General features: G+C 41.3%; 1 protein-coding gene across 2 annotated transcripts; it reads left to right on the top strand.

Moving 5' to 3' along the window:
- The first annotated feature begins 6,497 nt into the window (after positions 1 to 6,497).
- Positions 6,498 to 58,728, top strand: plpp3 (phospholipid phosphatase 3). 2 transcript variants are annotated; one of them, XM_038268725.1, is made up of 7 exons: positions 6,498 to 6,948; positions 32,013 to 32,170; positions 35,077 to 35,169; positions 35,620 to 35,807; positions 35,903 to 35,960; positions 46,562 to 46,738; positions 57,943 to 58,728. In XM_038268725.1, the coding sequence occupies exons 1-7, from the start codon at positions 6,810 to 6,812 to the stop codon at positions 58,069 to 58,071; spliced, it is 942 nt and encodes a 313-aa protein (XP_038124653.1). In that variant the 5' UTR covers positions 6,498 to 6,809; the 3' UTR covers positions 58,072 to 58,728. The 2 variants fall into 2 exon arrangements, with proteins under 2 accessions (XP_038124653.1, XP_038124663.1); XM_038268735.1 differs by lacking the exon at positions 32,013 to 32,170 and adding an exon at positions 31,445 to 31,599 and having other exon boundaries at positions 57,943 to 58,083.
- Positions 58,729 to 61,123: the final 2,395 nt, after the last annotated feature.

The raw sequence follows: 61,123 nt of genomic DNA, 5'->3' as shown, positions 1-61,123 counted from the left end.
GTTACTTATTTCCAATATTTCAAGGTCACGTTTTAACAGCATGAAAAGTCCTTGGTGAGGTTTTACAAAGGAAAAAATAACAATGTTAAAAGCACTGGCGGTTCTAGACTAAATGTATCAGGGGGCCATGAGGGGCCCAGCGTGTTTTCAGAGGGGCACAGAAAAGCATGAAATAAAAACAGGGCAATTGATTCAAATATATCAATCTAAAAGCATGAAGTGAAATTTCTATTCAATTAGATTTAATTAAAATTTAAAAATGTCTTATTGGATCAATATACATTCATAATTTGGAAATTTACATATATTTGACCTAATTTAAGCTAAAATCTGAATTAGAACAAAAAAAAATGATAAATTCAGCTTTTTTTTTACATTTAGCAGATGAAAACTGGGATCCTATCTCAATACCACTGAAGCTATCACGTTATTGTTTTTAAATAATTAGTAAAACAGAATTTTAAAGAAAAAAAAAATTTAATAGATCCAAAGGACCTATCAGTAACCATGTCTATTCCGGCACAGTTCAGAGTATTATGTCTTCAGTACAGGGGCCATAACAGGGGCCAGGACATGATATACGGGGGCACTGGCCCCTGTTGGCCCCTGTCTAAAACCGCCCATAGTTGAAAGCACTTCGGTATAAAAAAAAGGAAAAAAAAGAAAGAAAGAGCAAGTTTGGTATTTTAAGAGAGCCACAGTCGAGGTTGCAAACCCCTCATCTGACACATGAAAACTTTGATCCTATTTTAGTATTTCAATTCAGTTTATTTCTATAGCACCAAATCACAACACATGCCATCTCAAGGCCCTTTACAATTCAACCAGATCATCCAGTCAGATTGATTCAAAGTTTTCTATCTAAGGAAAACCAGCTGATTGCATCGACTCATTGACTCTTCAGCAATCCCTCACACTAAGCATGCTTGTAGCGACAGTGGAGAGGAAAACCTCCCCTTTAACAGGAAGAAACCTCCAGCAGAACCAGGCTCAGTGTGAGCGGCCATCTGCTGAGGGCCACTGGGGTTCAAGGAGACAGAAGCAGACATAGAAAACGAAGCATAGATACAAAAGGCAACTGTCAACCAGCTCCACAGGCGGCCCCGTCCAGGAAACACACAGCCAGGCAGACGAGCTCCGAGCCAGCTCCCATGTCAGAGGATGAGGATAGCACATCCAGTTAGTCACAGTCAGAGAAACAGGACTACACTGGAAAACAGGACAAGCTCCAACATCTAGAAACAAAGGTGTTGATGGCAGCAGCACAGCTGATATTTCTCTCCAGGATGGAGTCACAGCCAAACAGGAACAGACCAGATGAAGCTACTATGAGAAAAAGCAGAGAGAGCAGAACGTTAGAGATTGAACTAACAGATTCTGCAGAGTGGGAGAATAGAGATAGAATGAAGCAGAATGATGAAAAAGGGGTCCCTATGTCCTCCAGCAGTCTAAGCCTATAGCAGCAGAACTATAGAGATAGCTCGGGCCCCTGTTGGCCCCTGCCAAGAACCGCCCATGGATTAGACAGCTTTTACAGCAGAAAATAAACACATTAGAATTTCCTATTTTGAAAAGCAGCAATAAACAGTTTAATTAAAATGAACAAGAGTCTCAAGCTGCCTGTTTGTTTGTTTGTTTTTTTTTTGTTGTTTTTTTGTGATGCATTGGAGTGAGATTTATTGTGGCAAGTTTTGTTGAAAATTGCATTCCATCAAAAGACAAATGTGGGTTAAAAGTTGTCAGGGTTGAATGAGAGGACTGACCAAACCTGACTTTCCACATGTTTTTTTTTGCATTTAGCACATAGGGTAGTTGGCTTATAAGGTCCACTTATCAGTCCCATAAACCTGGAATAGCTACTTCTCTTTATTTAAAAAAAACATGTAAATCCCTTTATTGACCCACAATGGGGAACTTCACTCTCTGCATTTAAGCTCCCTTTGGGGAGCAGTGGGCTGCCATTGTGCAGGGGGTCGGGGTTAAGGTTCTCGCTCAGGGACCGCAGGCTGTTGGGATCAAACCAGGCACTTGCAACCTTCTCAGAGCACAGCGCACTGCTCTAACCACTGGGCCAACACAAGAAGAAACTTCTTATTGGATGCTAAAACTTTTTTATAAAGGACTGCTTTATAATTTCTAATGGAGATTTTTGTTTTTTTCTTTGTAAAAATGTAAATTTGTTAAAAGGCTTTTATCTTGATGGACCCATCCGTTGTCAGAAGTGATTGAAGGTCCAGACTCCACCGAGTCTAAGTGGCTTTTATGGATCAGAAAATGTCATTTTCATTTTTACATTTTTTCCAGCCTGGATCTACTTAAAGCCTTCATTTTGGGTTTTGATCACTGACTATGTCCATTAGATGCTTCAATCCAGTGGTAAGTAAGATACTATTGATCAAAGTGTATTTTACAATATAGAAAAATAAGTATAGATATAAAAGTTTATTTTATTTTTTGTAAAGGAGCAAAATGATTAATTTGATTTTATATTTTCAGTAAGTGTAGCACATACGGAGGATGTTTAACTGTGACGTCACCGGCTTCCGGGTAATTGTTTGATATTTACACATCTAGACTATTTCTCTCCTCAAAGTCCCCTTTAATAGAATCTCTCCCTTGTTTTACAGTCTCTGCCCTGCAGAAGAGGATTAGGGCCACTGAAAAAAAAAAAAAAGTTAACCGATTTTTAAATTTTATTTCAGTTTAACACAGTGGCACGGGAAGGGGGGTGCTGCGGGGGCTGCAGCCTCCCTCGTCATAGCATCAGCCCCCATGGTGGGGGGCTGTCGAGTAACATAATATTGTACTTAAAAACATGAAATTATTTATGTATTTATTTTTTAAAAGACTGTGTTTGATATGGGATTAAAATGATGGGCTGTGTATAAGATATAAACTAATGATTCATTATTTTAATATTTCATAAAAAACTAGGCTACTCCCCCGGAAGTGCTTCCGCCACCTCACATTCGTTTAGGCATGGCTAGCAATAGGCAGCAGAAACGTATTTCTGACTATTTCGAGGTAAGAAATGGTTTTAATTTCCCTATACTGCCGCCGAGCATTTATTTAGCGTTATTTATTTCTTATTTATTTATATATGCTGTGCCTATTCGTCGTAGTCCTGTGGCTGAAGAAGTCTACGCTAGAATAAGGCTGCATATCACTAAATATTATGTCTGTATTAAGCTATTTAGTGATAAAATTTGAAATTAGTAAATTTTTTTTGTGTGTGTTTTTTGTTTCAGAAATGAAATCATTTCCCATATCCATAGTCGAATGGACTTTCAAGACGTTCAATGCTCAGTTTAGGCGATATTTAGGCCATGTTTTATTCAAGTATTCATGATCCTGTTGATTGGGAGCTTTTGTTTGTTTTGAATGATTAAAAGAGAAGAAATAAAGTTTAAAATGTTCATGCTTTGTTCCGATGCATTTTAAATGGCAGTTTTTTGCGAAAAATGTAGGCCTACAATATTCTGTTAAAAATGTCAGCAACAGCCCTCAACATAATGACGTCATGTGTTTTCCAACCCAGCCATCAGCCCCCCTCGCTTGAAACAGCTTCCAGCGCGCCTGGTTTAACATGAGAAAAAAGTCAGAATTCTGACTTTAATCTCAGAATTCTGACTTTTTCCCATACTAAACTGAAATAAAATTTAAAAGTTAACTTTTTTTTTTTTTTTTTTTTCAGTGGCCCTAATCCTCTTCCATTCACATCTCTTCCTTCATGGTGCCCATACATTAAGATCCAAAATTCTGAGATTAAAGTCAGAATTCTGAGAAAAAAGTCAGAATTCTGAGATCAAAGTCAGAATTCTGACTTTTTTCCCATGTTAAACTGAAATAAAATTTATAAGTCAGTTAACTTTTTTTTTTTTCAGTGGCCCTAATCCTCTTCCGTACTGCCCTTTATTCAGACTCCATCTATTCTTTTTGAAGACCGTCTCACTCACCTCTATTCATTTTTATGGCTCTTATCCCTGAATGGTTTGATTTTAATTAACCTCCCACCTATCTGAACAGCTGGTGGATATGTTTAACCAGGCTGTTTATAAGTGTAGTCATTGGGGAGCAATCTGCCATGAAAAAGGCACATAAAGGACAGCTGCGTGTTTACTGTGTCACAAGGCGCACTGATTTAAAGAACATTAAACACACTTGTTAATGTTCAGCAAATCACTACGGCTGTGTTTTGCTAAAAAAATAAAAATAAATAATGGATCACTGATCATTTGGTTTTACAAATAGTGGATTACTTTTTATCTGAGAGTATCTATTAAAACATCTATGTTTAAATTTAAATACCTGTTTAATTATTTGCATTTACAGTGTTGGCCATTGAAGCTTAAAAAATGCCAAACAATTGCATTACTTTACCCTTTATAGGATAATTTAGCGTTTTTAATCACTTGCATACCCCTTACAAATGTTACAAAGGTAATAAGCTCTTGTCCTGGATTCCAATAACACTATTGGATTGAAATGTGGATTTTCAAAGTATTTCACTGAGGTTAAAGTGAACTTCTCCCTATTAACCACTAGATGGCAGTGTGTACTTTATTTATTTTAAAATGCTCCCACTTTGGAGCATTTTCTCAGAGGGGAAACATCTACCAGGTCTGAGTTAAGTTAGGGTCTGAGTTAGGTTAAAAATAGATTTTTGAAAAATGATCATACGTGTGTTGACCAGCACAGGCTCCACTCAGAGCTGTTTAGTTGTTAATAGAAGAAGTGGTCTGCACGTGCTCAGCCTCATATCCAGAGCTTTTATAAACAAGACATATGAGCAGTGCATCCAATCAGTCAAATCAGGGTTTGTTGGTTAGAGCAGTGCGCTTTTGCTCTGAGAAGGTTGCAATACCTGATTCAATCCCCACAGCCTCCACTCTGGGTCCCTGAGCAAGACCCTTGACCACACACTGCTCCCCGGGTGCCGCACGCCAATTGTACTCCCCAAGGGGATGGTTAGATGCAGAGAGTGAATTTCCTCATTGTGGGTCAATAAAAGAAATAATTTTCAGTCCTTCATTTACACATTCAAGCATCATGGGGGGAGTATCATGGTTTGTCTCTGCTTGAGGGAATTTGGTCACAGGGCAGAAATCCAACATGATGACAACCCAAACACATCTCTAAGACAACCATTACCTTCATATATCTATTAACACAGCCAGGTGCCCAGGCCCCTGGCAGAGCAGAGCGGGACAGAAAGAGATTGAACAAACAGGTGAGAAAGGCCGTTTCTGTCCTAGGCTGCACTCTGGACTCAGTGGACTCAGTGGCTGAGAGGAGGGTGCTGTCCAAGCTTATATCCATCATGGACGCCACCATCCACCCTCAGCAGCAGACTAGAGAGGAGCTGAGCAGCTCCTTTAGTCAAAGACTTTTACACCCTGATTGGAAAAAGCAGCGCTACTGCAGGTCATTCATCCTGCTGCAACCAGACTCTACAATGAGACACTACAACCCCAATAACTGCTGCAATGGAGAATACGGATATAAAATGTATAATTATCTCTGCTTCTGTCTCCTTGAACCCCAGTGGGCCTCAGCAGATGGCCGCTCACACTGAGCCTGGTTCTGCTGGAGGTTTCTTCCTGTTCAAAGGGAGTTTTTCCTCTCCACAGTCGCTACAAGCATGCTTAGTGTGAGGGATTGCTGTAGAGTAAATGAGTCGATGCAATCAGCTGGTTTTCCTTAGATAGAAAACTTTGAATCAATCTGACTGGATGATCTGGTGAACTGGAAAGTGACCTGAGATGACATGATGTGAATTGGCGCTATAGAAATAAACTGAATAGAATTAAATTAATAGAGACAGAATAAAGCAGAATGATGAAATGGGGGTCCCTATGTCCTCCAGAAGTCTAAACCTATAGCAGCATAACTATAGAGATAGCTGAGGATTAAGAATTAATGTGCAATTACTATTTAATACCCTGTGCAATAATCTGCTTTTCTATATTTAGTACCTATATTTAGTATATTTAGTAATTATATATACTATATATAATTCTCTATATTTGGTAGTGCAATAAACACCCATGTATATTAATACCCTGTGCAATAACTCCCCCACGCACCTTTTCTTCCTTTGGCAGATGCTGATGTAATGACTAAATTTCTCCACTGTGAGATCAATAAAGACAATCAATCAATCAATCAATCAATAATGAAATGGAGATTAAAATTGTTGGACTGCACAATACTTTCGGACTGCCTGTCTGTCTCATTAAGATATATAGGCTAAATGCAGAATTAAAATTCCCCCTGGTTGTAGAAACAAACAGTATAAATGATCTGTTGGTTCCAGGTTTCAGCATCTCCATCCCCTGAGGCATCGCTTTTTCTCCAAACTAAGTGCGGTCGGCCTGTAGGGGCCACGGGGCCACTCCGATCAGAGCGCACTACCCTCTGCTGGTGGAGGGAGGAGGAGGAGGAGGGCCGAGCGATGCCGGGGGGAACTTGAAGGGAGCAGGAGGAGAGGAAGGATTGATATAACCAGAGCGGCTGTCCATGAGCAGCGCACTTTTCTCTCGCTCCGTTTGCGCACATAGAGCGGCTTTCCATTCATTTCAGCCTCTGCTGGCGCGGATCCGCTCAACTTTTTACGCGCATTTAAGTTTTCTTTAAACGTTCCTAGTTTACAGTTTTACATAAGAAAACAAGACTAGATAAGAGAATAAGAAACTCTGCTGGATCTCCGGGTGGGAAAGTTAGAATTTAAAGGGACTTTTTGAGCCATTTTTCCTCCTCAGACCTGCAGCGCGCTGCGGGACTCCGAGCCGAAAGCTGCCCGTTCTCCAATGCAAAAGTACGTTTATGAGAAAGCGATGGCCCAAGAGACAAGGAACGGAGGAAACTCTACGTTAAACAACAACAGCGGGCTGGACAAAAGCAGAAAGAAGCTGCTGGTTGCGCTCGACATCTTCTGCCTCCTGCTTGGTGAGTTTCCATTGGATTTCCCTATCTCTGTTTGAGGTGACATCACAGCGGCTCTCATGCAAAACTCTCATCCCAGTGATCCTTTATGTCAAACTTATGAGCAAACAGACAAACCCGCGCTTTCTGATGGCTGCCATTAAAGGCGTTATCTGCTGTAAAGCTTGGCAGCTGTCTGCACGCGCTGGGCAGCATCTTCTTATCACCCAGCTCCAACTGAGCTTTGCCAAAGGAGGGACACCAAGAAATACACTTTCTAGAGAGACTTTTCTGCTTTTAAAGGGGGAAACACATCATTTCTAACCACACAAAAAATGCAATGACACATGTTATAAACTTAAAACCATTAAACCAATCTATTGGGAAAGATAATTATCCTGTCATCACCTGATGTTCTGATCATTTTAAAGCACTTTTGCTCTCTGTCAGGTGATTTCCGACACACCTGGGCAAAAATAAAAACTGCAAAGTCAGATTTCTCTTTACTGGCTTTTATCAGTCAAATGCTGTAATAGAACTAACATAATTTCGTCTGTTTATGCATAAACCAACAACACAGGGAAGATATTTGTTTTGTGTTCAGTGCATATCAGATAAAGGTCAGAGTCATTAAACTTTAATGCACATTTGAATGTAATTTATTTACTTTCTGACTGAATGGAAGCTGCTTGTTTTATACGTCTGTCAATATTTGTGCTAAAATATTCTTTCTTTGATGATTTGTGGACATTAAGATCTAAAGAGAAGCATCATCTCCTGTCAGACCCTGTAATTCAGAGAAGGGTGGAGTCAGAGTAAAGAAATATGCAAGAGGGGGTCACTGCAGTGGCTGGAAGCTGGAGGGGAATTCGCTGGGAGTTGCAGGGAAGTGGGCTTCCATTCAGCTGGTGTTTGACGGGAAGGGCCATTTGAATGGCTGTAGTGTTACAGTCTTTAGAATGGAAAAATTTGTTTAAAGGCTGTAAAATTCAAACAGCAGCCAGAAGCCTGATCAGTGCATATCTAGTCGGACTGATGTCTTGCTCTCTCCTCTACCCGGCCCTCATTTACTGGCCTGAAAATAGCCCCCCACCCTCCTGTCTTCCATGGCGTGCCCCAGTTACCCTGTTACTGTGAACTTTGACCTCCATAGGTTCCTGGCAGCTAGAGATGTCCTTTCTCAGAGCTGAGGTGAAAATCTGACTGCTATCAGTATTGATTTACAGCTTGACCCAGAATAAGAGGCCGGGGGTCTGGGCTTGCTTTTTTTTTTTCTGATGTCCACTTTGTTGCACTCAGTTCAAACTTTGTATTCAGCTAGTGTTCCTTCCAGATTCTGGGCTTGGTGTGTGTGCTTCTTTGATAGCTGCTGTCACTGTTGCCCGCTCCTTTTTAGGTTTCCAGCTCCAGCGGCCCCCAGTTTTCAATCCCCTCTGTCTCCGCTTTTTCTTTTCTCTCTTTTTTAAAGAAGAGGATTATGGGAGTTGAGCTTAACTTCTCCACATTCTCTCACTGAACTCCTGCAAAGCTCTGGCCAGCTGCCCCCTGATCACTTTCCTTCTCCCTCTCTGTCCCAGTGAATAATTTCTTAAGCAGGTGCTGGGGTAGAGGAATGCCTCTCTAGGAGATGCCTGGCTGAGCGGGTGTCAGTGGAGCATGTGGGAGACCTAGCGACAGCCCCACATGAATAGGAAATATGACTTTGCTGCACAGAAGCAAACTTTTATTACCCAGACAGCTACAAATGGAGCGGATTAACTTTTTAAAAACTCACCAGCGACAGCAGATCTGCCAGACAGATGCAGAGTTTTCCATGTAAACCAGTTTTCCTTTTTTAAAGAACCCCCAGACAGATATACAGCGTTTCATCTGTGCTCGTATAAATGTGGAATAGCTTTGAGCACATGTGGAGTGAATTTCCTGCATAAACCAAACTTCCTTTACTGGTTCATCTAGAGTCACACACCAACATGCTTGTAAACACACACACATACAATCATGTAAATACACAATCGCAAATGGGCGCACAAATTCTCCTTTGTCATGCTAAACACAGTCTGGCTCTCGGGTGATTATTGGTTGGCCCACTTTAGCGGTTTAGGGGGTAGGTGGGTGGGTGGAGGGGTGGGGAGGTAGAAGAGAACAGAAGGGAGGGTTGGGGTTATCAGGCGCTGTGAATGAGGAGCGAGGAATGCGGGCGTGCAGAGGGCTCAGATGCAGGCCTGGTGTTGTTGAGCAGCTTTTGTTCACTGTGCTGTAGAAGAAAGGGTTGCAAATACTCTGCAATCAGTGCATACATTAATACCCCATTAGCTTTAATTAGTTAGTATCAGCCAGCTGAGATCCACACATGCAGAAATGGGCGGTGACATATTTCAGTCAACCCAACCGCCGCATTACCTCAGGCAACACCAAGAAGTCTGGGTAAAGCAAGGCTGGTTATCCATAATAAACACGTGAAATACTGATCCAGATCGCTTCATTTTCAGGCTCCCTTATTCATTTTGCAGCACCTAAATGTTATAGATCATCAAGCAATTTTAACATTAGATATTGATAACTTAAAGGAATAGTACACCCAAGACATGATTAGCCTTCATTTTCTACTCACCCCCATGCTGAGCAACACTCTAGAGTACTTTTTTGATATCTCAAATGCATCTGGAGATCTGGGAGGCTTCTTGCTGTCTGCTGACATTCAAATAATGGAGGTCTATGGCGCCCGAGGCAGAAAGGTCCATAAAAGTCCACAAAAAACGTGTCAATATTCCTCCATACTGCTCGTCCAATGTATTCCAAGTGTCCTGAGTGGGTAGCGTCCAGAATTTACTCGAAACAAAGTCATTTAGAAAGTTTTTAGAGCATAAACAGTAGTGTATAGGATTTCCTGAAAGCGCGCACATGCGCGATCCCGACGCTACGGAAACCGCGGCAGACCAAACCAGCGCATTCAGCTCGGCAAAGAACTCATGCTCTTCCTCAACACTGAAGTCCTCAGACATTTTTCTTTCGTTGTTTCTTTCTTTGCACAGGTAAACAGCACATTTCTTCTTCTACGCTTGCATTATTGGAAGAGCAGACGCTGAATGCGCACTTTCATCTGGTTTGGTCTGCCGCGGTTTCCGTAGACTCGTGAACGCGCTTTCAGGAAATCCTATACACTACTGTTTATGCTCTAAAAACATTCTAAATGACTTCGTTTGGAGTAAATTCTGGACGCTACCCACTCAGGACACTTGGAATACATCGGACGAGCAGTATGGAGGAATATTGACACGTTTTTTGTGGACTTTTATGGACCTTTCTGCCTCGGGCGCCATAGACCTCCATTATTTGAATGTCAGCAGACAGCAAGAAGCCTCCCAGATCTCCAGATGCATTTGAGATATCAAAAAAGTACTCCAGAGTGTTGTTCAGCATGGGGGTGAGTAGAAAATGAAGGCTAATCATGTTTTGGGTGTACTATTCCTTTAAGTGAATTCAATAATGATCTTAAATATCAAGGCTTAAGATTATCCAAATGAGAGTTTCCCTGTATGAAAAGTTCTCTTATGATGAATTAGCTGTGATTAACTAGCCTGGTGAGACCATCCTGATCTCGCGAGCTTTCAAGGTTTCACTTGCTAATCAGTCTGGAGACTCTCCGTTAAAGAAAATTTGGAGCCGTTCACCAAACGAACGTCCAATCAGCGTTGGCTTTGAGGCGGGTTGAGGTGTGACGCAACGAGAAGCGCCACAGTTCAGTCTAAAGAACGTGGCGGCTTCAGCCGATGAAACTAGCGTTAGCGTGGCTATCGAGCAAGTTTTATCGGAATTACAGAGTATTTCTTCACTGAAGGAAGAGCAAAACACTGCTCTGGAGGCTTTTCTCAGAGGAAAACATGTTTTTGCTCTTCTCCCGACTGGTTTCGGCAACAGTTTGATCTATCAATTGGCTCCTCTTCGTCGTCGCTCTGTTAGTACGTCATATGCTTCGTTGATCTGATTGGTTTATTTGGCCCGTCTATCACCAACATAGGCCAATCAGCTAACCAGTATTTTCGCCCCTTCCCAAAATTACTGCAACGGAAGGTTGTCGGAGTCAGGTTAGTGATTAACAGAGTCAGGTTAGTGATTAACAGAGTCAGGTTAGTGATTAACATCTTGTGAACGGCCAAGTTCAGTTATAGTAGCCAGACTCCAGGCCTGATCACTGTCAGACCTGTAAAGTGATTTCAATTCAATTCAGTTTATTTCTATAGCGCCCAACACGTCATCTCACGGTACTTTACAGTTCACCAGTGTAGTGGTGTAGACTGCTACGCTACCACTGCCATATTTGGCTGTTGCTATATGATATTTTTCTTAAATGAAATGTTAATTTACAACAGACATAACAAAACCTAGGTTTTCATTGGCCTCTTTGATGAGTTGTTGATGGATTATTTTAGGTATGACAGCTACTTCTTTGGTTGGCTCTTCATTGGCTCATCTCTTCACCCTTTATTATAGAAGGGCTCTCACTGTGGTTCACTAAAGCATGGACGCCTTCAAATAGGCTATGAAAACCTTTCAAGACTAATAAAGATCAGGTCATTTGTTGCACAGCTGCTCTTTATTTTTTGATTGTGATATTTTAGTCTACTTTATGATCTGTTTAACTGACTTTTAAGGCTAGGCTTAAAACTTTCCTTTTTGATAAAGCTTCTAGTTAGAGTGGCTCAGGTTATCCTGAGCTATCTCTATAGTTCTGCTGCTATAGGCTTAGACTGCTGGAGGACATAGGGACCCCTTTTTCATCATTCTGCTTCATTCTATCTCTATTCTCCCACTCTGCAGAATCTGTTAGTTCAATCTCTAACGTTCTGCTCTCTCTGCTTTTCCTCATAGTAGCTTCATCTGGTCTGTTCCTGTTTGGCTGTGACTCCATCCTGGAGAGAAATATCAGCTGTGCTGCTGCCATCAGCACCTTCGTTTCTAGATGTTGGAGCTTGGCCTGTTTTCCAGTGTAGTCCTGTTTCTCTGACTGTGACTAACTGGATGTGCTCTCTTCATCCTCTGACATGGGAGCTGGCTCGGAGCTCGTCTGCCTGGCTGTGTGTTTCCTGGACGGGGCCGCCTGTGGAGCTGGTTGACAGTTGCCTTTTGTATCTATGCTTCTTTTTCTATGTCTGCTTTTGTCTCCTTGAACCCCAGTGGGCCTCAGCAGATGGCCGCTCACACTGAGCCTGGTTCTGCTGGAGGTTTCTTCCTGTTCAAAGGGAGTTTTTCCTCTCCACTGTCGCTACAAGCATGCTTAGTGTGAGGGATTGCTGAAGAGTCAATGAGTCGATGCAATCAGCTGGTTTTCCTTAGATAGAAAACTTTGAATCAATCTGACTGGATGATCTGGTGAACTGGAAAGTGACCTGAGATGACATGATGTGAATTGGAGCTATAGAAATACACTGAATAGAATTGAAATGCCGTGGTAGTATACGCAGCCCTTAAGGCTTAAATCTGATAATGGTATGATGATGATAATGATAATCTGGCTGAGTGAACAGATTACTTTTTCCACATAGAATCAGGTAGGTTTTAGTTGCTTTTTAAATCGTTATATTTTGTATATATGCAGCTTATTACCTTCTATATAAAAAGATATTCAATAATCTTAAATATCTACTAAGTGTGACAGAAAAAGAAAAAAGAAGGAAATCTGTAAGGAGACAAAACTTTTCAAAGCACTGTAATCCAGGCTGAGATTTCATGTGCAAAGAAAGAAAACATGATTTCTGCTCAACACTCAGCAACCAGAGCCGCTGCCTCTGATCCTGGCAGCTGAGCTAGAGCTTCATGTGCTGATTTCACCCTGGCTCTGTTTCCAACCTTTACAGAATAACACCATGCGCCTACACTATAAATACACAGGCTGCCTAGTTTTGTTCTCCGGTGTCTGGCGACGCACTGTCCGCTGGAGCCTCCAGTGTGTCGTTTCGCAACATGTTTATTGTGAAAACACTCGGCGAAAGCGACGGCCGCTTGAGCACTCAGGAAAGCCTGCTTTCTAAATGCAGGCTGCACTTAAAACTATGAGTAAGTTTTACACAATGCAAAGGAAAATATTGCATTGTGTGGTTGTGTGTTTGCATATGGGGAGACGTAGTTCTGAGCTGGAGATTAAGACCACTTCACCGCCGAAGACGAGCTTCACTTAAAACTGCCACAAGCATTTCACATTCATTATCCAAACTCTGGTGAACTATAAAGAATGATGTCCCGTGCACCATGGGGAATCCATTACAACCCCCGCTGCTGAAGCACTAACCTTATATCACCTCCAAGACATGAATGCTTTATGTTGGAGCCAATTTTTGCATTAACTTTCAGAGTATCATCTAAATAGCTCAGCTATCTCTTGATGAGATATGAGGCTGTGATTGAACCGGGAGGCACAGGATGTGTGTGTCATGGAGCGCAGGAAAGGGTGGGAAACGGAAAGGTAGTGTACGTCGGAGGAAGGTGTGGTTGTGAAATGAGATCCTGTCCCGTTTCTTTTTCTCTTCTCGCAGTCCATTACCGGCTCGGCTCCCCTTCCCTTCCCAGCCGCTAAGAGATGCAAAACTCATAAATAGAAAGAGGAAGCATGAGTGGAATGACAATTTAATCAAAGGCATACTTCCATCCGTCTTCTCCCACCTATTCCGCCCTATCTCGGGCAGTCTATGGGGGAGCACACCCTGGACAGGTCACCAGTCTGACGCAGACAATTTAGAGAAGCCAATTGACCTAATAGTCATGTTTTTTGGAGTGTGGGAGGAAGCCGGAGTACCCGGAGAGAACCCATACATGCACAGGGAGCACATGCAAACTCCATGCAGAAAGACTCCGGACTGGGAATCATACCTGAAACCTTCTTGCTTAAAGGCAACAGGCCAACAAACTGCACAACTGTGCAGCCCAAATGTTTGTAGTTTCCATTTTGATTTCACAAGCTTTTAGAAAAGAGGTCCCATTTTAATTGGAGGACTGGGTGGCACTTCCTAGAAACACAGCTTTCAGAGAGCAGTAGATAACTACTATTTGCCAAGTGTCTACAAAGCAAACTGTAATCAAACAGAAAGTGGGAGGTCCTCATACACAAACCCAAATATAGGCTCCCATCCAAAGCCTCTGACCTTAATCTAAGGGCAAATATGCTCAGAGTCTGCATGAATCTGCAGAGTCCAAAAAGAAGTTTTCAAACTTATGTATGTTATTCAGAAGGGAAGTTTAGCTTAGGAAATGGGAAGTCTTCTCACGTCTAAAGCAATATTTTATAATACTCCACAGACCTGATCAGTAACTAGGAATGACTGTTCATCTTCTGACGGAGCGATGACATGTGTTTACTGCAGAGAGGTCAACAAACTCTTTCCTGTTGACGTAACACTGATGCTGTCAGATGCAGGGCCTGTGTAATGGAAAAGCTTAACATTTATACAGAAAACTGACTTTGGTGGTATTACTTCACAGGACTGTATTTTATTGGAAATTTATGTAATAGATGAACTCAGACTTATGCATAATAGAGAAAAAGAAAAAAGCAGATGTAGGTTCTATATTTTTTCAGGGGATCTCTCAAGTAGGGTTGTGTGTGCAGGTCTTAAAGTTACACTTGTTTTAAATTTAATTCTATTCAGTGTATTTCTATAGCTCCAATTCACATCATGTCATCTCAGGTCACTTTCCAGTTCACCAGATCATCCAGTCAGATTGATTCAAAGTTTTCTATCTAAGGAAAACCAGCTGATTGCATCGACTCATTGACTCTTCAGCAATCCCTCACACTGAGCATGCTTGCAGCGACAGTGGAGAGGAGAAACTCCCTTTGAACAGGAAGAAACCTCCAGCAGAACAAGGCTCAGTGTGAGCGGCCATCTGCCGCTAAACCTTCATATCTTCTTTTAATGTTCATTCCAAGAACTGTTAATAAACTCATTTTTATCTAGCTAACAAGGCTGTGGATTGCCTTTGCTCGTCCTTTTAGGTCTTTTAACTACCTCTCTGATAAATGAGTCAGTTCACACTTCAACAGGTTGGCAATTCATCCATAATCACTATTTTTGCATTTCTAAAGGACAAAGTCAATAGTGCTTTTGAGATTTATTAGCTTAAGAAACTGCTTTACAACTTATTTCTGCTTAAAACAGTCTCCTGTTTGATCTTTCTGCTGTTTTTCTTAGGCCCCGTCCACACGAAGCCGAACCCTGGCCTAAACGCACAAATTTTTCACCAAACCAGCCTCTCATCCACACGAAGCCGGCGTTTCGGGGGTCTGTAAACGATCTTTTTTTTATTAAGCCTTCAGAGTGGGAAGATTTTGAAACGCCGTTTTCGCGTTCCCATCTTTAAGTTTAACCGCATTTTTTTTTTACACGCATGCGTAATAGCGTCGCCTCTAAACACGCATGCGTGACACAGTATCACAACAACAATGGCGCCGTACTGTGTTGAATGGTTGCTGCTAATGCTACTCACCCTGCTTTACGACAAACGTTCTGGAAAATATTCGTTTTGACTTCGTGTGGACGGGGCCTTAGTCTTAGTTCGGATTTTTGGGGTAAGAAAGCAAATAGGGATGTATACAAATGCATGCCACACTTTTGAGATTTCTATTTATAAAAAAAAAAAGGACATCATGTGGAAAAGTCCAAGAGTTGCTTTTAATGGAGTGATTAGGTTGGTGAGTATAACTTTAATCACTGCAGAAAATGGAAATCTAAATGAGTAATTTTTGCTTAAATTAAGTGCATTTTTTCTTGAATTGTGGAGGTAAGTGAGACACCTTGCCAATGGAACATTTAAGATAAGGAAAAAAATAATTGCATTGTCTTATTTCAAGTGAATATTATCTAAATATCCTATTGTAGGAGTAGAAATACTCATTCCATTGGCAAACCATCTTATTTACCCAACATATTGAGGGTAAATGCACTTAATTTAAGAAATGTTGTACTTATTTGTAGATGTTTTTTGCAGTGAGGGCTGACCCATGTGACCGTCCAATGGCTGCAGGCCAAGGTGAGGTAAAGACTTGTGGCAGAGCAGCATCATTGTATTATGTAACAAGATAAAGATCAGCAGATGTTTGTGGCAACAGTGGTTACTACCTCCCCAAGAATGAATGGCATGCATCGTTTTTCCTTTGTGCCCTAATGTGTGTTTGTGTGCGTTTTGAGATGGAGCGCAGGCGGTGGAATATCTCTAGCAGTTTGGGTTTGTCAATGGGATCTGTGGCTGAGCCCTACAAGAGTTAAATAACCAACCCCTGGGGGGTAATGTCTGCAAAGGGCTGCGATTAGAGGCATGTGGGTGTGACTGTGTATTTTGGGGCCCATGATGTAGATTTAGAGGCTAAAAGCTGTCAGTTAATGGACAGTATGGGCCTGTGGGTTGCATATGAAAGTCAAATGTGACCCGATTGGTTGAGTGTTTGCGTTTGTCCTGCGTCGCTTGTGGGTTCTGTGGGCAAACTGAAAGCATCAGGCTGACTGATGCTCCTTGATTCTTTTCCTGGACCAGACTCATTCAACTCCTTCAGCTCGCCGTCTGGCAAACAGTCAAATCAAAGGCAGGGGCTAGCCGTTTGCACTTTTCCAACGGCGGAGCAGTAAGACTGCTGCTCCTCCTGCCTTCATCTTCACTGTCTTCTGTGATTATATTCCTCCCTTATAAACACCTTGAGACCGCTAACTTAGAGCATTTCAGATTAATGGCCAGGACTCTGTTATAGACATTTGTTTGCACTGATCCGTGAATGTGTTGGAACTTTATAAAGCTTTCCAGAAAGTAATCTACATGCATGTGTCAAGCAATATACTGGGGAAGATTCTCAGTCATCCAGGTCAGAGTCGTTCCAAAAAAAGCTGAAAAAAAATCCACTGGACTTCGTTTCCAATCCAAGACGTTTCTCTTCCATCCAGGAAGCTTTTTCAATTAAAAATGTCAGAAATAGCGTTTAGTTCCAGGTTTTATCCAGCAGCCCAACAAAGCCTGGTTTTAGTTTAGAAAACATGCAAATAGAAACGGATGAACGGGTCCATCTCTTTGGAATGGGGGTCGTTTGGCTTCTTTGTTAGCCTGCAATGCCCCATACCTGTCTATGTCTCTGAAAGGGGGGTCGTTAGAGGGAATTGTTGGCCTGGCTGAATAGGCGAGGTCTTCTGCCCTCCTGTAAAGTGGTTGGGGCTGCTTTCCGCTATCATTACAACACCAGCCCCTTTACAGGAGGGCAGAAGACCCCGTCTATTCAGCCAGGCCAACAATTCCCTCTAACGACCCCCCTTTGAACCTCGAACACAACGCTAATTCTGACATTTTGAATTGAAAAAGTTTCCTGGATAGTAAGTGAAACATCTTCAAACGTGGAAACAAAGTGTCTTTTTTTTTATAAAAAAAAAGAAACAATTCAAATTATAGTAATGAATATTCTGCTTTGTTGAAAAAAGTTTCATCCACATTTAATCGACGAAATAACAGAATTTCAAACAGAGGGATGAAACAGTCTTTTCAAACTTTCCTGTAAAAATTATAATGTTAAAATGGATTGTGTTTTGTGTTTACTTTTTGTTGAATATGTTTTAATTTATTTATTTATTTTTTTTTATGGCACTAGGGGCTGTTTTTCTGACAGTAGGCTGACAGGAAAGGGGTTATGAGAGAGAGACATGCGGCAAAGGACCACAGGTCGGATTCAAACCCGGGTCGGGTTCAGTGGCCAGTGATGTATTTCATAAGGTTATAAATTACAGTAATAAGAAGTTTCATCATGATATGATGCGTCACTTTCCGTCTTTGTACGGTCGGCTTCATGATCTCCGTTTAGGGAGGAAACAAAGATGCTCTGAAGCTTCTATTGTCAATCATCTGCTTAGGCAGCAGATGATGTGAAGCTGGAGGCCTCATTACTTTTCCCTGCGGGCCCCCTGCTGTTACACAGGCCCCTCTGTCTGTCACTTTCTCTTATGGCTTAACTTTGCTCTGTATTTTGCGCTCGCACATACTGTGTGCATCCACAGATTGAGGAGAGGGAGGGTTGGGGTCAGGGAGATTTCACTGTTTCACAGAGAACAATGCCCCTTTTGATGCATCTCAGAGCTCTTTGTTTCATTAACGAGGACCAGTAGGCCGGCGGCAGACAGACGGAGGATGAAATGGAGGGATGGGAGAGGAGCTGGGTGTGGGAAGGGGCGAGGGGGGGTTAGTGAATGGGATAAATATGAGAGAGCATAAGTAACTCCTCACTGAATACTCGAGGCCGCTTGATTATGTATCAGTAGCTTATGGTAGTTGCTTGGTCCGGCTGTATTGTCAGGCAGCGGCGCTTATCTCCCAGGCGCTGTGTGGTAATCGGGTCAGCATCTTTATTGGCGCTGGGCTTATCTGAGCTGCAGCTACTGAGCCTTATCCTGTTTGCATACAGTGAAGAGCGCAGGCCGTAGAGCATCGGCGCTACGGTGGAGAAACTTTGCAGCGCTTTCACACTGCAGCCCCTCAGACGACTCATTATACTCCAGGAGGTTTTCCTAGAAACACAAAACTTTAACAAACTAAGAGAGGTTTTGGTTTTTTCAAAACTTTTTTTTCATTTTAATTATAGAATTAAATAACAAAAACTATCCTAAACCTTTCTATGAATTAGGATCTTGTGGATGAATGTTAAACAGAGCTGAAATCCCTTGATGCTGCTGTCCTGAGATAAATTCCTGGACCATTTATTTTACTGCTCATCTATTCTTCCTGATAGTTAAGCAATAAAGAGCCACTAGCTTCACAAAGCTTCAACAGCTTATAAAGCATTTACTTCTAATGGCAGCCTTTATTCAGTTTATTTTATTTCTATAGCACCAATTCACACAACATTTAATCTCAGGTCACTTTCCAGTTCACCAGATCATCCAGTCAGATTGATTCAAAGTTTTCTATCTAAGGAAAACCAGCTGATTGCATCGACTCATTGACTCTTCAGCAATCCCTCACACTAAGCATGCTTGTAGCGACAGTGGAGAGGAAAAACTCCCTTTGAACAGGAAGAAACCTCCAGCAGAACCAGGCTCAGTGTGAGCGGCCATCTGCTGAGGCCCACTGGGGTTCAAGGAGACAGAAGCAGACATAGAAAAAGAAGCATAGATACAAAAGGCAACTGTCAACCAGCTCCACAGGCGGCCCCGTCCAGGAAACACACAGCCAGGCAGACGAGCTCCGAGCCAGCTCCCATGTCAGAGGATGAAGAGAGCACATCCAGTTAGTCACAGTCAGAGAAACAGGACTACACTGGAAAACAGGCCAAGCTCCAACATCTAGAAACAAACAGGAACAGACCAGATGAAGCTACTATGAGAAAAAGCAGAACGTTAGAGATTGAACTACCGATTTAGCTGGAACAAAAATAGCAAAAGCCTTTAAAAAGGCTGTCAGTTCTGCCTCTTTCCACTAACAGATAATGATTGAGATGAGCTCTATGAGAAGTTATTGCTTTGGACTTCTCCAGAAAATCAAGTTGTATTTTTCTGCTACGCCTCTTGGTCTCTTTAATGCTGTTTGTCTTTAATGTCATCTAACACGGCTCTGAGGCATTTACAGGCCAGCTGTATCTAAAGGGAAATTAAACTACTTATAGATTATGTTCTTCTCTATGCAGGACACCAGTGATGGAATTTGAGTTTTATTTGGGAGTATCCTAATCAAATGGTGGATATAAATGCTAATTTCATTTTGTATATTGCAGGAAATACCAATAGAAACCACGGAAGTTTATGGTTGTAATAAAAAGAAAATGACAGCATAATAGATACTTCTTCAAGGCATCGTATATTTTTCAGTGTCGCACTATAGCACTAAGTTTAGCACCTATTCTATGGAGTCAGAAAGGGGTCAAAATGTTTGTAAACTTCTGAATCTTAGTTGAAACAGAAAAACTAGAAATTGATATGTAATGTGAAATTTTTACCTTTTATTGTGAAAAACTAAAGAAGCAAACTTAAAAATAATAAGAATTGGATCTAAATGCAGTTTTTTTAATCTCTTTTCTTTATTGCAGTTTTAGATTTTATATTTTCAGATTCAAATCCGTCACTTTCAGTTTCTTTTGTTTCAAATTGCTTTTTCAGTTTAGGAATTTTTTTTTTTTCAAATCTTTTTTTTTCACATTCAGATTTTGACCCCAATCTGATGGGAGTGGGCGGGGAAATGTGATTGACAGCTTGCAGCAGCATGAATAGATGTGCCGTTCCATGTTGCATTTTTGTGCTGTGGGAACTCCAACTACTTAGTGAACACATTCTTTCTAAAACTTATTTGCCTTTTTGGAAAAATCCTGTAAAAATATTACTTTAAATACATTTAAACCGGAAGTGTCTATTTTTGTTAAATGTTTATTTTTTCTGTTTCAACTGAGATTTATAAGTTTACAATTTTTTACCCCTTTCTGACTCCATAGTTTTCGGTTCAGATAAAAGGAATCAGATTTCAAAGAGTTCAGATCAATTTTCTCTGCAGCCGTATTTTTTTCTGTGTAAGGAGGTAATAACAGCATTATGCCAGTAGCAGAGAATTGCCCTGCCCGCCCACTGGCCCCCGTTTGGCCCCTGGGCCCTCCTCAGGTTTCGCTTCATTGGAGAAGCTCTGCGTTCATGATGGACTTTAAAGCATCAGAGCTGTAATTGAGCCTCCTTAAGCACATTACTATCCTCTTCCCACACATACAGGGAGATATGGTGAAGAGACTGTCTCCTCTGAATGAAGCAGCTCCTTGAATTCCCCCCCCCCCCAGCTAACAGGAACAGATAGCCGTGCCTGGAAGCAGCATTTAGAGGCGATGTGTGCAGGTGGCTGCTGGTAGGAGCCCCCTTGAGGGTGTCCCAGCTGATGCCTGTGTTTTAAAGGCATTTATTTCCTATGAATAAAATCTCTCTGAGTAAGCATGTTTCAGCTGGCGGCCCCCGGTTTGCTGTAGCAAGGGACAGGGATTCAGTTTGCACCAACTCCGCTGACCTCAGCCACTCCTGTGTGCTGCCCTGTGTGTGTTTAAGTCAGAGGCCAGTGGAAACAATGAAGCAGCATCCCGAGCCAAACATCTGTATCGGCGTTTCATCATGCATGCTCAAGCTCATGTTTATGAGTGTACCTATTCCAAAACAGTGATTTTGTAAATGTATGGAGCTTGGATTGTTTTTATAGAGGCCAGATTGTTTATTTGGGTTGCAGGGACGTTGTTAAAGCACATTGCGGTCCACAACTTGAAATTGAGGGAAATTGAGAGAGGCTTTGCCCAAGATGCCAGTGGAACCACAGTAATTCATTTCAACAGCCACACACCCAGCATCACAGTCCTACAGATAAAGCATAACGGGCAGCATCCCTGCGACATTTGTGGCCCTTGCATGCTGCAGCGCCGTGTCATAGCAACCCTCGCTGTTTACCCAAAGCGCTCTAGTTAGCGGTTTGTCATGAACTTCGATTAAACAACAAACTCTGTTTCCAAATTCCCAGAATGTATCCATGCTCAGGCCTGTGACTCCAGTAAATGCCGCAGTTATTGATGCTGCAAGGTTTGCTTTCTGCCTGGATCAGGAATACATCAACTAACAATTGAACTTTGCAGCTAGCTGCTAGTTATCTCATCATTATCAGAAACGCTCACTCTGGCTGTTTGCACACAGCGCTAATCACAGCCAGACAAACATGCTCCACTTGCAGATAAAAATCACAGCTGCACTCTGATGTGGAACCTGTAGCTGCAAACCCAAGAAATACTTACAGTTATTCTTCCCCCCATTATGCACTCAGTGTCACACTTATATCACATTACTACAGTATCATATCCTCCCGTTCTGCTACTTAGCAATATAGATCCCTTCAGGAAGTCATCCAGTTCAGTTTAGGTTGCAGGGTGTGTGCCTTCATCAACATTTCAGTGTTAAAGTTATGACACTTGCTTCTTCAAGAGATTTTTAAATAGAGATATTTTTTATTGTCACTAAAATGCATGTAACTACCTTCTTGTATGATATCTGGGACCTTTTTTTTGCAGTAAGGAAGTAAAAGTATTCCTTGTGTTGCCAGGAATGACCTGAGGGCCAGTCAAGCAAAACAACAGTAAGGAGAAACGGCAAAACGTCTATAAGTAACAGTTAGCTGCTAACAACAAGCTTCTTATCACGATTGGCCTTTAAGGTCGCCTAGAATTGGACAAGCTAAAAAAACAAAAAAACGGGACATCAAACCTGGATTCGATTTATCTTCCTTAATTAAAACCTTTTTAAAACAAAACTTATATTTTCTAAAATGTGTATTTTTTGGGGGGGGAAATAGAATATAAATTAATTTTGAGTTGCACCAAACTTTTGCTTAAATCTCACCTTTTATTATCATGAGGTTGAGAGGTTTTTTGGGGCCCCAAATTCCTGGGGGCCCCATAAAACTCTATTTACATGTATGGATAATACAACTATTTCTTATTTGTGCACATTAATTATGTTTTTGATAAAAATCCTTTCACCAAAATGCCATCAGAACGCTGATAATATTAAGTGTGTCTCAGCCCCCCCCTCCAGTGTCCACCATATTGGATCAGTCCATTTGCTGCACATGTTCAAAAAGGTCCAAACAGACAGCAGCAAACCATTTGAAAACAAACCATGCAAAGAGCAGTGTTGCCAACTTAGCGCTTTAGTCGCTATATTTAGCCACTTTTCAGACCCCTCTAGCACTTTGATTTCTAAAAAGCTCCTAGCGCCAAATCTAGAGACTTTTTTCTGCTACTGGAGACTTTGTAGACAACATCAAAAAGCAGCGAACTCTGCTCTCCAGAGCCAGTAGATTGGTAACCCCGCCTCCTGCTCTCCTCTATCTTGTCTGCTGTCATGATTCATGCAGCTATTATTTCATCCAAATGAAAAATGGAGAACAGAGAAGCAGATCATGGCTTGTCTACAGTGAAAAGAAGGACTGGGTTATTTACTTTGGCCTTTTTGGAAACACAGGAAGGAGCAATCAGCTAAGTGAGCTTAGTGCTTGGAAAAAATCTTTCATTCCTTTAGAGACAGCATGAAAAGTCAGCTGAGTACAAAACATAGAGAGGAAAACAAGAAGAAAAGGGACAAGAAGAGAGGGACACAACCTAGAACAGATAATGGATGTCTATTCTATTAACATTTCTCTATCTGGAGAATGGGGCTGTTTGATGTCTCCTCCATTCAGAGGGGCCCCTGCATGTCTCTGCCTAGGGCCCCACATTTCCTAAATCCGCCCCTGCTGATGTGATGGCACGCTACTTTGCCTGATTCATGCATTTCCAAACACATAGCCGTTGGTAGTGAGAAACTCTAGAAAAGTTGACTTTACTCAGTAGAACACTTTAAGGTCTCCAAAGCTTCAACATTTTCTGTCCATTCTACTCAGAATAAAGCAGCAAAAGAAATAAATGTGAATATAAGTGAAGGTTTCATTGATTTATTGTCCAGGTCTATGAAGTCAAGTCCACCGTGGCCTCCGCCCTCTGTGACCTTCCTCAGCATTCTCCCGCTCCTCTTCAGGAAAGGTCACATGGGTGTGTTTGGGAGACAGGAGGAGGAAATCCTCCATTAGCCTGGACTACAATACGTCTTCCTCTGCCCTGCTCCGCCTCCCATTCACCTCTCACTCACTACTGACTATAGGACTTACTCCCGTAATCACAATATCATTCAAGTGCAGCCCCCAGAAGCCATGAAAGCACATTAGAATATAAATAGAGACTGAGAGGAGAGTCCTGAGAGGTTGGCAGGGTCTTCTCTGCAAACAGGTGTTGCTCTACTGGGACAATCATTCCATGTCTGGAAAAATGAACCTTAACCCTTTATAGGGCAAGGTAGTGTTTTTGATCCCTTGCAAACCCCTTACAAATGTAGCCCCCCCCCCCCGTCCCTCAGTGAGGTCTAGAAGCACTAGATCTATATCAAGCCATACAGCAAAGATCCTGCACTGCAAAAAAATTTAATCTACATAAGTCATTTTTCCTTAAAATAATTAATTTTTCTTGAATTGAGGAGGAAAGTGAGACATTTTGCCAATGGAACTAGACAATTTATGCTTAAAATAAGAAAAAAACAATTGCGTTGTTTTATTTCAAGTGCATATTATCTAATTATCTTAATACTAAGAGTGAAAATACTCATCCCATTGGCATATTATCTCATTTACCTGCTCAAAATAAGGGTAAATGCACTTCATTTAAGAAATGTTTACTTATTTCCAGGTAATTTTTCCAGTGTGCTACATGGCTGTACACCAATTAGATGAGCCCTTAAATGATATATTACCTGCTGGAAATAAAAGAAAAAGAAAAAAAGATAAAAGGCAAATTGAAAAGTTAAAAAGTTAGGTTAAAAAGTTAATAAATCAGGTAAACAATTATATTTAGGTATATAAACTAAATATAAATGCCTCTAAGGTTATGTTGGACCAAAAAATGTGTTTCTTTCTCTCTCAGAGATTTTTTAAATAAATTTCTTATAGAAACACTTTTTTTTTCTTAATATATTCAGGGTAGTTTTTACATTGACATTCATTTTTACCATCAAAATATCCATATTTTTTAACGTGATAAAGGTAATAAGGTCTAACCTGGATTCCAATAACACTATTGGCTGGAAGTATTTCACTTAGTGCCCTATAAAGAGTTAAAAAAGCAACCCTGAGCTTTGGTTGACATTAGAATGAATATTGTTTCCTGTTCTATGAAATATCTCTAAATAATAGAGACCTCCTGATCCTCCGTCACGCAAGTAGGATGCATTTAAATCACAATCCAAGGGTCTACTGAGGTGAGCGCATGTTATTGCTCTCTGCTGGTTCCAATAACAGCCCTCTAACCTAATGTACTAAATTTAACCACAAAGCCAATCAAAAAGCAGGCCCAGCTGGATAATCCTGTCTCATTAACATATGCAGGCACACACACACACACACACACACACACACACACACACACATACACACACACAGCTCTGCTAGTAACATATATAAATCCACAGTGTGCATAAACACACATTACATAGAAATACAGATGAATATATTTCCTGGCCATTTCTCCCAGGCAGCCTGAACATGTGAGTGGATTTGCAGATGGGAAATAAATCCCGCGGTCGCACACTCACACACACTGGCACCCTCACGCACGGCTAAAGGCCTTGCCGTAACCTCGGCAATAAAAACACTCATTCAACCAGCCAAATAGAAAAGCCTCCCTTTGACCTGCGGTATGTAGTCTTTAGCGGTCTGCAGCGGTTCTTCTCAGGGACTGAAAGAGAGAAATGCATGTCAGAATCTGATAAGACTAATAGAACTTTTCCCAATCCCAACAAGCCACCCACTTTGGATAGTCTGCTCCCACTTTCCTCATCCTTCCACTTTCTTCTTCCAGGACCTTTGGCGGGATTTCTGTAGGCTGGAATTAACGTCAGGCGCCCATTGCTGGTATTTCAAAGCAGCTCGGTGGTTTGATAGGCGGTAAGGCTCATTTGCCTTAACAGCAACAAATGCACAACATATCCGACAAAGCGAAACTAAATAAGATAGCGAAATGCGATGAAAGAACGGTTTCCTCTCTGGGCAAACATGAATCAAAGCTGGATTTTCCCTTTTCTAGCGAATAAAAAAAAAGAATCATTACTGAATTCCTGACTGAATGACAGACCCATTAAAATTAATGTCTTTTTCATTCAGTGATGAACTTTATGCCTTTGCCAAGAGCCCTGCCCACCTATTTCTCTTTTTCCTTTCTCTGCCCTTCGTCACTCTTCTTCTATTTGGGTCAACGAGGCCCTCAGAAGGTCACTGGTTCTTTATTCTTCTACCTTAAAAGAGGTCATTTGTTCCTGAAACCACTATTACAGATAATCTAAGATGTCTCCAATTTATGTGTAAATAATCAGCTTCTTGAAAAAAATACAATTGAAATTAAACAGCAGCTTGAATGATTTTAATAAATCATTTGCACAAATTACTTTGATGATTGTGAGAACAGAGTTGTTAGAAATGGCAAAGGTTTAGTTTCATCAATTATATTACATTCATGGACTAATTTGGACATAAACTAAATGGAGACTGAAAGAAAGTTGGTATTACCTATTTGTAGCCTATTGAACAACATCGTATTTCCAGTATATCCAGTAATATCTGTAATAATCAACCTGTTTTTTTTATGGAAAAGTAAAAAATATCAGCATAAAAAGCTAATTGTTTTGTATGTCTTATGAAATATCTCCACCACTTGAGATGATCTTATTATTCTAGCTGACATGCGCTTATTCACCAATCTGTTTGCTCCCAAAAGCAAGCATAAATTCAGAGTACGGCGGAAACGTCGCATCACTGTGATCTTTGCACAGCTGGAACTCCACAACTCCGATCAAACTTTGGTTGATGTATTTTGATAGCCAATAAAATGAGCTTTGCAATGAATTACTGGAAGTTTAGGGGGGCAGGATTAAAGGAAGGGCTAATTGAGACGGGAGGAGAAATAATTAGATACGCACAGAAAATGTTAAATGAAGACAAAATCGTTGAGAGAAAATCTTTGTAAAGCTCAATATAGAAAGGGTTTTTTTGGGGTCAGATTAGTCATAGAATTAAGTAATCCAGTTTGGTCGTTTTGGTTCTAATTTGGAACAGTTGTGCAGAATTAACCTTTTGTATACAAGAACGGTCACACTTTCACAAACTTTAGGACTAGAGATCTGAAATTGTACACACTTATTGTTCACAACATGAAAAATGAATGTAATGAAACCGCCTGTGAAGCTGGTTGACAGCTGCCTTTTGTATCTATGCTTCTTTTTCTATGTCTGCTTCTGTCTCCTTGAACCCCAGTGGGCCTCAGCAGATGGCCGCTCACACTGAGCCTGGTTCTGCTGGAGGTTTCTTCCTGTTCAAAGGGAGTTTTTCCTCTCCACTGTCACTACAAGCATGCTTAGTGTGAGGGATTGCTGAAGAGTCAATGAGTCGATGCAATCAGCTGGTTTTCCTTAGATAGAAAACTTGGAATGATCTGGTTGAACTGTAAAATGCTTGGAGATGACGTGTTGTGAATTGGCACTTAGAAATAATCTAAAGATTTTCCAGAATTACCAATATTCAAGAGGAGGAGCTTCATGAAGGCGCTGCGGTATGAGGAGAATGCCCACATGCCAGGCTGTTCTCAGGCGGAAGAGCAAAACAGCTTGGCATCTCAGGGCCGGTTAGCGCGCAAACAGAGAGTCTTTCATTAATTATCAATAGAGATTGAGGAGATGGTCGGCCGCTCCATCTCGCTTCACTCTTTCATTTGCTCAACTCGCCAGAGTTTCCCATGGTGTTCTCCAATCGGTGAAGCCTTTATTTGGTTGGCTTCTATGTGTTTGTGTCTGAGTGTTCCTGACCTTTATTCACTTCTGCTTATTTGCATTTCAATCCCCCTCCAAAAGTAGCCGAGAGACGGAAAAGATGGCAAAGGTCCAGAGGAGGAAAATCGGTCAAGATTTCCATAACAGAAAGCAAAGTCCTTTCTAAAACTTCTTTCTTTGTTTTCTGTCCCAAGATCTTCAAACGTGAGGTGTTAGATGTCAGGAGGATACGCCCATATCTGCTCTAGAATCAGTGGGACTTAGGTCCTGTTGACTGTCCTGCCCTGCCTTGGCCCTGTAATTCTGCTCACCTAAAGCTAACCCTGCCTGGTGTGTGGACAGCTTGGTTCACAGACACCGCCAAAGCCTGGCCCTGCCCTGTGTGGGCCCACCAGCAGGCTTACTAAAGCCCTGTGCTGCATACTGTTTATGCAGGTGTCTGGCTGAGCGACCATCCAATCCAGTTGCCCTTTGGTAACTGCTGCAGGGAAAAGCATTAAAGACAGAGACATTTTAAATTACAATTTAGCATCAAAACAGACATTTCTGTCTCGTATAAATGGTTCTGAAAGCATAATGGGAAGGAACAGATAACAGCTGAGCTGGCTTAGTGTCAACAAAATGAAACATAGCTGCTTTGCAGTCCAGACACTCTTGTTAGGTTTGGTTGTCTATTGGCAGAAATAATATTATACCAAAACATAATCATTAGCATCGGAAAGAGATCCACAAGCCAATGCTGAAGATTCCCAGTCATCCAGGTCAGAGTCATTCCAAAAAAGTTAAAAAACAATCCACTGGACTTTGTTTCCAAGTTTAAAGACATTTCTCTTCCCATCCAGGAAGATTTTTCAATTCAAAATGTCCGAATCAACGTTGAGTTTGAAGCTTTATAGAGTGTATATAAAGCTACTAACTCAACGCTAATTTGGACATTTTGAAATGAAAACACTTCCTGGATGGGAAGAGAAATGTCATTTGCAGGGGCAGATTTAGGAAATTTGGGGCCCTAAATCGCATAGAACAGCCCCATTCTCCAGATAGAGAAATGTTAATAGAATAGACATCCATTATCTGTTCTAGGTTGTGTCCCTCTCTTCTTGTCCCTTTTCTTCTTGTTTTCCTCTCTATGTTTTGTACTCAGCTGACTTTTCATGCTGTCTCTAAAGGAATGAAAGATTTTTTCCAAGCACTAAGCTCACTTAGCTGATTGCTCCTTCCTGTGTTTCCAAAAAGGCCAAAGTAAATAACCCAGTCCTTCTTTTCACTGTAGACAAGCCATGATCTGCTTATCTGTTCTCCATTTTTCATTTGGATGAAATAATAGCTGCATGAATCATGACAGCAGACAAGATAGAGGAGAGCAGGAGGCGGGGTTACCAATCTACTCGCTCTGGAGAGCAGAGTTCGCTGCTTTTAGATGTTGTCTCCAAAGTCTCCAGTAGCAGAAAAAAAGTCTCTAGATTTGGCGCTAGGAGCTTTTTAGAAATCAAAGTGCTAGAGGGGTCTGAAAAGTGGCTAAATATAGCGACTAAAGCGCTAAGTTGGCAACACTGCTCTTTGCATGGTTTGTTTCAAAACAAACGATGTAAAGAGCCTAGTATTGCCTAAAGGTAAATCCCCCCCGGTCATTTGGATGAATATACTTGAGAAGCCAAAGATCAAAGAACTAACCCTTGTTTTCAAAATGGCCGCTTCATCTTCTGTTTCCCAGCTACACCTGAGGACTCCATGTCATTTGTTTAGGTCTGCCTGTATCATCAGGTGTCCCTATGTTTTCCTTCTGGCTTCAGCCAACATACCGTAGACGGAGCCTAAATGTCCGCCCATTGATGTGGTACACACCTGACACAACATCTCCCTGCTCTGCTCCGGCATTAGGATGTGTCTGAGAGCTGAGAGTGCATGTTTCACCTGCATGGGTAGGAAATGTGCTGTAAGGTCCTGCAGAGGTTCATGTCAGTGGTTACTGGTGGATGTTGTGATTTCTGTAGAACACACCAGTAACATGATCTCCCAGTCTCATCACTGGTTAGACGGCAGCTGTGGTTCTTGGCCGAATTAGGAACATTTGTGATCCGATCTCTGACTTTAAGTCTAATGTTGAGAAAGCCCCAGTGTGTGATGTGAGCTAACCGCATAGCTGTGGGCAGACATGCTCTCCCTGCCTGCAGACATTGAATGTATGTACTGGTGTGTCTGCATGTGGCTCTTAGGGATGCCTTTCTGTGCTCTGTGTTTATGAGCAACCACGGTCACATGCAGAGACGCCAAAACGTCATGTAGAAAACGCACCAGAGACATGTGGGCTTGCTTTTGTTTTTCTTGGTGTTCGCACTTTAAGGATCCCACGCGGAAATCTTCCGACATCCAGGCTAAAGTTTGTTCGGCTGTGCTTGTTTAGCTTTTATCGGAGATGTGTAACTATTTTCCACCAGTTAAACTGATGGTGTTCCTATTATTTCTTGAATTGTCTTTTAAACATAAGAAAAAAATACCATTATAGTTTCTGTTATAAATATTAGGGATGCACGATATAGTCGCCCCCTATCGGTATCGGCCTTAAAACTGAATATCGGACATTGATATTTAACCTGATATTTGATCAGCTTCTGAGTTTCTAAAGTCCAAAAAAAAAAAAAAATACTACTTTTTCTTCTTCCTCAAAAACTTCTTTTTTACAGACTTAAAAACTTCTAAAGACGAGGGAAAAAATATTGATACATTAAAATATCCCAATATCTTCCTATGCTGATATATTGCCATTTAAAAACACCATATCAATCTCTTTTACTAATGAAATATTGCTATATGTCATCGTTATGCTACGAAATCCCCCGAAAATTCACCAAATGTTGCCATATTTTTATATGTTGATATATTGACGCGGTATCGATCTATTTTACTAACAAAATCTCACAAGAATTTGCAAAATATCACGAGAGTTTGTAACAGAACGATGAAATTTCACCAGATTTTGAAAGTGAAATAGATCGATACCGCGTTTTTAAAAATCAATTTGATATCAGCATATGAAAATATATTTGAGTATATTATTTTTCAAAGTGTCAGAAATGGATAACAAAACTGCTATTTTCAATGACTACTTATTTTTGTCCAGCTTTAACATCGGTATCGATATCGGTTATCGGCTACCTTTGTTTTAAAATATCGGCATATCGGATATCGGCCAAAATCCCAATATCGTGCATCCCTATCAAATATATTTTCCGCCTATAATTCTTCTTTTACAGGCAGAAAAAAGGGAGTTAAGAGAGAGATAACAATCAAACATCTTCATTCTGCTTCATCACCTGCAAAGAGATGTAAAAGAATAGCACAACCAACAGATAAAGTATCAGAGATACAATAAAGTAACACCTAGTATTATTTAATGTGACATGTTAACTGTGGTAGCTGAAGATAAGATTCTGCCTGTAATTCTTTGTAATATAAAGACATCGCTTTAGCAGGGAAGCAAAAAAATGTTTTTTTAATTAGCAGTAAAACATTTAATAGTATTCACACATGTAATAAACCCTCCAGAATCTTCTTGCACAAATTGAGATCATACTGAGAGATTTTAGACCTTTAAGTAAAGTATGCAGATACTTCTAGCTTCTAGTTAAACATTCATAGAAGCTTTGATTAACATATTAGCTATTAGAAGAGATCTATGAAAAAGGATGCAAAAAATTCACCTTAAAGCCTTTTAGACATCTTAACCACCTTTATATCCGTCTCTAATCGAACTCTTTTCACACCATTATTACATCAAACTCACATTACATTGACGTAGCTTCCTTATCGATGTGCCTGTTTTGTCCTTAAAGTTGGAGCTGTGGGTTTTAGTGTGTTTGCTTAGTCAGAGGGGAGTTATCCTAAAGGATAAACTTTAGCTCTTAATGGCTTGTCAACAGTAGCAGCAGCAGAGAGTTTGCTGAGTCAACAGCTTATTCAAGCGAAGCTCAAATACACCTGTGAAGGTTTTGTGTGTTAATGTGTGTTTTAACAGTATTCCTTATTTATGCAGCTTACAGGTAAGTGGATTTGACACTCAGTAATTCCCTGTTAGGTGTGTCCGCAGCCAGACTTGCACAGAAGCGTGTGTGTATGTGTGAGTTCATGCCTTTATCCATATGTGCGTGTGTGTGTAGCTATGCTGCCCTGCCTGGTTCTGCATCGCTCATCTGTTCGTCCATACCAGAGGGGTTTCTACTGCAGTGACTCCAGCCTGAACTACCCCTACAAGAGCAGCACCGTGCCCTCGTCAGTGCTGGTTTCTGTGGGTCTGACACTGCCCGTGGTGTCCGTAAGTCCCCCACCGGCCCCCGAGGCTTTTTTCTTCCCGCTGTCACAAACAGCGCCCGGACGTGGAAAACAATCAAACCAGAAACAAGGAGGGCTCGAGGTTTAGGAAGTACCTAAAAGGGAGTGGCCGTGTCAAAGATGACTCCATGCAGATTATATATATATAAAAAAAAAAGATTTAAAAATGTCACCTCTTTGACCCGAGGGGGTCAACTTGTGACTTCCTCAAGCCTAAACCTTTTTTCTGTTGAATAATCCCCCTGGTGCCAGCATGCTCCCTGTGCTGCTCCTGTTCTCTCCTGTTTATGTCCGTGTCACTGACCTGGTGCGTTTATGCCCTTCTTTCTTTCTTCTCTCCCCTCTTCCTGTCTTCTCTCTCTCTGTCTCTCTCTTTCTTTGTGTCTTTTTTTGTAGCTAGCCTGCCTTTCCTGATCATTGAGACTAGCACCATAAAGCCGTACCAGCGCGGGTTTTACTGTTCGGACGAGTCCATCCGCTTCCCCCGAAAAGAGGGAGAGACCATTAGTGATGCCGTGCTTTGTGGTGTTGGCATTCTTATTGGCACCGTCTCTGTAAGTCGACCCCATAACATCTCCCTTTGATTGCTGCTTCCTTCTTCTCAGACTCTTAGATGCTTCTCGAGGACATGTCATAAAACACATTCGTTATTCATCACATAGAAAAGAAAAGGAAAGGTACCCATAAACAGTGCAGAACACCCAATAAACGTTTAACTACAAACTGCAACATAATTGGGATTTAAAGCGACAGACCAGCTTCAAGTAGCTTAAATGTTTATAAAACTGCATTGCATATTTATTCCATCCTTCTCTATACTCCCAAAATCAAATATTCAGCGCAACCACTTCCATAAAAATGCATTTCTGAAAGAAAATATAATAAAAAACAGAGGAAAAACACGAGACTTCAAAAGTTTATCATCAATACAGCCAGAACTATGATGAAACAAATGCTCCAATCAAAATCCAGATATGGAATATCAGAGGTGCGCCATGCCGCACCACGGGTCTGTACTGTTGCTCTCCCCCATGACGTTGGGGCCTCACTGATAGCCTGAGGTGTCTCACAGCGTGAAGTTCTTATTCACATTCCAGCATTTCTGTTTAAAAATAAAAGAGGGAATAGCAGTAGTAAGCAAAGAGAGAAGCAGTCAGGCGGACTGGATATATGTTCTAATCCATTAGAGCCTCATGGTTAGGGTAGGTGATCTTTACAGTCCTTAAACATAGGGGTTCCCAGACTGAGCCGTCGCCTTGCTGCCGCCTCGTTACAATCACCTCAGTAGGCACACACACACACATTCATATACATTATACCAGCTCAGCTCTTCTGCTTATTGAAAGCAGGAGAATAGCGGTGGGCTAGGTAGTCCCCCTCGCATGTTCACTTGTGGGCAACGCTGGCGTGTCTGACACAGCTGTCTTCCATTTGCGGCGTCTACTGCCATGCCAACACCGTTTCTTCTAACAAGTCTGAGCACACACACATAGATACACGCATTTGCTCAAATATACTTGGTTTTAGAGCAGATTCCACTTTGGCTTGCACAGCGGGTTACGTCTGCTCCAACATAGTCAGAGACAGCGAGACAAGGAGGAAAGGCTGAGGTGGAAATGCTGGGAATCTAAACACACCTCTGTGGCCTATATTGGCCTCCTGCAGCTTCAATCCTCCACTCTAATCAGAGAAACAAAAAGAAACACATAAGCATCGTCCAGTTTGTTTCTTCTGGCTGTTAATGTGGTAGCCATTCACAGGATAGCCAGGAAAGGCATGTATACGGAGATCAAAGGCTTACGAATGGAAAACACGACCACAGCGATCAGATAAGCGTTCAGAGTCTTGATCTTTAAAAGAAAAATCACCAAAAAAATAATCAATGGATCATTATTTATACCTAAAACTAATATGTTCACAGTGATTTAATGAATTTAGCATTAATCAGTAAAAAAAAAAAAAACCTTGGAGCGGCCATTGATTTAGCCTTTCCAAGCTAAATCAATGGGAACTACTAGACACATCTGCAATCAACAACAATTATTGAAGATTTCCAGAGGACTTCACCATTGAAATTCACCAGAGCTATAGTGAAACTGACAATGCCCACGTGCATGGCAGCTGGATGCTGGAATACATCGGGTAAAAGTGGAAAAAAAGAGTTATTCCACCTTTCTGATTCCTGATCCTCCACGGACGGGTTGGTCGTTGGATCGCCAACTTGAAGAGGGAGGATTTGCCATCGAACTTCTGGCCAGAGAAAAAACCCGTAATATGTAGCCAACATTTGGAAGAAGAATGTTTTCAAGATGACTTGGATAACAGCGCGTTGTGACAAACACCAGATACAGCACTGGGACTTGATCAACAGCCGATACCGCACCGTGACGTCACTAACCAGTAGGTGGCAGTAGTGTTCCTTGACAAACATGGATGCCTCCAGTAAAGCACATTCACATGAAAATTACTCTGAATTAAAAACATTGATCATTTATTGAACAGGATGGAATCATTTCAGATTTAAAGTAAAGAAGTTTGAATTCTGAATATGAGCGGACTTTTCATTTAAAGAATTTCTCAACAGCAGAATTGTATAAACACATTTTCCATTGAAAAACATTCACTTAAACAATTGTTAAACTTTCATGATAAAATTTTAAAATAAACCCTTACAGATTTAGCTTCTTCAGATACAATATTACCTGCTTGTAACATCTTAGCAAAACCTCACTTAAAAAATCCTAACTAGCCCTTTAATAGCATGATTGGATATGAAGAGAGATTGAACACATGTTAACTGATGTTGGTGTACATTCTTGGCGGAAAAGTGCAGGTTATCCGCTGGCATATAGATGCATAAGAAACATTATAGTTTCTGTCTGGAAAGAGAAATTAGCGACACCTTAAGTTAGGTTCCACCAGGTTCAAATGATGCCTCCATCCTTTAGACCTTGGCTCCACATGAGTACTATTAGTCTACTTAAAACCACCTGGCTGGGATACCACAGAAGGCACAGTCAGGCCCCCAGGACTTGAGCCGTGCAACAGATAAATTATAATAAACCCTTTTTTTGTAAATCAGTAATTTTAGCCAGTCTGAGATATCCTGCCAGTCATAGTGATGTAGGGTCTTTCTTTTCCACTTACTTTTGTTATCTTGTATACATTATACCATTATAAGAAGCCCTTTCATTTCTCACCTTCATCTGTTCAAACTGCCTAATGGAAAGGCAGGCCATGCTTTCTCTATATGTTTGTCTGTGTGCAGCTCTTATTATCTCTACCTTTTACATACCTTCTACTAAATGTCACACCCATCAGGAAATGAGTGATTTTTTGCATGATACATACTAATACATTAACATGTTTTAGTGCATCATAGTGTCTTGCATGTAAATTCGTTGTACAATGAGCTTCGCAAGTATATGTCTTATTATTGTGAACAAAATGTTTCTTTTAGATTGTGATTGGAGAATGCTTCAGGGTTCACCAGCTCCACGTGGGAACAAAGTCATTTGTTGGGAACGCTTACGTGGCGGCGCTCTACAAACAGGTCAGCTCCTGTTTTGCTCCGACACCATTCAATGACATTTTATTACAAGCAGCATTTTAGCAGCAGTATATCAGAGATGGCGTTCTTCCACCAGCAAGAGCAAGTTGGAAGAGCTGCCGCGCTGAAGGAAATGAAATTACAACAAAAATGCGTGTTCATGTTGTTCAGCTTAATAGTTCCTTTAAAAAAGATCATAATCTTCTGAGTTCAGGATGTTAAAATAAGCTTAAGGCATAGTTTGCATGCAAATAAATAGGTCATCTAGGAATAAGAATGTTTCTGAATCTAATAAAGTTCTCAGCACCCATCCTAATAAAGTCACTATGGAAGAAATAAGATTCCTTAAAGTTTTCTGCTATAATTAAGTTTGTATTCCTAACAGCACGCCTGTAATGTTTAGATTTTGTAAGGTTATGCATTCACTGACCACTTCTGTCCATCGTCTTGCAGATCGGTGTCTTTCTCTTCGGCTGTGCCGTCAGCCAGTCGTTCACGGACATCGCTAAGGTGTCTGTGGGTCGGATGAGACCCCACTTCTTAGACGTCTGCAGACCAGACTTCTCCACCATAAACTGCAGTGTTGGTTACGTCACCAACTATACGTGCACTGGTGATGAGAGTGAGGTGCAGGAAGCCAGGTATGTAAAATCAACAATGCACGCACATGAAAGTAGTTCTTAAACATGTATAGAGAAAACAATAGGCTTAAAATAATCTCTTTCTCCCTCTGCAGGAAATCCTTCTTCTCAGGACATGCCTCCTTTTCCCTGTTTACTATGCTCTACTTGGCTGTAAGTAATCATTATTTTCTCTCACACGCTTTCGAATACATAGGCAGAAAACAGCTATAACAATGCCCAACATTGTCAGAAGCAGTTATGGGAAGAAGGCTGGGCTCTGATTAGGGGATTCACTGCTTTATGAAAGAGGAAAATACTGTTTTCATTCTTTCAGGATCTCATCTCCACTTTAGTTTTATATCCCTTTTGAACCTTGAGGAGACAATTGAGTGGGCTCCACCCGTTTTCTTTTGGGCAGCTGCATGATTACTTCCTGTTTGGTCCCTTTAATCCCACCGGTCGTGGGTGTCAGGTGGGTTTTAGTGCTTCAGGGGTGAAATACGTTTCAGATGGTTTCAGTTAGATTGTGTGTGAAAGCTTTTATTTGGTTGGAATTTTTTTCCTAATTTTGCACTGCAAAAAAAAAAGTAGAACCGCACGCAGCAGGAGCAGCAAAAAAGCGCGTGCTGCTTCATTTTTTATGCTTGTACAGGTTTAGTTCTGACGCGCGGCTGAAGCGTCTTTGCTGCTCTAGCTGCGCGGTGGAAAAGTTGGTCTGATGCGCGTTGGGAGGAGCTTCCTTATCCTTTCTTTGCCAGGAACAATGGCAGATGAAATTGAGAAAGTGGCTTGGCTTATTTTAATGAATGATGCTACGTTCAGACAAGCTAGCACTGGAAGCAGCAAAAGAGCTTGTGCTGCTTCACCTCTGATGCTCCTGTGTTCAATGCCAGAGAGGAGCTTTGCTATATCAGCTGTGATCAGCGGGTAAAAAGTAGTTAGGATCTATGTTGAAGTGAGAAAGTCCTCCTGAAAACATGGTCTGTGCAGTCAGTTCATCCAGATTACCATCCTGCCTTCAAAGATTATTTCTCTGTGGGAACAGTGTTGCCAACTCCTCAGTAAGGAAAGTAGCTATTGGCTGTGCTGGAAGTCGCTAGAAGTCGCTGAATGACGTCATTGCCTAATTTGCATAATTTTTTTTTTCAACTTTTTTTTACTTTTTATTTTTTCCCTTGTGGTCCACTAAGGAGCTTAGAAAGCTTGGTAACACATGAACATTTGGAACCATACAATTTTTTTTACATTACATTAACATTAACAATCTAAATGGACCAAAAAAAGACTACAAAGAATCAATGATAATGTGAGCAAATAATTGTAATTATTGTTATTTTTTCAAACTAATAAGATTCCCCTCCACACACACAGGCTGTGCTTGCCTGCTCACAGAAAGAGTGGGTCATTGTCCTGTTGGTCAAGGTTCTCTATGGCAGGTTCAGCAGCTGAGGGAGCTGAGTCCAGCGTGATCAACCTGCGCCGTCAATCCCAGCACATGTGTGCGGCTCATTTGCAGTCTTGACGCTGAGGGTAAACATGCTGTGGCTCTGACTGCAGCGCTGAGAGGGAGGGACTCCTGCGGAAGCGGGAGAACGGGGTTGGGATGGGTGAGGCGCCCCACTGAAGACACCAGAAAAGTCGCTAGATTTGTCGCTAGTCGCTTTGTTGAAAAAGAGTCGCTGGAGGGGTCTGAAAAGTCGCTAAATATAGCAACAAAGTCGCTGAGTTGGCAACACTGTGTGGGAGCCGCTCAGACCCCCACATACCGGCGCTGCGCTGTCACTGGGAATCCCCGGCAGCAGCTGCCTCAGCTCCCCGTCGCCTCTTCGCAGTTTTCCTCGACTGTTAGCGGCAGCTGGAAGTAGATGTTAGTGTTTTTCACATATGTAATCCAAACTGCAGGCACCAGGATAAGTTCATTCAGGCCTTAATAAAGGGGAGTGATCATAGCGCTCTGCATCAGCAGTGCTGTATCTGTCTCCCTGCCAGCTCCCAGGTCAGCTTCTCTGATTGGTTGATGCGGCGCGCCGAGCAGCAAAAGTCAAATTTTTCCAACTCCAGCAGCTGCTGCTTCTAAAGCGCGTCAGAAGCTCATGAGGTGCAGCTCCTGCTGCTCAAAACACGCTGCAGGACCTTTTGCTGCAACTTGATACGCGTCAACCATTGACTTTGAATGGAAACTAGCTGCTTCTGCTGCTTCTACAGCATGCCGTCTAAACGTAGCATTAGTTTGGTCTTCGGACAGCATCAACATGAAACTGTTGCCAACTAACAATGATGTCCTCTTGCTGTAAATGGAAGGAAAACCAGGCCCAGTGTTATGACTTTCAGCAGGGTGGTTTCAGTCCCGCCCTGTTTCTCACACTAGATTGACAGCTGAAGTTTTGGTTTATTGTCATGTATCGCCATGGAGAGACGGTTTGATGTGGGTATTTCCCAGCCTCTGGGTGAACCTACAACCACAATGGTCACAGCAAGGACAAGAGCTAAATAAAATGTCAGAAGGAAAAAGCAGGCAGGGATTTCAGATGTGCTGCATCCAGGCCACAGCTTAACACACCAGTCAGACCAACGCTCCAGTTGTGGCAAACCCAGGACTGCGGTCAGCGGAGGCTGGTCTAAACAAGAGGACAGAGAGCAGATGATGGGAGCAAAGGGGAGGATAAACAGTTTCAGAGGATGTTTTAAAATATGGAAACTAGCAACAAATTAGAAAGAAAAAGCAAATAAGGAAGGCATTCCTTTTGGGAACAAAGATTTCTCCGTTATGCGTCACCTGAAAACCTGCCATGTGATAATAGACTAGAGCTCTATCGCCACTGAAGTCTGCTTGGAAAAGGATTTGGTTATTCATCTTCTCGTGCTTAATTGGTACAAAAAACTTACATATTAACAAAAAACAGTCAGAAGAAAAACAGAGATGCTTTCCAAAGGATTAATGATAGAAAGTAACCAGATGCTGCTTATTTCCAAACAGGCTGAAGCATATTGTTTCACAATAGGAATTAAATATTCACAACAAGAAAACACTGAAGACAGCAGCTAAGTTCAGAAACACAAACTACCAAAAAGAAAAACAAAGAGTTTGTAGATATGGAATTACACTGCAAAAACGATCTCAAAATGAGTAACAATTTCTTAAATTAAGGGTATTTACCCTTAATTTGAGCCGGTAAATAAGATGAGTTTCCAATAGAATGAGTATTTTTACTCTTAAAATAAGTTATCTAGATATTATGCACTTGAAATAAGAAAATGCAATTGTTTTTTCTTATTTTAAGTGTAAATTGTCTTGTTCCATTGGCAAAGTGTCTCACTTAAATACTTTATTAAAGAAAAAATACACTTATTTTAAGGAGGAAATGACTTATTTAGATTAAATTTTTTGCAGTGTAGATGAGAGCATAATTCAAATCTGATTTATAGCCTTTATAGGACAAGTTAGCGTTTTTGATCACTTGCTTTTCCCTCACAAATGGAAAATTTTGGCATTTGACGAATCAGATGAACCCTTTAATGATATATTACCTATTTTAAATTAAGCTGAAAAAAAGAGAGAAAAAGGTAATTGAAAAGTTAAAAAGTAAAGCTCAAAAGTTAATAAGTCTAGTTAACAATTATATTTAGCTTTATGAACTAAAAAAATGTCAGTGCCAGTATCAGAATTAATGCCTCTTAGGTTATTCCGTAAAAGTTCAAAAAATAAAAAATATATATCCACTGGACTTGGTTTCCAAGATTTGAAGACGTTTCGCCACCTCTCCAGGAAAAAAAAAAAAAAGGTTATCTAAGGTTATGTTGGAACAATAAAATGTGTTTCTGTTTTTCATGAATTTCTTTTAGAATCACTTTTGTTATTTTTCTTAATACATTCGGGCAAGTTGGTGTTTCTTGTTATTACATTGATATTAATTTTTGCCATCATAAAATTCATATTTTTTAATGTTACAAAGGTAATAAGGTTTTGTCCTGGATTCCAATAACACCTTTGGCTGGAAATTTAGATTTTCAAAGTCAAACTAAGTGTTCTATAAAGGGTTAAGTTAAAGGAAATATTCTCTTTGAATGGAAATATCATAAAAGCCTAGATTTCAAAATTTCCTCTGAATGAATAAAAAAACGCTATATCCATAAAATATATCAGACTGAGTGGAGGATTGTTTTGCCCTGATGCGCAGGGATATGCTTGATGGTAACCTAAAGCAGAAAATCAAGCACCAACTCATACCAGCTGTCAAGTACAGCGGTAGAAGAGTGATGATTTGGGCTTCTCTTATAGTCACTGGACCTGGAACAGAAACTTCTTTGTATAGCCAAGTATTTTAAGGCAAGTCTCATTTTTCTGTCCAGTAACTACTGCAGGTTTTCATTGCCATTAGATGGTGAATTAAAAAACAAAAACACAAAATAAAACCTATCAAATATTGCTGAAAGAGAAAGGTTTTGAGGTAATTGATTATTGAAATAATCAACTAATTTAGAAATCGATTAATCGTTAAATGGAGTATAGAGACTATAAATCATGCCTTTAATTGACCCACATAAAGCAGTAATTATACCACAATTTTAAGAAAAATGTATAAACATTTTGCATTTAAGATAAACTCTTTAATCTGTCAGTACGCTCTATCCAGAACTCCTCAGGTGGAAACATTTTAGTTTCACCTGGTTTACTTTTGTAAAAATTTATTAATCAATTAATCGAAATAAAAAAATAGACATATAAATTTATTTGCAACAAAAATGGTTAGTTGCAGCCCTAGTTCCTTTATTTGACTTACTGTCAAGCACTTCAGTTAAACTAGTGGTTATTGTTAAGGGCTTTACAAGTAAATCTGTTACTGTAATTACTAATATTATTATTAGTAGTCGTAGTTGTAGGTTCAAAAGCTTCTAAAAATATATTTTTTCAAAAAGATACTACGTTCATAATTAGAGCAGTTAATTAAGCAGTATCTTAGTTGTTATTTTTTTTCCTATAAACATGTTTATTGGCCACAAATCTACAAATCTCTCCGCTTTTGCATTTGTGTTTGTTGCATCTGTGATAGAAGTGTAAAAGTATACATATAGTAACAATTAACAATTTTTTAGGCACTTTTTTAGAAGTTTTTAAGTTCTCAGGTATCAAGCAGAGCCTTAAGAAGGTTGAAAAAAATTTAAAATTTAACATGGATATAATTTCTTTTTCTTAAAGATTTTATATTATCTGGACTGTTTCTGATCATTTAAATACGTGTCTACTCTTTGTATCTGTAGTAGAAACCTTATGTTTAACTGTAGTTCTGCACATTTATCTTAGAAAAGCACATTATTAGTTTTGATCCGCCATCCCTGCCAGCGCAGATTGATACAGATGGGTCTGTCCCCTCAAGGCATGACAGCGACTCTGCCATCTCCTCCTCTGCACCCTGTTATTCTGAAGCGCTTCACTTCCTGCCCTCCGTCTCTAAAGGCTGCATGTGCGACTGAGGTGCTGGAGCTGTGCACTATAACGATGCTGCTCGGCACTTTCAGAGATGACACAGAAACCTGACACAGACCACATGGCATGGTGCTCAGCTACACCACAGCCACAGATGACTAGCATGTACGTGTTTCCAGCTGGCATGTTTTCTCTCATCTGCACGCAACGTTAGCATAAGTGCATGCCATCCAGTAGCAGAAACGGCCCGTCGCTTAATCAGGCAGGAAACAATATTTGTGTTTAACATATGAGCGGCTTAGACCGCAAATCTGCTTTTTGTCTCAGAGGGAGATATGAACCCAGAGAATGGCATGTTCAACGAGCCCGCATCCTCATTCCTTCCCGCTTTGTTGTGTTTGTTTGTGTTTTTAAGCACATTTAACACTTGGACTTTGAGTCAGAGCGAGAGACCCGAAGGGAGCAAGCCTCGGCGGACCGAGCTGGATTCTTCTGGAAACCAGCAGACTCTTTGTCGCTCCTCTCCGTCATGGGAATCTGCTTGGGCTCCTTTTGTTGTGTTTTATTGTTGCGTTCCTCCTTTACAAAATAAAGGAAGAAGACAGAGTTGGAGAGTGAGATGTTTTAGTGCATAACAGCTTTAAAAAGGACACTTTCAAACGGTCATCGACACTGATAGGTTTATCATGAGTTTGTGGCGTGCAGCTTCTGCTGAATCAGGCTCTAGCTGGGTTATCTGGGTTTACTGACTCTAGATAAGGTCATGTTGTCTTGCAGTTCAGTTCTTGTTTTGACGAACGTCGAGTTATGATTTCTTTCCCCTTTAATCTCCAACAAAGCTTGCTTGACATTTTCACTTTCTTCATCTGTCAAACTGTCTGACCCAAGTCCTTATCAGCAGTCCGTGTCCAATACCTGAGAACCGCCGTAAAGGAAGCCTGAAGTCTAAACATCTGAGGGAGGAGGGGACTGAGACAGAAAGGGATGGGAGGGATCGCTTCCTCTCAGCCTGGGAAGAGAACAATGATTTGGTGCCTTAGAGGAAATATGTAGAGGATTTACGTCTAAACCTAAAGCTCATTTTTGAGAAATCAAAGTTTGATTCAAAGGTTATAACCTGCCTGATGGCTACCAGAAGTTTTAGAATAAAGAAATCACTTTATAGAGCGTCCCTGACAACATGAAGTAAACTAAGATATCTTAAAAAGCTGCAGACGGTGCTTTGACCCAAAGAAATTAAAGATTACTTTAGATCAGAGATCTGCAACCTTTCATATCCAAAGAGCCATTTTACTCCGGCTAAAGAAAAGTCATTTAGAACTGTAAAATAAGACTTTTTAGTACTTTTAATTATATTATATTATTATTTTTTTTTATATATAACTGCTTTAGGAAATCTGTTAATATCTTAAACGGCAAACATTTTATTTGCTTTTCTATCTTAAGACAAAAGATTCATTAAGATGAGGCATGGATTTTCTTCTGTAGGATATGATCATAATAAAACACATAATTTCCAAGCTAGTTAAAAGAAAAATAGCTCTACAAAAGATATTTCTGGTGCTTTTAATGTCATTCTGTTGAGACAATTCAATTTAGATATTCATTATAAAAAACAATAAATGTTTTAAGACTGGTTTTTATTCTTAGAGTAAAGCATTATGTCATTTTTTGGCTAATATTAAGATCCATTGAACAGGGTCTAAAGAGCCACATGTGGCTCCGGAGCCGCAGGTTGCAGGTGCCTGCTTTAGATGATCTCCACGATATTTGGGGAATAATTTAGTGGGTCGATGAATCCGAAGTAAAACCATGAAAACAACAGAGAAAGGATCGCACATAAAATTGTTGCCAAGTGTTGATTTGATGATAGTAATATATGGAAATATGAGTTTCACTCTCAAAAAAAAAAAAAAAAAATCCAGATATCCATCCGTTTTTTTTTTTTACGAATTAATTGATGCTTCGGTTGGCTAACATTTCAATAATATGCAAAGAAGATCTGCTCCAACCAATCCACGTTGATATCAGAGTCTCATTGTTAGTGATAACAGACTGCAGATGTCACCTAGGGAGACATAATGTCACGCTCTTGATTCTGTTGAGTTTTTATTTCAGTATTCAGTTTTACTTTAATCCATGATTCATTTGTTTAATTTTAATTTTGTTGTGGTTTCTGGATGTATTTGAGTTCTTAGGTTTTTCTTGGTTGCCCTCTGTTGCCTTTTTGTGTTGGTCTCCTTTCAGACATGTTCACAAGTCATTTTTTGCAAGTCCAAGTCAAGTCTCAAGTCTTGAGAAGGCCTGTCACAATTATCAATTAATCGCACAATTAATTCGAATCACTCGATTAATTAAACAAGTGCAATAATTTGCGTGCTTGCTTGTTTCTCCTTCTGTTTTCATCTCCTTCACTGAGACCGAAGCAACAATTTTCTTACAGTATTTACCTGAAATTTGTGGTTACAACTTTTTCTAGTTTTAGGAGTAAATGTCTGCTCTTTTATTTTTAAGTAAAAATGAGGGCTGTGGAAAAAAAACAATCACAATCCTGCTTTTTATTAATACATATGAAGTTAGCAACTACAACAGATAAAGAATAACCCTAAATAAATAGCAGGACGATAACAATTCTTTCATAAAAGAAACATTGTGGCAATAACTTTTTGTAACTTAATGCCCTGGAACAGACAGAACCGACTTGGCGGGCAGTATTTTAAATTCAATTCAGTTTATTTATTTAGTGCCAATTCACAACATTTTTTTTTCTGCTCTACGACTGCCATGAAGTTTTTAAAGCTTGGCTTGTCGATCACGCATGCATGCGCACGGGCGCGCGGGCATATGTCACGTAGCGTTGCGTCAGTGACGTCAGTGCTACGTGACAGTTTGACAGCCACTCTGCCGTTTTTTTGTTGTTTTTTTACCTCTGCTGTGTGCGGGTAAGGCGAGCGGCGATCAGTCAAGTTAGTAAAACAAAAAACACTTAAAAATAAAATATTGTTCACGAGTCAGAAATCACGAGTCTCAGTCAAGTCTGAAGTCCTTCAAAAGCAAGTCTAAGTCGAGTCTAAAGTCATTAAATATGCGATTTAAGTGCGACTCGAGTACAAGTCACAAACTCGAGTCCCCATCTCTGTCTCCTTTTCCCTAGCTCCTTTCTAGCCTTGCCTTGCCTTGCCTTGATGTTTCTGACTGTAAAACTTGGAGAAGCTAAAGGGGTCTAAAGTCTAAAGTAATTAAATATGCGACTTAAGTGCGACTCGAGTACGAGTCACAAACTCGAGTCCCCATCTCTGTCTCCTTTTCCCTAGCTCCTTTCTAGCCTTGCCTTGCCTTGCCTTGATGTTTCTGACTGTAAAACTTGGAGAAGCTAAAGGGGTCTAAAGTCTAAAGTCATTAAATATGCGACTTAAGTGCGACTCGAGTACGAGTCACAAACTTGAGTCCCCATCTCTGTCTCCTTTTCCCTAGCTCCTTTGTAGCCTTGCCTTGCCTTGATGTTTCTGACTGTAAAACTTGGAGAAGCTAAAGGGGTCTAAAGTCTAAAGTCATTAAATATGCGACTTAAGTGCGACTCGAGTACGAGTCACAAACTTGAGTCCCCATCTCTGTCTCCTTTTCCCTAGCTCCTTTGTAGCCTTGCCTTGCCTTGATGTTTCTGACTGTAAAACTTGGAGAAGCTAAAGGGGTCTAAAGTCTAAAGTAATTAAATATGCGACTTAAGTGCGACTCGAGTACGAGTCACAAACTCGAGTGCCCATCTCTGTCTCCTTTTCCCTAGCTCCTTTCTAGGATTGCCTTGCCTTGCCTTGATGTTTCTGACTGTAAGAGTTGGAGAAGCTAAAGGGGTCTAAAGTAATTAAATATGCGACTTAAGTGCGACTCGAGTACGAGTCACAAACTCGAGTCCCCATCTCTGTCTCCTTTTCCCTAGCTCCTTTCTAGCCTTGCCTTGCCTTGATGTTTCTGACTGTAAAACTTGGAGGAGCTAAAGGGGTCTAAAGTCATTAAACATGCGACTTTAGTGCGACTCAAGTATGAGTCACAAACTCGAGTCCCCATCTCTGTCTCCTTTTCCCTAGCTCCTTTCTAGCCTTGCCTTGCCTTGCCTTGATGTTTCTGACTGTAAAACTTGGAGAAGCTAAAGGGGTTCTTACACTTGTTGTGCACAATTTGCCTTTGACTCCTCTCTTCACTCCTGCTCTCAATCAGCTCATTAGTCCAGTCTTGGTTCAGTCTCCCATATATACTCTCCCTGTGCAGTTCTTCAGTGCTGCTCCCCGTACATGTTTTCCCTCATCACTCCATGGTTCTGCTTTGTGTGCGTTCTTGTGTTCGGTTTTTGGATTCCTGCCTCTGTAACCTGTTGAGAACTCCATTAAAAATGCAAGAACTCACCTCTGCCTGCTTCTGCATTTGGGTCCTCAAAACCTCAACCAAACCCTGACACATTAGGTTTTAGGTTTGGAGGCATTTTTTCTCATAAGGTCAGGTTGAGTTTTTATCTCCTCATAATTATAACCATTAGCTAAATGGGATTTTTGCCTTTACTCAGATTAAATTAATTGGATGATGTGACAGGGGAAAAAATAAACAATTCAAATAGTAGAAATCCTAAATGGATACCTGATAAGAGCTTCCTTAGCAGCCCAATTGTTAGCTGTATGTATTGTTAGCCAGGTGGATTACATGATCTAAGTACAGAGGATTGGGTTGAGTATTTGATTGGCTTAAGCCAGCCTTTTCTGGACCTTTCCAACTATTGGGTGTGAGAGACAGGAAGCGAAGGGTATGTCTGTGTGCCAAAACACAGGATGTCTAAAGAACCTGAGCTGACCTTAACAGTCTACATGTTAGTGGACGAAAAAAGAGATCAAGCCTTCGTATGTTTAGGATCCAAGCAAGTGACTGAAAGTGGCCTTGAAATGACTTGTTCCTGTTTTGGTTCCCCTCAGCTTTTATTTTGACCCAGAAAACGGTCTTTGGCTGGAGGAGAGAGATGCATCTGTTTCATCTGCTCGTTACACCAATAAGAGGCAGAGAGTCCATTGCAGGGAAGCGTTAAAATGTTCTCCGTCTGTGTGTGTGTGTAAGTTCGTATTATCCATGTCTGTGGTTGTGGTGTTTTTACAGCTGCAAAGTGTAACCATTAATCAGTCAAGTCCAGGTCTCAGGCAGTCAAGCATGAGTTTCTGTTGTGGATGTGTCTCCTCTGGCCCACTTTGATTCAGTCTGTGCCTCTCAGACTGTAATGATACACACACCAGCTGCAGGTGCACAGATAAAAAGCCACCTGAATGAAATTACAGATTCTTTTCTCTCTTTCTTCCCACCTTGTCTGCAGTTCTACATCCAGTCCAGGTTCACTTGGCGCGGCGCTCGCCTCCTACGCCCCTTGCTCCAGTTCACCTTGTTGATGATGGCCTTCTACACCGGTTTGTCACGCGTCTCAGACCACAAGCACCACCCGACTGACGTCCTGGCTGGCTTTGTGCAGGGAGCCCTGGTGGCCTACTGCATAGTGAGTCCACACCTAACATAATCTATGTTAAACTGCTGGTTCTAAACCTGCTCAATTGGCATCCCACATATAAGGCAAACTTGAAAGTTTTCTAATAAAAAAAGAAAAATCCTAAAGTATTGAAGGTTCATCCAAAGTTACATATTTTAGAACTGACTGGGGACCTTTATTTTTTATTTTTAGAGCTAGTTATGAGTTCCTCTGCTAATTTATTATAGTTATTCGTAATCAGACTTTCAGGCTAGGGTGTGTTTGTCTTATTAATCTCATGACAGTTAATCTGGACAACTAAAGGAGCCAATAATGGAGAACTTCAATTCAATTTTTTCTATAACTCCAATTCACATCATGTCATCTCAGGTCACTTTCCAGTTCACCAGATCATCCAGTCAGATTGATTCAAAGTTTTCTATCTAAGAGAAACCAGCTGATTGCATCGACTCATTGACTCTTCAGCAATCCCTCACACTAAGCATGCTTGTAGCGACAGTGGAGAGGAAAAACTCCCTTTGAACATGAAGAAACCTCCAGCAGAACCAGAAGAATGTATGGACAGGAAAATAATAGAGACAATCATCTGGATTAATGTGCATTTAATCGTTAAGCCCCCATTTCCACTACCCTTTTGAAACCGTGCTGAGATCGGTCCGAGCACGGTAACCGAGATAACTGTTGAGTGCAAACTGAACCATCCCAAACACAACCAAACTAGTTCATCAGTAGAGCTCGGCGTGGTTCAGATCTGGCTCAGTTCTCAAACGAAAAACGGCGCATAAGCAGAATGCGTCATCTCCTTACATCTCCACTTCCCAAAAGCCGACCCTGTCAGTTAAATTCAGCAAAGGCTGCCTGAGTTTCCACAAGCAAGAAATATCACAATGATAACCAAACTTCCTGAATGTTACGGCCGCCGTTTGATTTGCAGAATCCCCTCTAGAGAACAGTAGTACCGTAGATCGCCACTAGGAGGCGAGGAACCATGCTGGTTTGGTGTGTAAATGGTTATGAGGAACCGAGCTCTGTATGGTTAACCGATCCAAGCTCGGTCCGAACTTGGCACGGATCGGTTTTCAGAGGCTAGTGGAAATGGGTTTATGTTGTGCATAAGTTTTGGCCATATCATTCAACCCTACCCTGGAGGAGCTGGAGGGTAATCTAATTACTCTGGTCTTTCCTTTACAAAGACAAGAAGGAACTTTAGAAAGAGTTTTAGGATTAGCAGAAGTCTCAATACAATGAAATCCAGTTTCAAATGAAACTAATTCTGTTCTAATTCTCTAAATATAGTTTTTATTCAGTTTCACGTGATTAAGTGCGATTTAAATTTAAAAGAAACACATATCATTTCGATTTTTTCCATAAACACAGACTCCCTCTGGGCCACGGGTCACCAACCTTTTTAAGGCTGAGGGCTACTTCATGGCTACCGAGTCATAGGAAGGGCTACCAATACTGACCTATGAACTGGAGCGATCAGTGTTCACCTGCAGTAAATCTCATCCATAAAAACTCATTTTTATTCTTATTTTATTCTTTTATTCATTTTTAATTTTCTTTTTAATATTTTCATTTTGAAACCACTGAAATATGATGAAATAATACATACAGGTGCTGGTCATAAAATTAGAATATCATGAAAAAGTAGATTGATTTCAGTAATTCCATTTAAAAAGTGAAACTTGTATATTATATTCATACATTACATACAAACTCATATATTTCAGATGTTTATTTTGTTTAATTTTGATGATTACAAATGACAACAAATGAAAATCTCAAATTCATCATATCAGAAAATTAGAATATTACTGAAGACCAATAAAAACAAAGGATTTATAGAAATGTTGGCCAACTGAAAAGTATGAACATGAAAAGTATGAGCATGTACAGCACTCAGTATTTAGTTGGGCCTCCTTTGGCCTGTATTACTGCAGCAATGCGGCGTGGCATGGAGTCGATCAGTCTGTGGCACTGCTCAGGTGTTATGATAGCCCAGGTTGCTCTAATAGTGGCTTTTAGCTCTTCTGAATTGTTGGGTCTGGTGTATTGCATCTTCTTCTTCACAATACCCCATAGATTTTCTATGGGGTTAAGGTCAGGAGAGTTTGCTGGCCAATTAAGAACAGGGATACCATGGTCCTTCAACCAGGTACTGGTAGCTTTGGCACTGTGTGCAGGTGCCAAGTCCTGTTGGAAAATGAAATCTGCATCTCCAAAAAGTTGGTCAGCTGCAGGAAGCATGAAGTGCTCTAAAACTTCCTGGTATGTGGCTGCGTTGACCCTGGACCTCAGAAAACACAATGGACCAACACCAGCAGATGACATGGCACCCCAAACCATCACTGACTGTGGAAACTTTACACTGGACTTCAAGCAACGTGGATGAAGTGCCTCTCTTCTTTTCCTCCAGACTCTGGGACCTTGATTTCCAAAGGAAATGCAAAATTTACTTTCATCAGAGAACATGACTTTGGACCACTCACCAGCAGTCCAGTCCTGTTTCTCTTTAGCCCAGGCAAGACGCTTCTGACGCTGTCTGTGGTTCAAGAGTGGCTTGACACAAGGAATGCGACAGCAGAAACCCATGTCTTTCATACGTCTGTGTGTGGTGGTTCTTGAAGCACTCACTCCAGCTGCAGTCCACTCTTTGTGAATCTCCCCCACATTTTTGAAGGGGTTTTGTTTCACAATCCTCTCCAGGGTGCGGTTATCTCTCTTGCTTGTACACTTTTTTCGACCACATCTTTTCCTTCCCTTCGCCTCTCTATTAATGTGCTTGGACACTGAGCTCTGTGAACAGCCAGCCTCTTTAGCGATGACCTTTTGTGTCTGGCCCTCCTTGTACAAGGTGTCGATGGTCGTCTTTTGGACAACTGTCAAGTCAGCAGTCTTCCCCATGATTGTGTAGCCTATAGAACTAGACTGAAAGACCATTTAAAGGCTTTTGCAGGTGGTTTGAGTTAATTAGCTGATTAGAGTGTGGCACCAGGGGCCATCAATTTTGAACCTTTTCACAATATTCTAATTTTCTGATATGATGAATTTGAGATTTTCATTTGTTGTCATTTGTAATCATCAAAATTAAACAAAATAAACATCTGAAATATATGAGTTTGTATGTAATGTATGAATATAATATACAAGTTTCACTTTTTAAATGGAATTACTGAAATCAATCTACTTTTTCATGATATTCTAATTTTATGACCAGCACCTGTAAATGATTAAAAAGAAGAGCAACAGAATAAAGAAAATTAAACTTAACCCACTGAGTGAGTTCTTCTGTTTTCAGAAGACGAAGACGGCCCCCCATGTGGTCCTTGAGGGCCCCTTGGTGCCCGCGGGCACCGCGTTGGTGACCCCTGCTCTGGGCTATTCAAATCCAGGCACATGTTGCTTCCCATACACAACACCCAGAACACATCAACTGCATGGTGGTGGCAGAATCATGCTTGGGCCATACTTCCTTCAGCAGTAAGAAGAAGGTCGGTGGTGGATGTGAAGATTGATGGACTTAGATAAAGGGAGAAAATGGAACAAAACACACTTTTCACATCTTTAATGAAAATGTTCAATACAATATTTCCCTTTTAGTTAAAAAAAAAAATCAATGTAACAGATTTCATTGTGTAACACATGAGGAAATTTAATTTGTGAACATACTTTTGTGTAGCTGGTAGCGAAGCAAAGAGCAATTTAATGACTAACACATTGCAGGACGGGTCTTTGTTCAGAGGTGCAGATACTCCAACCTTCCTGACTGCCTCAGCAACATGTCATCAAAGTGGTTTCCAGATGATTTTTTTATTAACTCTCATCATCACTGTGAGCTCACTCAGAGCCAAAAAAATTAGAATTTGGGTCAAGAGAATGACGACGGGGTGTTAAAGAAGGGTGAGTAAGACAGAAGGGATTATGCTTTGAAACCAGAATGAGGCTGGTAATTATTTTGGGGGCTTTTTATTTGGTGGCTCTGGTTCTATCAACACAGCAGGCTCCAGCTACACTACGCTGCCTTTGGCGAAAGACGGGAAGGCGCACGCACACAGCCTGCCTCTTACCTTAATGCCTGGACCTGGATCCAGAATGTGGAAAGAATTAGATTCATAAAATTGAGGGAGACCTCAGTAGTGGCGCCTCGGCAGATGTTGGCAGAATCACACGCAGGGTGACAGCGTTCTGAGATGCCTGGGTTATTAAAGGATTTGTCCGCCGAAATCTGAGAGCAACAAAGACTTAAACTCAAAAAAAAGAACGAGCCGTGCATCCTCCAGCTGGGCGTAACCCGTGGACGGCACCGGCCTTGACAAGTGAGAAAATGATGTTTTCAGAAAGAGGGCGATGTGTGTGAGCCTGACCTCTGAAGTGGCAGAACTGGCAGGAGGACGGAAGGGAGGGAGGTGACAGGAGAGAGGAGCCTTGTCTGCATCTTGGCTCGGGATGAGTGCGGGCTTCTTCCAGCGCAGCCCATCCACAGGCCTCCTGCTTGCAGTGAGGAGGCTTAATGCTGATGTTTTTCACATCCGTATTCATGCACACCATACATATTGCTGTATATGCATACATCGAAACCTGAGGTTGATCAAGGCAATGAGGTTAGCTTTAAAACCACCACCCCCCACCATCCCCCCACCCCCATATTGGCCCAGTTTTTCTAGAAGCACACATCTGTGAGTACTTTAGCTCTGTTTGAGCCTCTCTGCGAAGCAGCAGAGCCTGAAGGGCCTGACAGCAGATGATGGGAGGCCTGACTGAGGAGGTGCAAATACTCCACTCCTTAGAAGCTCCAGCCCTAAAGTCCTAAATCAAGGTGTGAACATCTTTAGATCTTCAGGTAACAGCTGCATGTGTTGCACCCTGAGTGTTTTAAAGTGTGAAATGAAAAATTAAGCTTTAGATCTTAGTGTTAACACCCTGAGGTCTGCAGAGCCGGGAAGACATTTTTGTTCCTGTCTTAAATCTCTTCTGTTATTCAATATGGCTGCTTTTTGATGTACAATCATTTCTGTACAAGTAATAATTTTTGTTTTATTTGGATTAGATATATTTGACTTTAAATAGGTGAGCTGGGTAAAAAGATCCCCTTATGCAACCATTACTTGAACATTATTGGTGATCCCTAGTTGTGTGTCTGTAGCTAAGATATGTTATTGTATCATCAATCATCAATATATATATATATATATATATAGCCTCTCAAATTCAAATGAGTCTGAATATTTAAACCTTTGAATATATTTTAGCAAGTTAAAGAGGTGAGGGGCCAGATAAACCATTTCAAGCAACTCAAAGTTAAACCCTTTGACCTGGATCAGTGTGAAAGTTTTTTCAGTGGTAATTGTGTGGCTGAGCTGCTTATGGTCCTTATTGGTAAATGTGTGAGACGACAGGTTTTATTCTTAGAGACGTAAATGATCTGTTCAATGAAACAGACAAGCAAACACTCTTTCTCACACCTTGAAAGGCTCTCAGGCCCCGTCCACACGAAGTCAAACCCTGGCCTAAAAGCACAAATTTTTCACCAAACCAGCCTCTCCTCCATACGAAGCCGGCGTTTCGGGGGTCTGTAAACGATCTTTTTTTTATTCAGCCTTCAGAGTGGGAAGATTTTGAAACGGCGTCTTCGCGTTTCCGTCTTTAAGCTCTAACCGCATTTTTTTTTACACGCATGCGTCATAGCGTCGCCTCTAAACACGCATGCGCGACACAGTATCACCGCAACAATGGCGCCGTGACTGAGAATCTTCACCCTGCTGTCGGGCTTACAACAGAATCTTCTTCTTCTGGAATATCTCCAGGAAGAACAGAGCAATATCGACCACATAGTTCAGCACCTGAATTTGACTGAACCACGAAAATGGACCCGCAGGGCAACCATGTATAAATATTAGTGCGCATGCCCAACATTTCGTCGCCTATTTTTGCTTTGGCACCACAGCGCCACTTATAGGCCTGGCATACATTTTGCAGCGTTTTTATGCATTCGTGTGGACGATCACATTTATTTTACGTCTCCGTCTTTACGACAAATGTTCTGGAAAATATTAGCGTTTCGTGTTCGTTTTGACTTCGTGTGGACGGGGCCTTAGTTGGAGCTTCATGGCAAGTCCTGGGTTGCTTCAGTCATCATCCGTGGAGATTGAACTGAACTACTAGTGGATCAGCAGGGCTCGACGCTGTTCATCTGTGGCTCAGTTCTCTGATAAAAAAAGCCTAATTTCTACTACCCTTTTGAAACCGTGCCGGGATCAGTCCGAGCACGCTAACCCAGATAATTGTTGAGTGTAAATGATACGCAGAACTGAACCGGAATGCGCCACACACAACCCAACGGCGCTAACTGGTACTAGTTCATCAGCAGGGCTCGGCACGGTTTAGTTCTGGCTCGGTTCTCAGATAACAAAGAGCGCATGAGCAGACTGCGTCATCTCCTTACTGTAAGCAGGAAATTTCAGACATTCATAGAAATCCTAGCTTTCTACACAATTTCCTCAACGTCTGTCGTTGTTTCCTGCGTCTGGAAGCCCTGATTAGATTATCGTTTGTCGTATTCATTTCTCAAAAGCCGAATCTATCAAGTAAATTCACCAAAGGCTGCCTTCTTCGCCTGAGTCTCCGTAAACTTCCTGAATGTTACAGGTGCCGCCATGTTGGTTTGCTTGTTTACCTCTAGAGTAGTAGTACCTAGATCACCACTAGGAGGCAAGGAACTGTGCTAGCATGGTGTGTAAACGCTCATAAGAAACCGAGCTCGGCACGGACCTGTTTTCAGAGGGTAGTGGAACTGGGGCTAAAGAGTCTTTGAGCAGACCGTGTCATCTCCTATTTACAGTCAGCTGTCTCATTTTGGGTTTTTTTCTGCCGGCTTTGCAATTCACAGATCTCGTCACCTGTTCACAACACAAACTTCTTAGCCTACTTACAATAAATGGAATTAAAAGAGCACGGTGCGATGATGCAGAGAACGAGTCTCTCATTGAAATTTGGGCATAGGATGCTATCCAGGCACAACAGTTCCTGAATGCTATGGGAGACGCCACTTTTTGTTTGCATAATTCCCGGCTTGAGGGCTGTGGTTTCAGGGACAGGGGATACGAGGTGAGGAATCATGCTAACGGGATTTGTAAATGGTCATAAGAACCAAACTCTGCACAGTTAACTTATCCAACTTTTACTTGCTGTTTTCTGCTAGCAGACTGAGAGCAACAAGTGGGGGAGGGGTAGTGTCTGGTTGAAGATCAAACATAATCATAGACATGTACATGAGTCACGAATGACCTAAATAGTTATGTTTTTATAGCTCTCCAGCCCCTTAAATTAGAACAGTCATATCCTTTGTTACTCATTTAATGCGTCTAGGGTGATTTTTAAATAGCAGGCCAAGATCTGTAGTTAAAAGCGAAAGCGAAGTCTTACTCATGCCTTTAAAGGTTCATCTTTTATGCGCCAGGTGTGAGGCAAGGAAGAGCCGAGCTGCTTTGCCCAGAAACAATGGGGCTGCAGGGTTTGCATGTCTGTATCAGCAGCAGGATGTGGTGTGGTCACGATAACCTCCTCCAGCCTGGCAGTTAAACAGCGATAGGTTGGCGTTCTGGTGACGCAGCTGCAGCGCACCGCTGCCATTGGACGCCGGTGGGAAAGAAGCAGGGATGGTTTCCCATAAAGGCTCGCGTGACTCTAAGAGATATGAACTCACATCCTTTCCGGTCCCCTAATCGTATCATAATATTCTACAGGCGACACACAGCAGCCGCTGTTCAGTCAAAGAGCCCATTTAGAAGAGCGTGACAGTGGCTTTGTGTGGTGGAGTTGTCTGTAGCTACAGGTTATCCATCACTCGCTGTCTCCACTGATGATCTCTGTGCTCTAACAGAAGAGGCAGCCTTTGTGCTGATCATATACTTCAAAATGAGATGCTTGCAGTTTACATGTATAAATAGATCAGTGTCTGCATGTTGGGCAGTCCCCAGAAAACAATGATGAAGCCTACGTAGTTTTTTTCCCCATGGGGTATTCCCCTGTTTAGGAATTGCATGTAAAATCCTTTTTTTGGGTTCATTCACACTTGTTTTCACAGCTGGTCGTCCTCAGAGTGTGATGTTAAATGGCAGCCTTTCCCCTCCGACACTTCCCAAGCTCAGGCTGTAACCTGTGTTCTGATTGGCTCTACGGAAGGAAAAACAGCTCAGTCTGCCAGTTCTGTGTGTCCGTTTGTCTCAGAGTGCCACCGTTTCTCAGGCCTGTGGGTGCGCTGGTAGGAACCCACTGCTGAACTGTGTTTCCACGCTTCCTGTCCACGCTGGGCCTTTTTCCTGTTCAGCATATGATGTCACTCAGACCCCGAAAGAGATATCATTTTGGACGTTTTCTCCCAGTCTCCCTTCCTTCGTTCACCAAAGGAACCTTCGCTCATGCTATGAGGTAAAGGTCGCCCTAAATGAGGAGACTGACTGCCAAACTGCGATATCTTAGTGAACTATGCTTTACTCACTGTTCTCAGCTGGATTACTCATCCCTGAGCTGCCCACAGTGTGACAAAAAGAGGATACCAGTGAAATGGGCTGTTCACTAGTATGACATCAAAATATTCACATTTTTGCCAGCTCATGTCTCCTCTGCAGACAGAATAAAAGCAGTTGAGCATTGAACGTTCTCTGGTTTCAACTTGTGCTGCAGTATTCAGATCCTGCTACATTCCTTCGATTTCAGACCTTCAATTGAGCTTTTTCTCATTGCAACAGATGCAAATATTAATTTTTTTATATTTCTGTCTGAATCTGTCTATCTGGCTGTGACTCCACCCTGGAGACAAATATCAGCTGTGCTGCTGCCATCAGCACCATGTTTATAGATGTTGGAGATCGGCTTGTTTTTCAGTGTGGTCCCCACTGCAAAAATAAAAAAAATCTCAATAAGTTATTTTTTTCTTAAAATAAGTGAATTTATTTCTTGAATTAAGCAGGTAATTGAAACACTTTGCCAATAGAACAAGACAATTAAGATTTAAAATAAGTAAAACAATTGCATTGTCCTATTTCTGTGGAGTTTTTTTGACAGCATATTGGTAAATGGCATGTACTTATATAGCGCCTTTATTCAAGTTAGGAGACCTGACCAAAGCGCTTTACACTACATTCTGGTTCTGCTGGAGGTTTCTTCCTGTTAAAAGGGAGTTTTTCCTCTCCACTGTCGCTACAAGCATGCTTAGTGTGGGGGATTGTATTTGAGTCGATGCAATCAACTGGTTTTCCTTAGATAGAAAACTTTGTATCAATTTGACTGTATGATCTGGTTGAACTGTAAAGTGCCTTGAGATGACATGTGTTGTGAATTTGGCGCTATATAAATAAACTGAATTGAATTGAATTCATTCACCCATTCACGCACACACTCACACACTGATGGCGGCAAGCTACATTGTAGCCACAGCTGCCCTGGGGCTCACTGACAGAAGCGAGGCTGCCGTACACTGGCGCCACCGGGCCCTCTGACCACCATCAGTAGACAATGCAGGTGAAGTGTCTTGCCCAAGGACACAACAACAATGAAAGTCGGAGTCGGGGCTTGAACCGTCAACCCTTCAATTACAGGGCAAACTCCTACATCCAACGCCACTGTCGCCCTATATTGACAGGAAAGGGTGTATGAAAGAGGGGAAGAGACACGCGGCAAAGGACCAGAGGTCGGATTCGAACCCGGGTCGAGTACTAACGCACTAACCACTGTCTTATTTCGAGTGATAATTTCTAGTTATCTTTTCTTTTCAGAGAAAAATACTAATTCCATTGGCAAGCCCTGTTATTTACCTGCTCATATTAAGGGTAAATGCACTGAATCCTGGATGGGAAGTGAAATGTCTTCAAACTTGGAAACAAAGTCCAGTAAATTTTTTTTTTTCTTTTTTGGAATGACTATGACCTGGATGACTGAGAATCTTCACCAGCTAACTCCTAAAGACCAACCTCTTCAAAGAGCATCTCCTAACTCTAACCCATAGCTGTATTGTATGTATTGGGCAGGTGGTGGTCTAGTGGACAGGGCATTGCGCTTGGAATCCAGAGGTTCTGAGTTCGAGCCCCACAGTTTTCCACTTAGGGTCCTTGAGCCACACTGCAAAAAAAAACCTATAAGAACCCAGGCAAGCAGACAGGTAGCGTTCGTATCACAGCTGGAGGGGGAGTGTGGGTCCTTAGGCAAGACCCTTCATGCTAATGCCTGCTTTGGAGAGTGGCAGTCTAGTGGTTAGACCTTATAGTCCTGAGATTCTGAGTTAGATTCTGAGACCCTTAACCCCACTCTGCATCCCTAAGGGAATGGGTTAAACGCAGAGAGTTCATTTTGTTGCTCTGTACTTGTGACAGTGTAATGACAATAAAACGCTAAAAAAAAAAAGATCTGCACCCCTCTACTACTCTTCCTGCACTTCCCTCTATCTCCTCGCTGTCACCACTGATTCTGACTAGAGAACTTATTGTTATATTGATGATAACTGTAAAATTGTGTCAAATAAATTCATTACTGTTCCCTCCATTTGCTACTGATCTTTGAGGTTTGGTTTCATTTGTTGATCATATATTTTTCTATCATGTAAGAAAATTAAAAAAAGCAATATTTAGCTCAGAGAATAAGCCTCAAGACTTTTCTGGTCTTGTAGAAACAATACTCCATGCTGCTACACCTGCAACTCAACCTTTCTACCTGTTAACCAGTGGTGGCTCAAACTGGGTGGTCACCAATCGGAGCTAATTAAACAGAAATTTGTCTGGTGTTGGTGGGCACTTTCTTGGCCTATCTATCTATCTATCTATCTATCTATCTATCTATCTATCTATCTATCTATCTATCTATCTATCTATCTATCTATCTATCTATCTATCTATCTATCTATCTATCTATCTATCTATCTATCTATCTATCTATCTATCTATCTATCTATCTATCTATCTATCTATCTATCTATCTATCTATCTATCTATCTATCTATCTATCTACCTTCCTTCCTTCCTTTTAAATCACAAATTGAGCTTGGTGGTAGCCTTAGTCACCATTATTGTTTTTCTCCATGTTCCAGTTTAACTGTCTTTTAAAGAGCCCAATAAAATCACCCTCCACAGAAACCTGAAGGAAATCATTTAACCTTTTTTTTTCTGTTCCCAGTCTTCCTACGTTTCCTCCTAACCCTGCTGTCCATCTGTTTCCTCCAGGTGTTCTACGTGTCTGACCTGTTCAAGCCCAGGGAGACGTTGGCCACGCCCCCTCCCTCCCCGATCAAGAAGGAGCTGCTGCCTTCGTCCGACATTATTGACAGGAACAACCACCACAACATGGTGTAAGGGAGACCGCACCCCCTTCGCCTGCCGGGGAGCCAATCACTGCGCTGCTCAACAACCCCCCACCCCCACCCCCAAAACGCCCCAATCGGACGATCGAATGTAGCGACAAGACACTGTAGCTGCTTCATTAATGGCATCCTCCCTTCCTCCCAGCGCCCAGCGAGGCGCTCCTTGTAGACTAGGGTGTCAGGTTTGAGATTTGCACAGCAGAGTCCACATTCACTACCCAGACTTATTATTTTCCTAATCATGATAACTACTAATCAGCATTTGAGCCCCTCTGTTTGTCAGTCTGAGCACAAACGGAGACGAATCTGAGAGATGATGAGCTGGCGAGCCAAAACTGGAGTTATAGAGGTGTGACTGAAATATAACCTCATGAAGGACGAAGCACAAAAAAAAAGTTGATTTATAACACACACCCCCACCCTCCCTCCCCCTCCTGAGAGGCAGAGAGGTTTATTCCTCTCCCAAATCCCTGTGGCCTTGGATAACCATTGGACAACAACTTCCTCATCTAAGGGAAGGATCCTACTGCAACAGTTAGCAGCAGAAAAACATAGAAATCTGGAAGTTAAAGCACTGTTTTAACGTCATTTTCCGTTCACACCACTTGCTGCCTGAGATGTTTAGCTAAGGAAAATTGACATCTTTGAACACTGAGACAAAAAACAGTTCCACCTTAAGTGACGCCTTTTTGAAACACGTCTGTAAAGATCAGTGTTTCGGAAAGTGCCTTAAATGTGTCGCCTCAGGATCGGCGTGTCGAGCTTTTCCGCAGTTGACTCTCGGCGCAGTTTTTTTTCCGAAGTAGACGCAGAAACGGGGAAGGTGGCGGGGCGATGTCTGTGGAAGAGGCGTGGCTGTGCCATGCCTCCGTCAGGGGTCGGGGGGCCACCTGTTTGGATTCCTGAGAGGTGGGCGGAGGGGAAGGGGTGTGGCCTGTCACCACAGACAGAGGGTAATGAGTAGGGGTGTAAATAATAATCGTTTTGTATCGATGCATCGATCCAAAAGCCGACGATCCGATGCATCGACACGTCCGCAAGAGAATCGATTCATGTTTTTTTTTTCCTCCGGTCTATTTTTATCCATTTGCTCCTGGGTGTAATTCCCCCTCCCGTGCTGCGGTGGCGCTAAACCTATTATGCCCTCCTACCGCTCTTCCTGGTTATACTCTTACAGCAGTTTGTTGCAGCAAGCTTGACACAGACATTTTTAAATTATGCTCAGTATTGAAGCGTGGTCTGGGCTACACGCTGTGGGTCTAGATACGGCCGAGGCGATGAGGAAGTGGGGGCGAGTTTAGTCCGACGACGGAGGGAAAATGGGGCAAAAAGAGCGGAGATTCAGCTGGAAAAAGGGTCCCAGCGGTCTCGCGCACCTCGCTCTTCTAGCGGGTCGAACTTCACGAGTTGTTTTCCGCAATTTCGGTCATAAAAACAAAACAAGCCGGCCTCCTTTCTGCGGCACTGTTTGCAATCAGCTACAATCTGGGAGAGGAGCAGCGTCTCTCAAGGGGGCGGTGACGTCGACACTGGAGCCTTCTTCTTCTTCTTTTATTTAATGGCGGTTGGCAAACAACTTATAGGTGCATTACCGCCACCTTCCAGAATGGAGTATGGACCAGACAAATTATTATATTCTCCCTAAAATACCCGTTCTTCTTAGAAAATTAAAAAATACTACCAAAAACTACATCCCCAGATTACCTTTGAAACAATTTCCTTATATCTAGTTTATTTTTATTCCTGTCTAACTCTCTACACAACATTTCTCTTTCCTGAGTATATTTATTACATTCTAAAAAAATATGTTGGACAGTTTCTCTGGAGCCGAGGTATTGCATTGAACTCATTACACAGATATTGTGCAGTATTTTTGCAGTATTTTTTGATGCAACTTTTCTTCTGTTATTTGCTGTTGTTTCTAAAGAAAATGCATAATGATATTACAGCTTTCATTGATTTATTTCAAACTTGAAACTTTGTTTAGCCTGTAAGGTGTAAAAAAAAAAAATAATAATAATAAAAAAAATAACCGACTAATCGAATCGAATCGAATCGAATCGAATCGTGGTGTATTCTTGAGTATCGAAAATAATCGAATCGTTGGTTCAGGAAATCGATACTGAATCGAATCGCCATGATGGATGTGATTTACACCCCTAGTAATGAGCCACGATTAGCAGTTTAGGGATGATTTGAGCTCTTTCTGCTGGCAGGGAGGAGCTTTCGCCCAGTCTGTGATTGGCAGTGGATGCTCATCTCTCCGTGTTTGTGTTTCCTGTTCTTCTTTGTTGTATCATGTTTGTGTAGCAGCGCTGTGCCCTGTGAAAAGGAACTCCCTCTTCGTTAAACTGTACTGTGTGTGACAGTTGTAACCACACACACGCATGCCGTCAGCTGTGCAAAGTGTGTGTTTCACGTGTGCCACTATGTGTCGCGAGATGAATGTTCTGAAAACTGTGGATCTAATAATTTAACTCTGTGCTGAGGAACATCGTCCAGCCTGCATGTTAAGAGGCAGTCCTGTGTAATCACTAACAGGCGCAGGTCTTTTCTTTTTTCTTTTTTTTTTTACAGCCCACCCAGATTCCCTCATCCAACAACACACCACTATGTTGCACATCTCTTTATTTCTTTTATAGTCCGTCCTTTCATTTCACCAAGCCGTTCTCACTTTCTCTCTTTTTTTATAAATATATAAATAATGTATAGGTCACTAAAATAAACTCTGTAAAATATTGTATAACATGTTTTAGGTATATCCACTATAATTACAGACCTGTGTTCTTTACAAAATGCTGCTTTAAAAGCATCGATTGACAGATTATTATTTTTTCGTATTTAGATAAACTATTGTAGATTGTAATAGTTACATTTGTAATATGCATTAAAAACACACTCTCAATTGTATTGAAACTCAATATTAGTATTTTTGTATTGTCTCATTTTTTGTAAAAAAAAAAAAAAAGAGTAGTTATGCTGTTTTGTTTTGCTAGATGTATTTAGCTCCAAGATATGTGCTTTTAAATAAAAAAGCTCATTAT

The sequence above is a fragment of the Cyprinodon tularosa genome, unplaced genomic scaffold (assembly GCF_016077235.1).
Source record: "Cyprinodon tularosa strain WSP-4 unplaced genomic scaffold, ASM1607723v1 ctg119, whole genome shotgun sequence".
Lineage (NCBI taxonomy): Eukaryota > Metazoa > Chordata > Actinopteri > Cyprinodontiformes > Cyprinodontidae > Cyprinodon > Cyprinodon tularosa.
The sequence above is the reverse complement of the archived record's forward strand: the minus strand, read 5'-3'. Positions and strand labels throughout refer to the sequence as shown.

Bases quoted from the DNA above. Each gene is read 5' to 3' on its own strand.
- plpp3 (XM_038268725.1), top strand. From the start codon at position 6,810: ATGCAAAAGTACGTTTATGAGAAAGCGATGGCCCAAGAGACAAGGAAC. The intron at 35,808-35,902 runs GTATGTAAAATC...CTCCCTCTGCAG, and splicing joins AGTGAGGTGCAGGAAGCCAG to GAAATCCTTCTTCTCAGGAC. The intron at 46,739-57,942 runs GTGAGTCCACAC...TGTTTCCTCCAG, and splicing joins CCCTGGTGGCCTACTGCATA to GTGTTCTACGTGTCTGACCT.